General features: G+C 44.0%; 2 long non-coding RNA genes across 2 annotated transcripts in view; one reads left to right on the top strand and one right to left on the bottom strand.

Moving 5' to 3' along the window:
* Positions 1-32,075: 32,075 nt before the first annotated feature.
* Positions 32,076-38,801, bottom strand: LOC120046099. The gene is made up of 4 exons (XR_005476774.1): positions 38,682-38,801; positions 37,859-37,932; positions 33,584-33,883; positions 32,076-32,840 (listed from the first exon to the last, which is right to left on the bottom strand). It is a non-coding gene; the product is annotated as an uncharacterized LOC120046099 (long non-coding RNA).
* A 33,267-nt stretch (positions 38,802-72,068) lies between these two features.
* Positions 72,069-72,089, top strand: part of LOC120045419 — an 11,371-nt gene continuing 11,350 nt past the window's right edge. Inside the window, exon 1 of the long non-coding RNA XR_005476704.1 lies at positions 72,069-72,089. This exon is cut by the window's right edge and continues 89 nt beyond it. This is a non-coding gene — a long non-coding RNA (uncharacterized LOC120045419).

Below are 72,089 nucleotides of genomic sequence, written 5' to 3'. Positions count from 1 at the left end.
AGATCTGTGGGGGGGCCTCATAAATTAAGGTTGTGGTGATAGTGTCACGATCGTCGTATGGTGGAAGAGAGGAGACCAAGGCGCAGCGTGATAACAATACATCTTCTTTTATTGAAGACGAAACGAAACGAAGAACACTATCAAACTATACAAAACAATAAAACGACGAACGTGAAGCTATAGACAAATAGTCCTGACACTAAACACTAAACACTACACATAGACAATCACCCACACTACCTAATGAATATGGCTGCCTAAATATGGTTCCCAATCAGAGACAACGATAGACAGCTGTCCTCTAATTGGAACCAATCTAGGCAACCATAGACATACATACACCTAGACTAACACTTTAACCAACTAAGCCACAGCACCCATAAACATAACAAAAACCCTAGAGAATACAAAACACATACATCCCCCATGTCACACCCTGACCTAACTATAATATAAAGAAACAAAGATAACTAAGGCCAGGCGTGACAGTACCCCCCCCCCCCCCAAGGTGCGGACTCCGGCCGCAAAACCTGACATAGAAGGGGAGGTCCGGGTGGGCCTTCTCACGGCGGCGGCTCGGGTGCGGGACGTGGACCCACTCCACCATAGTCAATACCTGCTTTAGTGGTGCCTCTGGAGCGGGGACCCTTACAGCGAGTCCCGGACTGAAGACCACTCTTAGAGGCGCCCCTGGACGGAGGGGCAGCTCCGGACTGAGGGGCAGCGCCGGACTGAGGGGCAGCTCCGGACTGAGGAGCAGCGCCGACTGAGGGGCAGCGCCGGACTGAGGGGCAGCGCCGGACTGAGGGCAGCCCGCCGGACTGAGGGGCAGCTCCGGACAGAGGGGCAGCTCCGGACAGAGGGCAGCTCCGGACTGAGGGCAGCTCCGGACTGAGGGGCAGCTCCTGACTGGCGGGCGGCTCTGCAGCTCTCTGAATGGCGGCGGCTCTGGCAGCTCCTACTGCGGGCGGCTCTGGCAGCTCTGACTGGCTGGTGGCTCTGGCAGCTCCTGACTGGCGGGCGGCTCTGGCAGCTCCTGACTGCGTGCCATCTGGCGCTCCTGACTGGCGGGCGGCTCTGGCACTCCTGCTGCGCTCTGCGTCCTGACTGGCGGGCGGACTCTGGCGGCTCTGACGGCGGCGGCTCTAGCGGCTCCTGACTGACGGACGGCTCTAGCGGCTCAGGACAGATGGGCGGCTTTGACGGCTCAGGACAGACGGGCGGCTCTGACGGCTCCGGACAGATGGGCGGCTCAGACGGCGCTGGGCAGACGGCAGCGCAGGCGGCGCTGGGGCAGACGGCACGCAGGCGGCGCTGGGCAGACGGGCAGCGCAGGCGGCGCTGGGCAGACAGCAGATTCTGGCCTGCTGAGGCGCACCAGTAGGCCTGGTGCGTGGTGCCGGGAACTGGTGGTACCGGGCTAAGGACACGCACCTCAAGGCTAGTGCGGGGAGCAGCAACAGGACATACAGGGCTCTGGAGACCCACAGGAGGCTTGGTGCGTGGTGCCGGAACTGGTGGTACCGGGCTGGAGACACGCACCACAGGGCAAGTGCGTGGAGGAGGAACAGGGCTCTGGACGCACTGGACCTGGTGCGTGTGTTGGCACTGGTGGTAATGGGCTGGCGAGGAGGTGCACCGGATAGACCGGAAAGTGAAGGCGTACTGGAGCTCTTGAGCACCGAGCCTGCCCAACCTTACCTGGTTGAATGCTCCCCGTAGCAGGCCAGTGGCGGGAGGTGAATAACCCGCACTGGGCCATGCGTAAGGCTGGTGCCATGTACACCGGCCCGAGGGACGCACTGGAGACCGATATGCGTTGAACCGGCTTCATGGCACCTGGCTCGATGCCCACTCTAGCCCGGTCGATATGAGAGACTGGGATTTACCGCACGGGCTATGTACACGTACAGGAGACACAGTGCGCTCTTCCGCATAACACAGTGTCTGACCGTACTCTCACTCTCCACGGTAAGCACGGGGAGTTGGCGCAGGTTTCCTACCTGACTTTGCCACACTCCCCGAGAGCCCCCCCCCAATACATTTTTGGGGCTGCCTCTCTGGCTTCCAGGCGCGCTTCCGTGCTGCCTCCTCATACCACCGCCTATCGGCTTTAGCTGCCTCCAGCTCTTCACGAGGGCGGCGATATTCTCCAGGTTGTTGCCCAGAGTCCTCCACCGTCCAGATTTCCTCCCAGTCCATAGAGTCCTGCGATCGCTGCTGGCTACCTTTTACCACGCTGGCTTGGTCCTTTGTTGGTGGGTGATTCTGTCACGATTGTCGTATGGTGGAAGAGAGGACCAAGGCGCGCGTGATAACAATACATCTTCTTTTATTGAAGACGAAAACGAAACGAAGAACACTATACAAACTATACAAAACAAAAAACGACGACGGGAAGCTATAGAACAAATAGTGCTGACACTAAACACTAACACTACACATAGACATCACCCACGAACTACCTAATGAATATGGCTGCCTAAATATGGTTCCCAATCAGAGAGCAACGATAGACAGCTGTCTCTAATTGAGACCATCTAGTCAACCATAGACATACATACACCTAGACTAGACAATTTAACCAACTAAGCCACAGCACAATAAACATACCAAAAAAAACCCTAGACAATACAAACACATACATCCCCCATGTACACCCTGACCTAACTAAAATAATAAAGAAAACAAAGATAACTAAGGCCAGGGCGTGACAGATAGAGTATCATTCCCAGAGACTATGTATATTGTTACAGGAGATAGCTCATAGGAGAGGAAGGACAGCTAACTGTGCACAGTATAGGGATTAGTTATAGTTAAATTGAACATTACACATATCCAGATCATGGTGAGAGTAAAGAGATAAGTGGTGGCATTTCAGACACTATGGTAAACTTCAAGAAACCTGTGACTCAGAGTTTTGTTAGGTTGGATATTCTTCCAACTCATTAATCTCTTTCCCATTTTCTAACAGCCAGCGAACACTTGACAGATTACATGCAGGAGTAATTCTCACGGCAGTCGCTGTAGGACCGTAATTGAAGGAGGCTATAGGCATGGGCCATGTTAGTAGTAGCAGGGTTACTTTAGTAGCATTGTTGGGATATCAGTTTAAGAGGACTCGTCCCACATGGATTGGTAACTGGTAACTGGGAGACTGATGGGAGTACAGGGGAGGCTGTTATTCAAATGTCAATGTAGTGTGATCTTGCCATAACAGGAGAGTCTAGTTGTCAGGAAATGACCCATGTGTTGCAATGTTTATATCCTCAGATGAAAGCAAAGATAACCGCGGCATGGGCTGAATTCTGGAGATTGAGTGTACATCAAGATGCACCAGGCGGGGGTGTTGGGACAGCGTTGGTTTGGTCCACACACAGTACTCCTTACAGCACCTACAGCGGTAAAGATCGTCATGTCTCTCCTCGGTGGGTGCATAGTTCTCACGTGAAGTGAGGTCCAGCTGCATAATGGTGAGCTTGAAGACACCATGACAGAGGAATGGAGCGAAAGAGAGAGAGAGAGAGAGAGACTAGATTCCACTGTGAACATGCAGATGGTTGGGTCTATGACTACTTGAAACTTCATAGTTTGGGTTGGGGTTAGCTGCTTTATTGGGTAATGCATCATATGAAAAGGATAGATGTTGGGGTAATTGTACTCTTAACAACATGCTGAAGGCATTGATGTGAAAGCATCTACAGTGCTGATTTACCTCAAGAGGATGTAGGTTTGTGCAATGGAGGAGATGGAACAAAGTGAAACATGACATGACTTGGGAACACCTCTCGGAACCTAGGTGGAAAGGGAAGACTGGGCGAATAATGAGGAGGCTTTTTAGGGCTTTCATTTTGTGGAATCCAGCAGAAAATTATCCTGGAGGCATCGTCAGGTGAGAGAAAGTGGAATTTTCATGCATTATAATCATGCATAGCTTATCACATTGTAATACTGTTACAGTATGTTGTGTGTGTCTTTTTGTTGCTTTTCAAGTCTTTTCAAGTCTTTCAAGCTAGCACTCTCTTAGGACCAGAAGGAGAAAGTGAGAACAAAAAGCCGCTCCATCCGACATGGAACAAGACAGCAGATTCAGCAGGAATGGCATTTTTGATGGAAATAGATTGCGTATGGTGTGATCATAGAAAAGAGGCCATAAGTCTCTGAGCTTGTAAACCTCACGGTGAATGTTTGTTATCATTGATCGTTCTTTATAATCATGTTTTATCTTTATGTTTTTTTATTTTGTTTTTTGTTATTATTGGTTTTGTTCGTTTATAAGTAATTTCCAAGTTTATGTAAGTTGAACATTAGGAAGCTATTGTTCCAGACGGGGACTGTTTAGATTCGGGGAGAAACTGGGAACATTGTTATACCAGAAGCATAGTAATATAAAGGTGTGAAAGAGACTGTTTTTTACATCGAAGTTAATGGTTCTCTGTAGAAGCCAGATGGCTTTTGAATGTGTTGGATGGCCGGGAAGAAGTCATAGGATGCTATAGGGAAGCGGATGGACATCTGTGGATTAGGCGAAGGACGGGTTGAGGTCAGGTCAGATCCCCTGAAGGGAGAAATTATGGTTTATTACCCAATTACCCTCTTCCAGTCAACGATAAGATGTCCGCCACCTAAGAATAGTAAAGCCCCCTTTACTGGCTCAAATAGCCAAACAATCAGCCTGTTACTCACACACTCAGTAAACTTTTGGAAAAAATTGTGTTTGACCAGATACAATGCTATTTTAGAGTAAACAAATTGACAACAAACGTTCAGCACACTTATAGGGAAGGACATTCACAAGCACAGCAATTACAAAATGACTGATGATTGTCTGAGAGAAATTGATGATAAAACGATTGTGGGGGCTTTTTTGTTAGTCTTTGGTGCGGCTATTGACTTTATCGATCATAGTCTGCTGCTGGAAAACGTTATGGCTTTACACCCCTGCTTGATTGTGGATAAAGAGTTACCTGTCTAACAGAACACAGAGGGCAAGCCAGTGTGTCTATGTATGCAGATGACTCAACACTATACATGTCAGTTACTACAGCAACTGAAATGACTTCAACATTCAACAAAGAGCTTCAATTAGTTTCAGATGGGTGGCAAGGAATAATATCCTAAATTTTCTAAAACTAAAGTATTGTATTTGGGACAAATCATTCACTAACCCTAACCTCAACTAACCATGTAATAATAATGTGGAAATTGAACAAGTTGAAGTGACTAAAATGCTTGGAGTAACTCTGGAATGTAAACACTCACGGCCAAAACATGTTGATTCACAGTAGCTAAGACGGGGAGAAGCCTGTCCATACTAAAGCGTTACACTACCTTAACAGCACTATCAACAAGGCAGGTCCTAGAGGCCCTAGTTTTGTCGCACATGACAAAAGATGTCTCTTCACAGTCCCCAAGTCCAGAACAGACGTGGGAGGTGTGCAGTACACATAGAGCCTTGACTACACACCACCTAAACAGAACAGAACGTTGGGAGGTACGCAGTACTACATAGAGCCATGACTACACACCAACCTAAACAGAACAGACGTTGGGAGGTACGCAGTACTACATAGAGCCATGACTACACACCAACCTAAACAGAACAGACGTTGGGAGGTACGCAGTATCCATAGAGCCATGACTACACACCAACCTAAACAGAACAGACGTTGGGAGGTACACAGTACTACATAGAGCCATGACTACACACCACCTAAACAGAACAGACGTTGGGAGGTGCACAGTACTACATAGAGCCTGACTACACACCAACCTAAACAGAACAGACGTTGGGAGGTGCACAGTACTACATAGAGCCATGACTACACACCAACCCTAAACAGAACAGACGTTGGGAGGTGTGCAGTACTACATAGAGCATGACTACACACCAACCTAAACAGAACAGACGTTGGGAGGTGCACAGTACTACATAGAGCCATGACTACACACCACCTAAACAGAACAGACGTGGAGGTGCACAGTACTACATAGAGCCATGACTACACACCAACCTAAACAGAACAGGACGTTGGGAGTTGAGCAGTACTACATAGAGCCATGACTACACACCAACCTAAACAGAACAGACGTTGGGAGTACACAGTACTACATAGAGCCATGACTACACACCAACCTAAACAGAACAGACGTTGGGAGTACCAGTACTACATAGAGCCATGACTACACACCAACCTAAACAAACAGACGTTGGGAGGTACGCAGTACTACATAGAGCCATGACTACACACCAACCTAAACAGAACAGACGTTGGGAGGTGTGCAGTACTACATAGAGCCATGACTACACACCAACCTAACAGAACAGACGTTGGAGGTACGCAGTACTACATAGAGCCATGACTACACACCAACCTAAACAGAACAGACGTTGGGGAGTACGCAGTACCACATAAGCCATGACTACACACCAACCTAAACAGAACAGACGTTGGGAGGTGCACAGTACTACATAACCATGACTACACACCAACCTAAACAGAACAGACGTTGGGAGGTACGCAGTACTACATAGAGCCATGACTACACAACACCTAAAACAGAACAGACGTTGGGAGTTACGTACTACATAGAGCCATGACTACACACCAACCTAAACAGAACAGACGTTGGAGGTGCACAGTACTACATAGAGCATGACTACACACCAACCTAAACAGAAAGACGTGGGAGGTGCGCAGTACTACATAGAGCCATGACTACACACCAACCTAAACAGAACAGACGTTGGGAGGTACACAGTACTACATAGAGCCATGACACACACCAACCTAAACAGAACAGACGTTGGGAGGTAGCACAGTACTACATAGAGCCATGACTACACACCAACCTAACAGAACAGACGTTGGGAGGTACGCAGTACTACATAGAGCCATGACTACACACCAACCTAAACGAAAAGACGTTGGGAGGTACACAGTACTACATAGAGCCTGACTACACCCAACCTAAACAGAACAGACGTTGGGAGGTACGCAGTACCATAGAGCCATGACTACACACCAACCTAAACAGAACAGACGTTGGGAGGTGCACAGTACTACATAGAGCATGACTACACACCAACCTAAACAGAACAGACGTTGGGAGGTACGCAGTACTACATAGAGCCATGACTACACACCACCTAAACAGAACAGACGTTGGGAGGTGCACAGTCCTACATAGAGCCATGACTACACACCACCTAAACACACAGACGTTGGGAGGTACCAGTACTACATAGAGCCATGACTACACACCAACCTAAACGAACAGACGTTGGGAGGTACGCAGTACTACATAGAGCCATGACTACAACACCACCCTAACAGAACAGACTTGGAGGTACGCAGTACTACATAGAGCCATGACTACACCAACCTAAACAGAAAGACGTTGGGAGGTACACAGTACTACTAGAGCCATGACTACACACCAACCTAAACAGAACAGACGTTGGGAGGTACGCAGTACTACATAGAGCCATGACTACACACCAACCTAAACAGAACAGACGTTGGGAGGTACCCATTACTACATAGAGCCATGACTACACACCAACCTAAACAGAACAGACGTTGGGAGGTACACAGTACTACATAGAGCCATGACTACACACCAACCTAAACAGAACAGACGTTGGAGGTACGCAGTACTACATAGAGCCATGACACACCCCAACCTAAACAGAACAGACGTTGGGAGGTACACAGTACTACATAGAGCATGACTACAACCAACCTAAACAGAACAGACGTTGGGAGGTACACAGTACTACATAGAGCCATGACTACACACAACCTAAACAGAACAGACGTTGGGAGGTACGCAGTACTACATAGAGCCATGACTACACACCAACCTAAACAGAACAGACGTTGGAGGTACGCAGTATACATAGAGCCATGACTACACACCAACCTAAACAGAACAGACGTTGGGAGGTGCACAGTACTACATAGAGCCATGACTACACACCAACCTAAACAGAACACGTTGGGAGTACGCAGTACTACATAGAGCCATGACTACACACCAACCTAAACAGAACAGACGTTGGGAGGTGCACAGTACTACTAGACCATGACTACACACCAACCTAAACAGAACAGACGTTGGGAGGTACACAGTACTACATAGAGCCATGACTACACACCAACCTAAACAGAACAGACGATGGGAGGTGCCAGTACTACATAGAGCCATGACTACACACCAACCTAAACAGAACAGACGTGGGAGGTACGCAGTACTACATAGAGCCATGACTACACACCAACCTAACACACAGACGTTGGGAGGTACACATTACTACATAGAGCCATGACTACACACCACCTAAACAGAACAGACGTTGGGAGGTACGCAGTACTACATAGAGCCATGACTACACACCAACCTAAACAGAACGACGTTGGGAGGTACGCAGTACTACATAGAGCCATGACTACACACCACCTAAACAGAACAGACGTTGGAGGTAGCACAGTACTACATAGAGCCTGACTACACACCAACCTAAACAGAACAGACGTTGGGAGGTGGCAGTACACATAGAGCCATGACTACACACCAACCTAACAGACAGACGTTGGGAGGTACACAGTACTACATAGAGCCATGACTACACACCAACCTAAACAGAACAGACGTTGGGAGGTGCACAGTACTACATAGAGCCATGACTACACACCAACCTAAACAGAAACAGACGTTGGGAGGTACGCAGTACTACATAGAGCCATGACTACACACCAACCTAAACAGAACAGACGTTGGGAGGTACACGTACTACATAGAGCCATGACTACACACCAACCTAAACAGAACAGACGTTGGAGGTACGCAGTACCACATAGAGCCATGACTACACACCAACCTAAACAGAACAGACGTTGGGAGGTGCACAGTACTACATAGAGCCATGACTACAACCACCACCTAAACAGAACAGACGTTGGGGAGTACGCAGTACTACATAGAGCCATGATACCACACAACCTAAAAAGACAGAGTTGGAGGTACCAGTACTACATAGAGCCATGACTACACACCAACCTAAACAGAACAGACGTTGGGAGTACGCAGTACTACATAGAGCCATGACTACACACACCACCTAAACAGAACAGACGTTGGGAGGTGCACAGTACTACATAGACCATGACTACACACCAACCTAAACAGAACAGACGTTGGGAGGTGCAGTACTACATAGAGCCATGACTACACACCAACCTAAACAGAACAGACGTTGGGAGGTACACAGTACTCATAGAGCCATGACTACCACACAACCTAAACAGAACAGACGTTGGGAGGTGCACAGTACTACATAGAGCCATGACTACACACCAACCTAAACGAACAGACGTTGGGAGGTACGCAGAGTACTACATAGAGCCATGACTACACACCAACCTAACAGAACAGACGTTGGGAGGTGCACAGTACTACATAAGCCATGACTACACACACCACCCTAAACACAACAGACGTTGGGAGGTACACAGTACTACATAGAGCCATGACTACACACCAACCTAAACAGAACAGACGTTGGGAGGTACGCAGTACTACATAGAGCCATGACTACACACCAACCTAAACAGAACAGACGTTGGGAGGTACGCAGTACTACATAGAGCCATGACTACACACCAACCTAAACAGAACGACGTTGGGAGTACAGTACTACATAGAGCCATGACTACAACCCACCTAAACAGAACAGACGTTGGGAGGTACGCAGTACTACATAGAGCCGATGACTACACACCAACCTAAACAGAACAGACGTTGAGGTGCACAGTACTACATAGAGCCATGACTACACACCAACTAAACAGAACAGACGTTGGGAGGTACACAGTACTACATAAGAGCCTGACTACACACCAACCTAAACAGAACAGACGTTGGGAGGTACACAGTACACATAGAGCCATGACTACCACCAACCTAAACAGACAGACGTTGGGAGGTACGCAGTACTACATAGAGCCATGACACACACCAACCTAAACAGAACAGACGTTGGAGGTACACAGTACTACATAGAGCCATGACTACAACCAACCTAAACAGAACAGACGTTGGGAGGTGACACAGACTACATAGAGCCATGACTACACACCAACCTAAACAGAACAGACGTTGGGAGGTACGCAGTACTACATAGAGCCATGACTACACACCAACCTAAACAGAACAGACGTTGGGAGGTACGCAGTACTACATAGAGCCATGACTACACACCAACCTAAACAGAACAGACGTTGGGAGGTGCACAGTACTACATAGAGCCATGACTACACACCAACCTAAACAGAACAAAGTTGGGAGGTACGCAGTACTACATAGAGCCATGACTACACACAACCTAAACAGAACAGACGTTGGGAGGTGCACAGTACTACATAGAGCCATGACTACACACCAACCTAAACAGAACAGACGTTGGGAGGTACACAGTACTACATAGAGCCATGACTACACACCAACCTAAACAGAACAGATGTGGGAGGTGCACGTACTACTAGAGCCATGACTACACACACCCTAAACAGAACGAACGTTGGGAGGTACGCAGTACTACATAGAGCCATGACTACACAACACCTAAACACAACAGACGTTGGGAGGTACACAGTACTACATAGAGCCATGACTACACACCAACCTAACAGAACAGACGTTGGGAGGTACGCAGTACTACATAGAGCCATGACTACACACCAACCTAAACAGAACAACGTTGGGAGGTACGCAGTACTACATAGAGCCATGACTACCACACCAACCTAAACAGAACAGACGTTGGAGGTGCACAGTACTACATAGAGCCATGACTACACACCAACCTAAACAGACAGACGTTGGGAGGTGCAGTATACATAGAGCCATGACTACACACCAACCTAAACAGAACAGAATTGGGAGGTACCAGTACTACATAGAGCCTGACTACACACCAACCTAAACAGAACAGACGTTGGGAGGTGCACAGTACTACATAGAGCCATGACTACACACCAACCTAAACAGACAGACGTTGGGAGGTACGCAGTACTACATAGAGCCATGACTACACACCAACCTAAACAGAACAGACGTTGGGAGGTACACAGTACTACATAGAGCCATGACTACACACCAACCTAAACAGAACAGACGTTGGGAGGTACGCAGTACACATAGAGCCATGACTAACACCAACCTAACAGAACAGACGTTGGGAGGTGCACAGTACTACATAGAGCCATGACTACACACCAACCTAAACAGAACAGACTTTGGGAGGTACGCAGTATACATAGAGCCATGACTACACACCAACCTAAAAAGAACAGACGTTGGGGAGTACGCAGTACTACATAGAGCCATGACTACACACCAACCTAAACAGAACAGACGTTGGAGGTACGCAGTACTACATAGAGCCATGACTACACACCAACCTAAACAGAACAGACGTTGGGAGGTGCACAGTACTACATAGAGCCATGACTACACACCAACCTAAACAGAACAGACGTTGGGAGGTGTGCAGTACTACATAGAGCCATGACTACACCAACCAACTACAGAAAGACGTTGGGAGGTACACAGTAATCATAGAGCCATGACTACACACCAACCAACAGAACAGAGTTGGGAGGTGCACAGTACTACATAAGCCATGACTACACACCAACCTAAACAGAACAGACGTTGAGGTACGCAGTACTACATAGACCATGACTACACACCAACCTAAACAGAACAGACGTTGGGAGGTGCACAGTACTACATAGAGCCATGACTACACACCAACCTAAACAACAGACGTTGGGAGGTACACAGTACTACATAGAGCCATGACTACACACCAACCTAAACAGAACAACGTTGGGAGGTACGCAGTACTACATAGAGCCATGACTACACACCAACCTAAACAGAACAGACTTTGGAGGTACGCAGTACTACATAACCATGACTACACACCACATAACAGAACGACGTTGGGAGGTACACATTACTACATAGAGCCATGACTACACACCAACTAAACAGAACAGACGTTGGGAGGTACGCAGTACTACATAGAGCCATGACTACACACCAACCTAAACAGAACAGACGTGGGAGGTGCCAGTACTACATAGAGCCATGACTACACACCAACCTAAACAGAACAGACGTTGGGAGGTACCAGTACTACATAGAGCCATGACTACACACCAACCTAAACAGAACAGACGTTGGAGGTGCACAGTACTACATAGAGCCATGACTACACACCACCCTAAACAGAACAGACGTTGGGAGATGCACAGTACTACATAGAGCCATGACTACACACCAACCTAAACAGAACAGACGTTGGGAGGTGCACGTACTACATAGAGCCATGACTACACACCAACCTAAACAGAACAGACTTGGGAGGTAGCACAGTACTACATAGAGCCATGACTACACACCAACCTAAACAGAACAGACGTTGGGAGGTGCACAGTACTACATAGAGCCATGACTACACACCAACTAAACAGAACAGACGTTGGAGAGTACGCAGTACTACAATAGAGCCATGACTACCACACCACCTAAACAGAACAGACGTTGGGAGTACGCAGTACTACATAGAGCCTGACTACACACCACCTAAACAGAACAGACGTTGGGAGGTAGCAGTACTACATAGAGCCATGACTACACACCACCCTAAACAGAACAGACGTTGGGAGGTACGCAGTACTACATAGAGCCATGACTACACACCCCCTAAACAGAACAGACGTTGGGAGTGTACGCAGTACTACATAGAGCCATGACTACACACCAACCTAAACGAACAGACGTTGGGAGGTACGCCAGTACTACTAGAGCCATGACTACACCACCAACCTAAACAGAACAGACGTTGGGAGGTACGCAGTACCAATAGAGCCATGACTACACACCAACCTAAACAGAAACAGACGTTGGGAGATGTACAGTACTACATAGAGCCATGACTACACACCAACCTAAACAGAACAGACGTTGGGAGGTACGCAGTACTACATAGAGCCATGACCACACCAACCTAACAGAACAGACGTTGGGAGGTACGCAGTACTACATAGAGCCATGACTACACACCAACCTAAACAGAACAGACGTTGGGAGGTACGCAGTACTACATAGAGCCATGACTACACACCAACCTAAACAGAACAGACGTTGGGAGGTGGCAGTACTACATAGAGCCATGACTACACACCAACCTAAACAAACAGACGTTGGGAGGTACGCAGTACTACATAGAGCCATGACTACACACCACCCTAAACAGAACGACGTTGGGAGGTACGCCAGTCCTACATAGAGCCATGACTACACACCAACCTAAACAGAACAGACGTTGGGAGGGTACGCAGTACTACTAGAGCCATGACTACAACACCACCTAAACAGAACAGACGTTGGGATGTACGCAGTTACCACATAGAGCCATGACTACCCCACTCTGTAACGTTTAGAGTTGGGTGTTTTGTAGTCAATGGCTCTATGTGTCGCGTACCTCCCACGCGTCTGTTTCTGTTTAGGTTTGGTGTTAGTCATGGCTCTAAAGGTAGTACTGCGTACCTCCAACGTCCTGTGTCTGTTTTAGTTGGTGTGTAGTCCTGCTCTATGTAGTAACTGCGTACCTCCCACGTCTGTTTCTGTTTAGGGTGGTGTGTAGTCATGGCTCTATGATAACTGCGTACCTCCCAACGTCATGTTCTGTTTTAGGTGGTGTGTAGTCCATGGACTCTATGTAGTACTGCACCACCTCCCCAACGTCTGTTCCTGTTTAGGTTGGTGGTGTATCATGGCTCTATGTTGTACTGTCGTACCTCCCACGTCTGTTCTGTTTAGGTTGGTGTGAAGTCACATGCTCTATGTAGTACTGCGTACCTCCCACGTCTGTTCTGTTTGAGTTGGTGTGTAGTCATGGCTCTATGTAGTCTGCGTACTCCCAACGTCTGTTCTGTTTAGGTTGGTGTGTAGTCATGGCTCTATGTAGTAACTGCGTACCTCCGCAACGCCTGGTCTGTTTAAGGTTGGTGTGTAGTACATGGCTCTATTGGTACTGCGTACTCCCAACGTCTGTTCTTGTTAGGTTGGTGGTGTAGTCATGGCTCTAAGTAGTCTGCGTACCTCCCAACTTCTGTTCTGTTTTAGGTTGGTGTGTAGTCCATGGCTCTATTTACTGCGTACCTCCCAACGTCTGTTATGTTTAGGGTGGTGTGTAGTCATGGCTCTATTTGTAGTACTGCGTACCTCCCAACGTCTGGTTCTGTTTTAGGTGGTGTGTACATGGCTCTATGTAGTACTGCGAACACCTCCCAACGTCCCTGTTTTTTCTGTTTAGGTTGTGTGTAGTCATGGCTCTATGTAGTACTGCGTCCCTCCAAACGTCTGTTTCGAGTTTATGGTGTGGTTGTAGTCATGGCTCTATGTAGTTACTGCGTACCTCCCACGTCTGTTCTGTTTAGGTTGATGTGTATTCCATGGCTCTATGTAGTACTGTGCACCTCCCAACGTCTGTTCTGTTAGGTTGGTGTGTAGTCATGCTCCTATGTAGTACTGTGCACTCCCAAGTCTGTTCTGTTTAGGTTGGTGTGTAGTCATGGCTCTATGTAGTACTGTGTCCCCTCCCAACGTCTTTTTCTGTTTAGTTGGTGTGGTTAGTCTGGCTCTTATTAGTACTGTGGCACCTCCCAACGTCTGTTCTGTTTAGGTTGGTGGTTTCAGTCTGGCTCTATTGTACTGTCCACCTCCCACGTCTGTTCTGTTTAGGTTGGTTGTGGTAAGTCATGGCTCTTATGTAGTACTGTGTACCTCCCAACGTCTGTTCTGTTTAGGTTTTTGGTGTGTAGTCATGGCTCTAATGTAGTACTGTTGCACCTCCCAACGTCTGTTCTGTTATGTTGGTGTTGTATCACTGGCTCATGCTAAGTACTGCGGTACCTCCAACGTCTGTTCTGTTTAGGTTGGTGTGTATCATGGCTCTTGTAGTACTGTGTACCCTCCCAACGTCTGTTCTGTTTAGGTGTTTGGTACTCATGGCTCTATGTAGATCACTGGTACCTCCCAACTCTGTTCTGTTTAGGTTGTGTGGTAGTCAGGCTCATGTAGTTACTCTGGCGTACCTCCCCACGTCTGTTTCTGTTAGGTTGGTGGTGTAGTCATGGCTCTATGTAGTCTGTGTACCTCCACCCTCGTTGTGTTTAGGTTGGTGTGTGTCATGGCTCTATGTAGTAACTGTGCACCTCCCGCAACGTCTGTTCTGTTTAGGTTGGTGTGTATCCATGCTCTATGTAGTACTGTCGTACCTCCCAACGTCGTTCTGTTAGGTTTGTTGTGTATCATGGCTCTATGTATACTGTGCACCTCCCACGTCTGTTTTTTTCTGTTTAGGTTGGTGTGTAGTCATGGCTCTATGCAGTAACTGTGTACCTCCCAAGTCTTGTTCTGTTTAGGTTGGTGTGTAGTCCCATGGCTCTATGTAGTACTCGCACAACCTCCCACCGTCTTTCTGTTTAGGTTTGTGTGTAGTCATGGACTCTATGTATTACTGTGCATTCCCCCACGTCTGTTCTGTTTAGGTTTGGGTGTAGTCATGGCTCTATGTAGTACTGCGTACCTCCGAACGTCCTGTTCTTGTTTAGGTTGGTGTGTAGTATGGCTCTATGTAGTACTGCGTCCTCCCAACGTCTGTTCTTTTTAGGTTTGGTGTGTAGTCATGGCCTCTAGTAGTTACTGCGTACCTCCAACGTCTGTTCTGTTTAGGTTGGTGTGTAGTCACTGTCTCTAGTAGTTACTGTGCACCTCCCAACGTCTGTTCTGTTTAGGTTGGGTGTGTAGTCCATGGCTCTATGTGTAGCTGCGTACCTCCCAACGTCTGTTCTTTTTAGGTTGGTGTGTAGTCATGTGCTCTATGTAGTACTGTGTACTCCCAACGTTGTTCTGTTTTAGGTTGGTGTGTAGTCATTGGCTCTATGTAGTACTGCGTACCTCCCAACGTCGTGTTCTGGTGGTTAGGTTGGTTGTGGTAAGCATGGCTCTATGTAGTACTGTGCACCTCCCAACGTCTGTTCTGTTTAGGTTGGTGTGTAGTCATGGGCTCTATGTAGTACTGTGTACCTCCCAACGTCTGTCTGTTTAGTGGTGTGTAGTCATGGCTCTATTAGTACCGCACACCTCCCAACGTCTGTTTCTGTTTAGGTTGGTGTGTAGTCGTAAGTCATGGCTCTATGTAGTACTGTGCACCTCCCAACGTCTGTTCTGTTTAGGTTGGTGTGTAGTCATGGCTCTATGTAGTACTGCGTACCTCCCAACGTCTGTTCTGTTTAGGTTGGTGTGTTCATGGCTCTATGTAGTACTGCGTACCTCCCAACGTCTGTTCTGTTTAGGTTGGTGTGTAGTCATGGCTCTATGTAGTACTGTGTACCTCCAACGTCTGTTGTGTTTAGGTTGGTGTGTAGTCATGGCTCTATGTAGTACTGCGTACCTCCCAACGTCTGTTCTGTTTAGGTTGGTGTGTAGTCATGGCTCTATGTAGTACTGTGCACCTCCCATCGTCTGTTCTGTTTAGGTTGGTGTGTAGTCATGGCTCTATGTAGTACTGTGTACCTCCCAACGTCTGTTCTGTTTAGGTTGGTGTGTAGTCATGGCTCTATGTAGTACTGTGCACCTCCCAACGTCTGTTCTGTTTAGGTTGGTGTGTAGTCATGGCTCTATGTAGTACTGCGTACCTCCCAACGTCTGTTCTGTTTAGGTTGGTGTGTAGTCATGGCTCTATGTAGTACTGTGCACCTCCCAACGTCTGTTCTGTTTAGGTTGGTGTGTAGTCATGGCTCTATGTAGTACTGCGTACCTCCCAACGTCTGTTCTGTTTAGGTTGGTGTGTAGTCATGGCTCTATGTAGTACTGCGTACCTCCCAACGTCTGTTCTGTTTAGGTTGGTGTGTAGTCATGGCTCTATGTAGTACTGTGTACCTCCCAACGTCTGTTCTGTTTAGGTTGGTATGTAGTCATGGCTCTATGTAGTACTGTGTACCTCCCAACGTCTGTTCTGTTTAGGTTGGTGTGTAGTCATGGCTCTATGTAGTACTGCGTACCTCCCAACGTCTGTTCTGTTTAGGTTGGTGTGTAGTCATGGCTCTATGTAGTACTGTGTACCTCCCAACGTCTGTTCTGTTTAGGTTGGTGTGTAGTCATGGCTCTATGTAGTACTGTGTACCTCCCAACGTCTGTTCTGTTTAGGTTGGTGTGTAGTCATGGCTCTATGTAGTACTGTGCACCTCCCAACGTCTGTTCTGTTTAGGTTGGTGTGTAGTCATGGCTCTATGTAGTACTGCGTACCTCCCAACGTCTGTTCTGTTTAGGTTGGTGTGTAGTCATGGCTCTATGTAGTACTGTGTACCTCCCAACGTCTGTTCTGTTTAGGTTGGTGTGTAGTCATGGCTCTATGTAGTACTGCGTACCTCCCAACGTCTGTTCTGTTTAGGTTGGTGTGTAGTCATGGCTCTATGTAGTACTGCGTACCTCCCAACGTCTGTTCTGTTTAGGTTGGTGTGTAGTCATGGCTCTATGTAGTACTGTGTACCTCCCAACGTCTGTTGTGTTTAGGTTGGTGTGTAGTCATGGCTCTATGTAGTACTGTGCACCTCCAACGTCTGTTCTGTTTAGGTTGGTGTGTAGTCATGGCTCTATGTAGTACTGCGTACCTCCCAACGTCTGTTCTGTTTAGGTTGGTGTGTAGTCATGGCTCTATGTAGTACTGTGCACCTCCCAACGTCTGTTCTGTTTAGGTTGGTGTGTAGTCATGGCTCTATGCAGTACTGTGTACCTCCCAACGTCTGTTCTGTTTAGGTTGGTGTGTAGTCATGGCTCTATGTAGTACTGCACACCTCCCAACGTCTGTTCTGTTTAGGTTGGTGTGTAGTCATGGCTCTATGTAGTACTGTGCACCTCCCAACGTCTGTTCTGTTTAGGTTGGTGTGTAGTCATGGCTCTATGTAGTACTGCGTACCTCCCAACGTCTGTTCTGTTTAGGTTGGTGTGTAGTCATGGCTCTATGTAGTACTGCGTACCTCCCAACGTCTGTTCTTTTTAGGTTGGTGTGTAGTCATGGCTCTATGTAGTACTGCGTACCTCCCAACGTCTGTTCTGTTTAGGTTGGTGTGTAGTCATGTCTCTATGTAGTACTGTGCACCTCCCAACGTCTGTTCTGTTTAGGTTGGTGTGTAGTCATGGCTCTATGTGGTACTGCGTACCTCCCAACGTCTGTTCTGTTTAGGTTGGTGTGTAGTCATGGCTCTATGTAGTACTGTGTACCTCCCAACGTCTGTTCTGTTTAGGTTGGTGTGTAGTCATGGCTCTATGTAGTACTGCGTACCTCCCAACGTCTGTTCTGTTTAGGTTGGTGTGTAGTCATGGCTCTATGTAGTACTGTGCACCTCCCAACGTCTGTTCTGTTTAGGTTGGTGTGTAGTCATGGCTCTATGTAGTACTGTGTACCTCCCAACGTCTGTTCTGTTTAGGTTGGTGTGTAGTCATGGCTCTATGTAGTACTGCACACCTCCCAACGTCTGTTCTGTTTAGGTTGGTGTGTAGTCATGGCTCTATGTAGTACTGTGCACCTCCCAACGTCTGTTCTGTTTAGGTTGGTGTGTAGTCATGGCTCTATGTAGTACTGCGTACCTCCCAACGTCTGTTCTGTTTAGGTTGGTGTGTAGTCATGGCTCTATGTAGTACTGCGTACCTCCCAACGTCTGTTCTGTTTAGGTTGGTGTGTAGTCATGGCTCTATGTAGTACTGTGTACCTCCCAACGTCTGTTGTGTTTAGGTTGGTGTGTAGTCATGGCTCTATGTAGTACTGCGTACCTCCCAACGTCTGTTCTGTTTAGGTTGGTGTGTAGTCATGGCTCTATGTAGTACTGTGCACCTCCCATCGTCTGTTCTGTTTAGGTTGGTGTGTAGTCATGGCTCTATGTAGTACTGTGTACCTCCCAACGTCTGTTCTGTTTAGGTTGGTGTGTAGTCATGGCTCTATGTAGTACTGTGCACCTCCCAACGTCTGTTCTGTTTAGGTTGGTGTGTAGTCATGGCTCTATGTAGTACTGCGTACCTCCCAACGTCTGTTCTGTTTAGGTTGGTGTGTAGTCATGGCTCTATGTAGTACTGTGCACCTCCCAACGTCTGTTCTGTTTAGGTTGGTGTGTAGTCATGGCTCTATGTAGTACTGCGTACCTCCCAACGTCTGTTCTGTTTAGGTTGGTGTGTAGTCATGGCTCTATGTAGTACTGCGTACCTCCCAACGTCTGTTCTGTTTAGGTTGGTGTGTAGTCATGGCTCTATGTAGTACTGTGTACCTCCCAACGTCTGTTCTGTTTAGGTTGGTATGTAGTCATGGCTCTATGTAGTACTGTGTACCTCCCAACGTCTGTTCTGTTTAGGTTGGTGTGTAGTCATGGCTCTATGTAGTACTGCGTACCTCCCAACGTCTGTTCTGTTTAGGTTGGTGTGTAGTCATGGCTCTATGTAGTACTGTGTACCTCCCAACGTCTGTTCTGTTTAGGTTGGTGTGTAGTCATGGCTCTATGTAGTACTGTGTACCTCCCAACGTCTGTTCTGTTTAGGTTGGTGTGTAGTCATGGCTCTATGTAGTACTGCGTACCTCCCAACGTCTGTTCTGTTTAGGTTGGTGTGTAGTCATGGCTCTATGTAGTACTGTGTACCTCCCAACGTCTGTTCTGTTTAGGTTGGTGTGTAGTCATGGCTCTATGTAGTACTGCGTACCTCCCAACGTCTGTTCTGTTTAGGTTGGTGTGTAGTCATGGCTCTATGTAGTACTGCGTACCTCCCAACGTCTGTTCTGTTTAGGTTGGTGTGTAGTCATGGCTCTATGTAGTACTGTGTACCTCCCAACGTCTGTTGTGTTTAGGTTGGTGTGTAGTCATGGCTCTATGTAGTACTGTGCACCTCCCAACGTCTGTTCTTTTTAGGTTGGTGTGTAGTCATGGCTCTATGTAGTACTGCGTACCTCCCAACGTCTGTTCTGTTTAGGTTGGTGTGTAGTCATGTCTCTATGTAGTACTGTGCACCTCCCAACGTCTGTTCTGTTTAGGTTGGTGTGTAGTCATGGCTCTATGTGGTACTGCGTACCTCCCAACGTCTGTTCTGTTTAGGTTGGTGTGTAGTCATGGCTCTATGTAGTACTGTGTACCTCCCAACGTCTGTTCTGTTTAGGTTGGTGTGTAGTCATGGCTCTATGTAGTACTGCGTACCTCCCAACGTCTGTTCTGTTTAGGTTGGTGTGTAGTCATGGCTCTATGTAGTACTGTGCACCTCCCAACGTCTGTTCTGTTTAGGTTGGTGTGTAGTCATGGCTCTATGTAGTACTGTGTACCTCCCAACGTCTGTTCTGTTTAGGTTGGTGTGTAGTCATGGCTCTATGTAGTACTGCGCACCTCCCAACGTCTGTTCTGTTTAGGTTGGTGTGTAGTCATGGCTCTATGTAGTACTGTGCACCTCCCAACGTCTGTTCTGTTTAGGTTGGTGTGTAGTCATGGCTCTATGTAGTACTGCGTACCTCCCAACGTCTGTTCTGTTTAGGTTGGTGTGTAGTCATGGCTCTATGTAGTACTGCGTACCTCCCAACGTCTGTTCTGTTTAGGTTGGTGTGTAGTCATGGCTCTATGTAGTACTGTGCACCTCCCAACGTCTGTTCTGTTTAGGTTGGTGTGTAGTCATGGCTCTATGTGGTACTGCGTACCTCCCAACGTCTGTTCTGTTTAGGTTGGTGTGTAGTCATGGCTCTATGTAGTACTGCGTACCTCCCAACGTCTGTTCTGTTTAGGTTGGTGTGTAGTCATGGCTCTATGTAGTACTGCACACCTCCCAACGTCTGTTCTGTTTAGGTTGGTGTGTAGTCATGGCTCTATGTAGTACTGCGTACCTCCCAACGTCTGTTCTGTTTAGGTTGGTGTGTAGTCATGGCTCTATGTAGTACTGTGTACCTCCCAACGTCTGTTCTGTTTAGGTTGGTGTGTAGTCATGGCTCTATGTAGTACTGTGTACCTCCCAACGTCTGTTCTGTTTAGGTTGGTGTGTAGTCATGGCTCTATGTAGTACTGCTCACCTCCCAACGTCTGTTCTGTTTAGGTTGGTGTGTAGTCATGGCTCTATGTAGTACTGTGCACCTCCCATCGTCTGTTCTGTTTAGGGTGGTGTGTAGTCATGGCTCTATGTAGTACTGTGTACCTCCCAACGTCTGTTCTGTTTAGGTTGGTGTGTAGTCATGACTCTATGTAGTACTGCACACCTCCCAACGTCTGTTCTGTTTAGGTTGGTGTGTAGTCATGGCTCTATGTAGTACTGTGCACCTCCCAACGTCTGTTCTGTTTAGGTTGGTGTGTAGTCATGGCTCTATGTAGTACTGTGCACCTCCCAACGTCTGTTCTGTTTAGGTTGGTGTGTAGTCATGGCTCTATGTAGTACTGTGTACCTCCCAACGTCTGTTCTGTTTAGGTTGGTGTGTAGTCATGGCTCTATGTAGTACTGCGTACCTCCCAACGTCTGTTCTGTTTAGGTTGGTGTGTAGTCATGGCTCTATGTAGTACTGCGTACCTCCCAACGTCTGTTCTGTTTAGGTTGGTGTGTAGTCATGGCTCTATGTAGTACTGCGTACCTCCCAACGTCTGTTCTGTTTAGGTTGGTGTGTAGTCATGGCTCTATGTAGTACTGCACACCTCCCAACGTCTGTTCTGGACTTGGGGACTGTGAAGAGACATCTTTTGTCATGTGCGACAAAACTAGGGCCTCTAGGACCTGCCTTGTTGATAGTGCTGTTAAGGTAGTGTAACGCTTTATTATGGACAGGCTTCTCCCCGTCTTAGCTACTGTTGAATCAACATGTTTTGGCCGTGAGTGTTTACATTCCAGAGTTACTCCAAGCATTTTAGTCACTTCAACTTGTTCAATTTCCACATTATTTATTACATGGTTTAGTTGAGGTTTAGGGTTTAGTGAATGATTTGTCCCAAATACAATACTTTTAGTTTTAGAAATATTTAGGACTAACTTATTCCTTGCCACCCACTCTGAAACTAATTGAAGCTCTTTGTTGAATGTTGAAGTCATTTCAGTTGCTGTAGTAACTGACATGTATAGTGTTGAGTCATCTGCATACATAGACACACTGGCTTTGCCCTCTGTGTTCTGTTAGACAGGTAACTCTTTATCCACAATCAAGCAGGGGTGTAAAGCCATAACGTTTTTCCAGCAGCAGACTATGATCGATAACGTCAATAGCCGCACCAAAGACTAACAAAAAAGCCCCCACAATCGTTTTATCATCAATTTCTCTCAGACAATCATCAGTCATTTTTGTAATTGCTGTGCTTGTTGAATGTCCTTCCCTATAAGTGTGCTGAACGTTTGTTGTCAATTTGTTTACTCTAAAATAGCATTGTATCTGGTCAAACACAATTTTTTCCAAAAGTTTACTGAGTGTTGGTAACAGGCTGATTGTTTGGCTATTTGAGCCAGTAAAGGGGGCTTTACTATTCTTAGGTGGCGGACATCTTATCGTTCGACTGGAAGAGGGTAATTGGGTAATAAACCATAATTTCTCCCTTCAGGGGATCTGACCTGACCTCAACCCGTCCTTCGCCTAATCCACAGATGTCCATCCGCTTCCCCTATAGCAATCCTATGACTTCTTCCCGTCCATCCAACACATTCAAAAGCCATCTGGCTTCTACAGATAACCATTAACTTCTGATGTAAAAACCAGTCTCTTTCACACCTTTATATACTATGCTTCTGAGTATAACAATGTTCCCAGTTTCTCCCCGAATCTAACAGTCCCCCGTCTGGAACAATAGCTTCCTAATGTTCAACTTACATAAACTTGGAAATTACTTATAAACGAACAAACAATAATAACAAAAACAAAATAAAAAAAACTAAAAGATAAAACATGATTATAAATGAACGATCAATGATAACAAAACATTCACCGTGAGGTTTACAAGCTCAGAGACTTATGGCCTCTTTTCTATGATCACACCATACGCAATCTTATTTCCATCAAAAATGCCATTCCTGCTGAATCTGCTGTCTTGTTCCATGTCGGATGGAGCGGCTTTTTGTTTCTCTACTTTCTCCTTCTGGTTCCTAAGAGAGTGCTAGCTTGAAAGACTTGAAAAGACTTGAAAAGCAACAAAAAGACACACACAACATACTGTAACAGTATTAACAATGTGATAAGCTATGCATGATTATATATGCATGAAAATTCCCACTTTCTCTTCACCTGACGATGCCTCCAGGATAATTTTCTGCTGGATTCCACAAAAATGAAAGCCCTAAAAAGCCTCCTCATTATTTCGCCCAGTCTTCCCCTTTCCACCCTAGGTTCCGAGAGGTGTTCCCAAGTCATGTCATGTTTCACTTTGTTCCCCATCTCCTCCATTGCCACAAACCTACATCCTCTTGAGGTAACTCAGCACTGTATATGCTTTCACATCAATGCCTTCAGCATGTTGTTAAGAGTACAATTACCCCAACATCTATCCTCTTTCATATGATGCATTACCCAATAAAGCAGCTAACCCCAACCCAACTATGAAGTTTCAAGTAGCTCATAGACCCAACCCATCTGCATGTCTCACAGTGGAATCTAGTCTCTCTCTCTCTCTCTCTCTTTCGCTCCATTTCCTCTGTCATGGTGTCTTCAAGCTCACCCATTATGCAGCTGGACCTCACTTCACGTGAGAACTATGCACCCACCGAGGAGAGACATGACGATCTTTACCGCTGTAGGTGCTGTAAGGAGTACTGTGTGTGGACCAAACCAACGCTGTCCCAACACCCCCGCCTGGTGCATCTTGATGTACACTCAATCTCCAGAATTCAGCCCATGCCGCGGTTATCTCTGCTTTCATCTGAGGATATAAACATTGCAACACATGGGTCATTTCCTGACAACCTAGACTCTCCTGTTATGGCAAGATCACTAACATTGACATTTGAATAACAGCCTCCCCTGTACTCCCATCAGTCTCCCAGTTACCAGTTACCAATCCATGTGGGACGAGTCCTCTTAAACTGATATCCCAACAATGCTACTAAAGTAACCCCTGCTACTACTAACATGGCCCATGCCTATAGCCTCCTTCAATTACGGTCCCTACAGCGACTGCCGTGAGAATTACTCCTGCATGTAATCTGTCAAGTGTTCGCTGGCTGTTAGAAAATGGGAAAGAGATTAATGAGTTGGAAGAATATCCAACCTAACAAAACTCTGAGTCACAGGTTTCTTGAAAGTTTACCATAGTGTCTGAAATGCCACCACTATCTCTTCTACTCTCACCATGATCTGGATATGTGTAATGTTCAATTTAACTCATACTAATCCCTATACTGTGCACAGTTAGCTGTCCTTCCTCTCCTATGAGCTATCTCCTGTAACAATATACATAGTCTCTGGGAATGATACTCTATCTGTCACGCCCTGGCCTTAGTTATCTTTGTTTTCTTTATTATTTTAGTTAGGTCAGGGTGTGACATGGGGGATGTATGTGTTTTGTATTGTCTAGGGTTTTTTGTATGTTTATTGGTGCTGTGGCTTAGTTGGTTAAATTGTCTAGTCTAGGTGTATGTATGTCTATGGTTGCCTAGATTGGTTCTCAATTAGAGACAGCTGTCTATCGTTGTCTCTGATTGGGAACCATATTTAGGCAGCCATATTCATTAGGTAGTTCGTGGGTGATTGTCTATGTGTAGTGTTTAGTGTTTAGTGTCAGCACTATTTGTTCTATAGCTTCACGTTCGTCGTTTTATTGTTTTGTATAGTTTGTATAGTGTTCTTCGTTTCGTTTTCGTCTTCAATAAAAGAAGATGTATTGTTATCACGCTGCGCCTTGGTCCTCCTCTCTTCCACCATACGACAATCGTGACAGAATCACCCACCAACAAAGGACCAAGCAGCGTGGTAAAAGGTAGCAGCAGCGATCGCAGGACTCATGGACTTGGGAGGAAATTCTGGACGGTGGAGGACTCTGGGCACAACCTGGAGAATATCGCCGCCCTCGTGAAGAGCTGGAGGCAGCTAAAGCCGATAGGCGGTGGTATGAGGAGGCAGCACGGAAGCGCGCCTGGAAGCCAGAGAGGCAGCCCCAAAAATGTATTGGGGGGGGCTCTCGGGGAGTGTGGCAAAGTCAGGTAGGAAACCTGCGCCAACTCCCCGTGCTTACCGTGGAGAGTGAGAGTACGGTCAGACACTGTGTTATGCGGAAGAGCGCACGGTGTCTCCTGTACGTGTACATAGCCCGGTGCGGTACATCCCAGCTCCTCATATCGACCGGGCTAGAGTGGGCATCGAGCCAGGTGCCATGAAGCCGGTTCAACGCATCTGGTCTCCAGTGCGTCTCCTCGGGCCGGTGTACATGGCACCAGCCTTACGCATGGCCCAGTGCGGGTTATTCCACCTCCCCGCACTGGCCTGGCTACGGGGAGCATTCAACCAGGTAAGGTTGGGCAGGCTCGGTGCTCAAGAGCTCCAGTACGCCTTCACTTTCCGGTCTATCCGGTGCCACCTCCTCGCCCCAGCCCATTACCACCAGTGCCAACACCACGCACCAGGCTTCCAGTGCGTCTCCAGAGCCCTGTTCCTCCTCCACGCACTTGCCCTGTGGTGCGTGTCTCCAGCCCGGTACCACCAGTTCCGGCACCACGCACCAAGCCTCCTGTGGGTCTCCAGAGCCCTGTATGTCCTGTTGCTGCTCCCCGCACTAGCCTTGAGGTGCGTGTCCTTAGCCCGGTACCACCAGTTCCGGCACCACGCACCAGGCCTACTGTGCGCCTCAGCAGGCCAGAATCTGCTGTCTGCCCAGCGCCGCCTGCGCTGCCCGTCTGCCCAGCGCCGCCTGCGCTGCCCGTCTGCCCAGCGCCGCCTGCGCTGCCCGTCTGCCCAGCGCCGTCTGAGCCGCCCGTCTGTCCGGAGCCGTCAGAGCCGCCCGTCTGTCCTGAGCCGTCAAAGCCGCCCATCTGTCCTGAGCCGCTAGAGCCGTCCGTCAGTCAGGAGCCGCTAGAGCCGTCCGTCAGTCAGGAGCCGCCAGAGCCGCCCGCCAGTCAGGAGCCGCCAGAGTCGCCAGTCAGGAGCTGCCAGAGCCGCCCGCCAGTCAGGAGCTGCCAGAGCCGCCCGCCAGTCAGGAGCTGCCAGAGCCGCCCGCCAGTCAGGAGCTGCCAGAGCCACCAGCCAGTCAGGAGCTGCCAGAGCCGCCCGCCAGTTAGGAGCTGCCAGAGCCGCCCGCCAGTCAGGAGCTGCCAGAGCCGCCCGCCAGTCAGGAGCTGCCCCTCAGTCCGGAGCTGCCCCTCAGTCCGGAGCTGCCCCTCTGTCCGGAGCTGCCCCTCTGTCCGGAGCTGCCCCTCAGTCCGGCGCTGCCCCTCAGTCCGGCGCTGCCCCTCAGTCCGGCGCTGCCCCTCAGTCCGGCGCTGCTCCTCAGTCCGGAGCTGCCCCTCAGTCCGGCGCTGCCCCTCAGTCCGGAGCTGCCCCTCCGTCCAGGGGCGCCCTCTAAGATGGTCTTCAGTCCGGGACTCGCTGTAAGGGTCCCCGCTCCAGAGGCACCACTAAAGCAGGTATTGACTATGGTGGAGTGGGGTCCACGTCCCGCACCCGAGCCGCCGCCGTGAGAAGGCCCACCCGGACCCTCCCCTTCTATGTCAGGTTTTGCGGCCGGAGTCCGCACCTTTGGGGGGGGGGGGGGTACTGTCACGCCCTGGCCTTAGTTATCTTTGTTTTCTTTATTATTATAGTTAGGTCAGGGTGTGACATGGGGGATGTATGTGTTTTGTATTCTCTAGGGTTTTTTGTATGTTTATGGGTGCTGTGGCTTAGTTGGTTAAAGTGTCTAGTCTAGGTGTATGTATGTCTATGGTTGCCTAGATTGGTTCTCAATTAGAGACAGCTGTCTATCGTTGTCTCTGATTGGGAACCATATTTAGGCAGCCATATTCATTAGGTAGTTCGTGGGTGATTGTCTATGTGTAGTGTTTAGTGTTTAGTGTCAGCACTATTTGTTCTATAGCTTCACGTTCGTCGTTTTATTGTTTTGTATAGTTTGTATAGTGTTCTTCGTTTCGTTTTCGTCTTCAATAAAAGAAGATGTATTGTTATCACGCTGCGCCTTGGTCCTCCTCTCTTCCACCATACGACGATCGTGACACTATCACCACAACCTTAATTTATGAGCCCCCACAGATCTCCACTGCAGTCACGTTCCATCCCACTTAACAGCCCTATTTTAGCATTCTGTCTCAAACACCTTGCCTCCTGCTACAGATACATTTGTGCAACTATATCATTCCATCTAACCCATAACACACTAGTCACTACTCCTAATGCCCTTCTTCAGTTATAAACATAAATACATAAAACATAAAACATTCTCAAATCAATTAGTCAATATACATCAGTCCCTCCTCTGGAACAATAAACACTGATGTTCCACGAAACCTAAAAACATATTGACTTGAAAAGGAAAAATAGTACATGTTTAATACCTTCTCACCACCCATTGATGTGACTAAAACTAGGGACAGAACCATCCAGACGTTACGTTCTATACCCATTGTGGTGAAGTTGTATCGGTTAATGTGACGACTGCTGCTCATCGAGTGATTAACGGTTTACAATTGCGTGATTAAATGAATCAGGCAATTATAAACTCATTAACATGGGGCACCATGAGAAAGTTGGTTTTATTGACTTTCTATTCCCCAAATTAACTCAAAGAATATCAGAATATCGATTTTACAACAGTCGCTAATTAATCAATTTCCTCTACAGTCTCATTCTGAACGGAGCATAATCCGTGAATCTGCACAAACCCGAGTCCCACCAATGAGTCTGTACCAAACCAATCTAGTTGATTATTTATTTACTAACAAGCTAAAATGATAATATAAGACACACATACACAAAACACAGTCTACACTATTGATTAGAACTTAGTACAATGGGCCAACATATTATGACACGTGTTACCCAAAATGGGGATTTAAAAGAAAGAGAAAAATAGAAAGTACACGAGAGAAATATACATTTGGGTGCATTTGTCAGCTATGCTTATTTTAACCCTAACCTTGCCCCGAACTGCCGCTCTTATGGGTCAGAATATAATGATGTAATTACATGTTGAAGGTCCCCGATGGGGGTCTCCGCGTGGACCGTTTAGGCTTCTCGGATGACGCACTTCTCTGGTGTAACTCTCTGGTTGTCCACAAGATGTCAGTGTCCTTTTTCTTAGTGGTCTGTTTCCTCGCCCTTGTTCTGAAAGGGCGTCTTCTGAGGACAGCCAGCCCTGTAGCTCAGCCCTGTAGCTCAGCCCTGTAGCTCAGCCCTGTAGCTCAGGGCTCACAGCGTAGGAATGAAAGCAGTGTAGATACACGATTCGATGGAGACTGGTGACCGGGTGCTCCTGCTTGAATTCACCCTCTTAGACGCAGCTACTCATCCGTAGCATGGATAGAAGAGGGTTCCTTTGTCTTCTTCAACCTCTTGTTGCGTTTTGGGTTCGTTGACTACTCAGACCTTGGCTGCAGCTCGGGTCACTTTGTCTGGCATGTTAATTCTTAACTCACATGTCTTATACCCTCGGGTCAGAAGTGGGCATTTCCGCCTTTAGGGCAATTATCTGGGCGTACCAAGTCACGAGGCAAGGTCTGGATTTTACTCAGATCCAATTTAGACAACTAACTTCACATTTCATCTTTACCAAAACATTCTCCTTGATTTGGACATTTTCCACCCAACGTACAATGTATAACAAACATCAAGCATATACTAGGACAACTCTTAAAGTTACACTGTTTTCGTTATAACGTCGTCCTTTAACTTTTAATAACAAAACAAAAATGACATTAATTTTCATATTCCATCTTTCGTCATTGCTACCATTGTGGCTGACGAAACCCATTGTCCCAAAGTCCATTTATTGCATGTTAATGTTCTGAGGCCGGTTCTCCATAGTGAGAGGACAAAGGAATTTTGTCTACTGCCTTAGATTTACAATGGGCATGAGGTGTCATAAACACCCCCATCTTCATACCCCTTGATCTCTTCTCCTCTGGTGGGTGAGAGATCTCTCTGTAGGATTGTGGTCCCTGGTAACCTGAGCCGAGCAGGACAGTCATGACACCATGTTATGCTGCCCTCTCCTTCATTTTCATCCTATCGCAAAACACAAACTATGAGCCTTGTATGCAATCAATTGTACCGTAACATTCAGCCATCTCTAGGTATCAATGCAATTTAACCAATACAGCTGCAGGGGTGTTAGGACACTGATGATTTGTCCCCACAGATAGGAAATGACCTCAGAGCCATAGCATCTGTTCTGTTGCTGCCTCCACACTGTCCTTTCTCTGTCACTATGACTCCATACACTGGGCCTGACTGTAAAGAGGATTTGTACTGTAAAGGTTTAAATAGGATATGTGGTGTGTGTGTGTGTGTGTGTGTGTGTGTGTGTGTGTGTGTGTGTGTGTGTGTGTGTGTGTGTGTGTGTGTGTGTGTGTGTGTGTGTGTGTGTGTGTGTGTGTGTGTGTGTGTGTGTGTGTGTGTGTGTGTGTGTGTAACATAGTCATAAAATGGTAGTCCTGCATTAAACAAACTCAGTGAAGCCCAGTTTTATGTGAGATATCACATTTTGTAACTCACAGTTTGAAAAAGCATGTGATCAAACGAAGCTTCTGATAAAGTGAAACACGCATCGGCAAACTGCTTCGAAGATGGATACTTAGCATTTTCGACGCACGCCTCAGAGCATGTTATGAAACGTAACATTACTATTGGCCTGACACTGATGATTTACAGCCACGTCAGGCCCGTAAACAGGGTTGCAAAATTCCCAGATAAAAAAATTAATTCTGTTTGTAGGGTTTTCAGGAATATTCCAAATGGGGTTTCTGGGAAACTACCTCAGGCAACCCTACCTCAAATACATTTTTTATTTGTCACATGCGCCGAATACAAGAGGTTTAGACCTTACAGTGACTTACTTACTTACCTGCAAGTCACATTATGCAGGCTTGCAAAGTGATGCGTTATTCCTATTGGAATCCAGCCAGGATATCCAACAGTTGGAATTTCTATTCACCCGCAACCTGCATTCATAATGACTGCCACGGTTCAGAACAGTGGGAGGAGACAAAGCCATTTCAACTGGAACAACGATTTTAGTAAGGGTGCAAAAATACTAAATGATTAGTTTAGACATTTTTTATTGATCTTTGTGCAGCATACGTTTAATCAATAAATCACTCAGTGTACTTGAAAAAACACCGATATTAAAATCAATTCACAAACATCAACATGCAGTAGAGCATTTATAATGTCGTTGATTTGACTTCTCATTTAGTTTGGAGTCATTTTAAGTAACAATTACTTTTCATTGAACTTTTCATTGAAGTATTTGAGTTAAAAATGCAGATGGGCTTACAGTGTTAAAACAACACTCTCCCCCAAAATACTGTGTTATGGAATAAAATTAAAAGGGTAGCAGCATCATCTCTACTAGTGTTTAGGTCTGAATTTGCAACACCCATGGTGTTAGGGAACCAACGCTTTAGGGGTGTTAGTTTGTCAACACTTTGATCAGTGTTTGTTTAATAATACTATTTTGATGGGTCACATATACACATTAAGTGTTACATTTAACACTGTAGATGTAAAAATGTTGATCTCAAATGTGCTATGTAGGGTTAAAGTTAGGGTTAGGTTTTATGACTTTGTTGTTGTGCCAGCTAGTGACCACTCTGCAGAGCTGCCTCCAGTACATGAGTCATCCCAATAAATGTCAACCTGCGAGCTACTGTATGTACTGTGATGTCTGAAATATACATTATTGGTGTCGATAATAATTAAATACAAGACAACAAGCTCTATATGAGAGAAGTAACATTATAACGACTGGTTATTTCCTAAAGTGTATTTGTACATAAATCAATAACGATATTCATAACAAAATTCCCATTCAGAATATTACATAAATTATACAAAACAAGCTTAGCGGTAAATCACTGATTGTGTGAGTTTTGCAGAATAATACAACACATCAAATGATACTGAGCCTTCAGAAAGTATTCACACCCCTTGACTTTGTCCACATTTTGTTGTGTTAAAGCCTGAATTTAAAATAGATTCAACTGAGATGTTTGGGTCACTGGTCCACACACAATAGCCCATAATGTCAAAGTGGAATTAAGTTTTTCAAAAGTTTTACAAATAATAAAAAAATAAAATTTTGAAATGTCTTGAGTCAAAAAGTATTCAACCCCTTTGTTATGGCAAGTCTAAATAAGTTCTGGAGTAAACATTTGCTTAACAAATCACATAATAAGTTGCATGGACTCACTCTGTGTGCAATAATAGTGTTTAACATGATTGTTTTAATGACTACCTCATCTCTGTACCCCACACATACAATTATCTGTAAGGTCGCTCGGACGAGCAGGGAATTTCAAACACAGATTCAAGCACAAAGACCAGGGAGGTTTTCCAAATGCCTTGCAAAGGGCACCTATTGGTAGTTAGGTCAAACAAAAAGCAGACATTGAATATCCCTTTGAGCATGGTGGAGTTACTAACTTCACTTTGGGTGGTGTATCAATACATCCAGTCACTACAAAGATACAGACGTCCTGCCTAACTCAGTTGTCAGACAGGAAGGAAACCGCTCATGGATTTCACAATGAGGCTAATGGTGACTTTAAAACAGTTACAGAGTTTAATGGTTGTGATGGGAGAACATTGAGGATGGATCAAACACATTGTAGTTACTCCACAATACTAACCTAATTGACTAGTTTGATGGGGCGGCAGGTTGCCAGTGGTTAGAGTGTTGGGCCATTTACCAAAAGGTTCCTGGATTGAATCTCTGAGCTGACAAGGTAAAAATCTGTCATTCTGCACCTGAACAAGGCAGTTAACCCACTGTTCCCCGGTAGACTGTCATTGTAAATAAGAATTTGTTCTTATCTGACCTGTCTAGTTATATAAAGGTAAATAAATAATAATTGACAGAGTGAATAGAAGGAAGCCTGTACAGAATAAAAATATTCCAAAACATGCATCATGTTTGAAACAAGGAACTATAGTAGTATTGCAAAAAACATGGCAAAGCAATTCAGTTTTTGTTCTGAATACAAAGTGTTATTTTTTAGGCAAATCCAATACACCAGACACTGGGAGATGAATTCACCATTCAGCTGGACAATAACCCATGGCCAAAATCTTCACTGGAGTTGCTTACCAAGAAGACAGTGAATCTATGGCAAGACCTGAAAATGGTTCTCTAGCAATGACCAATTAGGCAGAGCTTGAAGAATTTTGAAAAGAATAATGGGAAAATGTTGAACAATCCATGTGTGGAAATCTCTTTGAGACTTACCCAGACAGACTCACAGCTGTAATCACTGCCAAAGGTGCTTCCACAAAGTATTTATTGGTTTAGGATTTTGATTACTTATGTAAATGAGATTTTTCTGTCACCACAAGGATAATAGAACCAACACACACACCCACCCACACACACACGCCACACACACAGCTCCTCCAGACTGAGAGTTATGCAGGCTTCTGGTTGAGGGCCTCTCTGGTAGCTTCAGGAATACTGTCAGTGTTGCCATTGTTTCTCAAGGAACTATTAAGTCTTAAGATGAGAAACAGTAGAACACCCAGAACAGTGATGATACTGACGATAGGTGACCTGACCATCCCAGAAAACCTTGTTTTTCATTTCTCACTGAGAAAATAAAGAGAGGTTAGCACTCTGAATACTCACAAATGTTATTGTATCAATCTCCATATGGAATTTAAACACTGAGTGTACAACACATTAGGAAAACCTTCCTAATATTGAGTTGCACCCCCTTAAGCCCTCATAACAGCCTCAATTCATCGGGGCATGGATCCTACAAGGTGTAGAAAGCATTCCACAGGGATAATGGCCCATCTTGACTCCAATGTTTCCCACAGTTGTGTCAAGTTGGCTGGATGTCCTTTGCGTGGTGGACCATTCTTGATACACACAGGAAACTTTTGAGCGTGAAAAACCCAGCAGCGTTGCAGTTCTTGACACACTCAAACCGGTGCTCCTGGCACCTACTACCATACCTTATTCAAATGCACTTAAATCTTGTCTTGCCCATTCACCCTATAAATGGTACACATACACAAGCCATGTCTCATTTATCTCAAGGCTAAATAAATTAAATCCTTCTTTAACCTGTCTCCTAACCCTTCATCTACACTGATTGAAGTGGATTTAACAAGTGACATCAATAAGGGTTCATAGCTTTCACCTGGATTCACCTGGTCAGTCTATGTCATGGAAAGAGCAGGTGTTCCTAATGTTTTGTTCACTCAGTGTATATGAATACTGTATTATCACATTTAATTTGAATTACTGGACCTTTTCCTGGTCATATCACATGAACCCATTTAACTTATTTAACACTAGTCACTGTATTTTAGCATTGTACTTACATGAAACATTAAATGTGTCTTTTCCGTTTCCACAGTCTGTGTTAATGGTAAAAGTGTAGTTTCCCTCATCAGCTTTGGTAACATTTTTCATCTCACAAAAGTAGCTTTTGGTTATCGTAATGTTACAATCTTTTGTACAATCACAATTTTGTATTGGAGTTTTTGATTTATGCTTCCAGAAATACTGTTGAGTTTTACATCCCGTGTTATTCTGATCTGCATCATGGTAATCCACTCTACATGTCAGGTTGTGGTTCTGTCCTGCTACAACCGATTGATTTTCACACGTTACGTTAACCCCTGGAAAACAAACAGGGACATGAATGAATGAACAAGCAACATAATATCTGATATCAATGAATGAAAGGATATCAATGGATAATATCGGGTATCAAACTATATCAAGGAATGGACATGCAACATAATGTCATAGCATTGTTCCAGTATAATTTTACATTATGATAAACGTGTTCATATACTGTACATACAATGACAAACGTGTACATTCACATTCATATGTACATTATCATTCAGTGGTGTCCTGAAATGATTAACACCCTTCATAAAGATGAGCAATAATGACTGTACACTCCTAGAAGTAAAGCTGCCTGGAAGAACCTTTTGGTTTGCCACACAAGCAGAACCTTTGCAGGTCCTGGAGTAACCCCTCTGAAAAGGGTCTCAGAAGAACCTCTGTGTAAAAGTTCAAACTGGAAACTTTTTGTAATGTGAGGGGTTAAATGTTGAACCTTTTAATTAATATATTGTAGAGGTGACAGACTGTCAGATTAGAGGCATGCCTTATTGGAGACGTGGCTTTTAGCTAGTTCTTTATGGCCACCCGTTAGCGTAAATGTCATTCCGGTTCATAATTTTCATAATATTGAGTGGTGATGGACATTCCGGCTCTTTTCAGTGAGCAGGCTCTTTTGGCTCCCAAACGGCTCTTTAAAAACACTATGTTTTGTATTTTTTCAAGGCAAACAGTTTGCGATAGTTTGACTATGATCTGTGTTAAAACAATTCTAATTAAGTTATTAAATGAAATCATACTCTACCTTAACCACAATGTATTTAAAAATGCATTGGTTTGTTATGAAAAAGAATGCTATTAAACATTTGCATTTAAAATATAACTTTTTAAAGTATATTAAATAAGTGCATATAAATCTAATCATTCAAAACGAATACAATCTGAGCAGCATAATAGAATATTGCACCATATCAAAGAAAAATAATGAACAATGTGGAAATCTGCAGCATCCCACTAACAACATTAAACTGGTCTCTCTTTTCTCTCTTCTTTATTGCCATGTTATAACCAGCAGCACACAGTGACGCTGACCATATTTTGCTTTTATGAGAGATTTGCATTCAGAAATGCAAGCTGACTCACTTGAGGGGCTGATGTGGTTTCTTCTCTCAGTAATTATTTGTCCCTATTTTCCACCCTCTCAGTGGGAACGTATGTGGCCACTATGCAGTCTCCCTGTCATGACTTTAGTAAGCCGTGGGTAGATAGAGGCCTTGTTCTTCCACCAGCTCAGAGGATCTGCAGATCTCTGGAGGATGGGCTCCCCTGAACAGTCTTCAATTTTCACCTAAAATGACATGTCCAAATCTATCTTCCTGTAGGTCAGGACCTGAAGCAAGGATATGCATATTCTTGGTATCATTGGAAAGGAAACACTTTGAAGTTTGTGGACATGTGAAATTTATGTAGGGGAATATAGCACATTAGATTTGGTAAAAGATAATACAAAGAAAAAAACATGCATTTTTTGTTTCCCAACATCTTTGAAATTCAAGAAAAAGGCAACAATGTATTATTGCAGTTTAGGCACAAGTTAGATTTTGGCCACTAGATGGCAGCAGTGTATGTGCAACGTTTTAGACTGATCCAATGAACCATTGCATTACTGTTCAAAATGTTGTATCGGTCAGATGAACAGTAATTTAAGCTTTCTGGCCATATCAGATATGTCTATGTCCTGGGAAATGTTTTTTTTTTTATTGATTTTTATTTTACCTTTATTTAACTAGTCAAGTCAGTTAAGAACAAATTTACAATGACAGCCAAGGAACAGTGTGTTAACTGCATTGTTCAGGGGCAGAACGACAGATTTGTACCATGTCAGCTCGGGGATTCAATCTTGCAACCTTTCGGTTACTAGGCCAATGCTCTAACCAGTAGGCTACGCTGCCGTCCCGTCTTCTTGGATATGACGTTGTTACTCACAACTTCATGTTAATCACATTAGCACACGTTAGCTCAACCGTACCGCAGGGGGGGACCGATCCAGTAGAGGTTTTAAAAACAAATCTATATACGGTTCACATTTTGTTACGTTTCAGCCTTATTTCAAAATGGATTAAATCGTTTTACCCCTCATCAATCTACACACAATAGCCCATAATGACACAGCAAAAACATATTTTATAATTTTTTTGCAAATGTATTAAACAGAGAAAATGGAAATATGACATTTACATAAGTATTCAGACCCTTTACTCAGAACTTTGTTGAAGCATCTTTGGCAGCACTTACAGCCATGAATCTTCTTGGGTATGACGCTACAAGCTTGGCACACCTGTATTCGGGGAGTTTCTCCCATTCTTCTCTGCAGGTCATCTCAAGCTCTGTCAGGTTGGATGGGGAGTGTCGCTGCACAGCTATTTTCAGGTCTCTCCAGAGATGTTCGATCAGGTTCAAGTCCGGGCTCTGGCTGGGCCACATTTAGAGACTTGACCCAAAGCCACTTCTGCGTTGTCTTGGCTGTGTGCGTAGGGTCGTTGTCCTGTTGGAAGGTGAACCTTCACCCCAGTCTGATGTCCTGAATGCTCTGGAGCAGGTTTTCATCAAGGATCTCTCTGCACTTTGCTCCGTTCATCTTTCCCTCAATCCTGCATAGTCTCCCAGTCCCTGCCGCTGAAAACCATCCCCAGAGCATGATGCTGCCACCATCATGCTTCACCGTAGGGATGGTGCCAGGTTTCCTCCAGATGTGATGCTTGGCGTTCAGGCCAAAGAGTTCAATCTTGGTTTCATCAGACCAGAGAATCTTGTTTCTCATGGTCTGAGAGTCCTTCTGGTGCCTTTTGGCAAACTCCAAGCGGGCTGTCATGTGCCTTTTACTGAGGAGTGCCTTCCATCTAGCCACTCTACCATAAAGTCCTAATTGGTGGAGTGCGGCAGAGATCGTTGTCCTTCTGGAAGGTTCTCCCATCTCCACAGAGGAACTCTGGAGCTATGTCAGAGTGACCATCGGGTTCTTGGTCACCTCCCTGAACAAGGCCCTTCTCCCCAGTTCGTTTGGCCGGGCGGCAGCTCTAGAAAGAGTCAAGGGTGGTTCCAAACTTCTGCCATTTAAGAATGATGGAGGCCACTGTTTTCTTGGGGACCTTCAATACTGCAGAAATGTTTTAGTACCCTTCCCCAGATCTGTACCTTGACAAAATCCTGCCTCGGAGCTCTATGGACAATTCCTTCGAACTCATGGCTTGGTTCTTGCTCTGACATGCACTGTCAACTGTGGGACTTTATATAGACAGGTGTGTTCCTTTCCAAATCATGTCCAATCAATTGAATTTACCACAGCTTAATTTCAAGTCTCATAGCAAAGGGTCTGAGTACTTAAATGTAAATAAGGTATTTCTGATATTATTTTTAATACATTTGCAAAAATGTCTATTAAAACCTGTTTTTGCTTTGTTGTTATGGGGTATTGTGTGTAGATGAGTATATTTTTTATATTTAAGTCATTTTAGAATAAGGTTGTAACGTAACGTGGAAAAGGGGAAGGGGTCTGAATACTTTCCGAATGCACTGTAGCTTAGTAACCCCCCCTTATTCAATGCACAAAAATGTAAGAGGGTAATTTTACCCCAATGCATATGCTGAGTGATGGAGTGTGCCCCTGGCTAGCAGTAATACAAAATAATAATAGAAAATCTTGACGTCTGGTTTGCTTAAATAAGGAATGTGAAATGATTTAAACTTTTACTTTTTATACTTAAGTATAATTTAAACCAAATACTTTTAATCAAGTAGTATTTTACTGGGTGACATTCACTTTTACTTCAGTCATTTTCTATTAAAAGGCATCTTTACTTGTATGACAATTGGCTACTCAAAGATCCTACCCGCAAGACATGCTAACCCCTCACCAACACCAATAACAGGGGAGGTTAGCATGTCTTGGGGGTATGTTCTTTGACCCTCTGTAACTTTCTCACTCATAACAACCATAATAATGTATGAAGTGTGCAGTTTACCTTGTCTTCCTGACTGGACGTTAGAAGTGACCAAACCGAGACTCAGAAACAGCAGAAGCATTTTGCCATGTGTCCTAAAGCACAAATAACAAATACCACAAAACATGAATAGCTTATACATGAACCTACATTAACCTACATCAGATTGGACATAGGCCTAGTGCTTGAATCATACAGTCTATGTCTTGAAGGGGCTGGAATTAACAACAGGCCTGATCTGTAGAACAGGTCAGGATAAATTCTGGGTGAATCTGAATAGTTTTAAAGTCCCACTCAAGGAGTTTTTTATTACTTTTCCCGTTGAAAGACAATATCCCAAGTATAAATACAGTAATGTACACACACTTAAGCCTTAAAATAGACATTGAGCAAAATAGAGCTTTTTAGACTGAAAGTTAAAAAATACTTTGGCTTTGTAAAATGGGTATGAGAGGGTCTGATTTGCAACCTGGGGCTCACCTGCCCCGAAACTAATCCCCCCTGCATGCAATCTGCAAAGCCTGAACTTTTCCACACTACACCAAAAGGATTTTCACATTTATGCATTTTCCTCTCTCCACAGCCTTAGTAGGCCTACCAAAGAAACACCCAGAGTTCAGCTGAATTCACCATCTAACACAGACTGTCATTAGCGCTGAGGAAAACAAAATAACATTCTGAGATTGAGACCCTGAGAGTAATCATGAGATGTCCGTCGAGGTGACGTGACTAACAAATCCTGACGCACACACGCGTGTCTTAAGGGCAGGCAGGCAGGCGGGCAGGCAGGCAGGCGGGCAGGCAGGCAGGCACACAACGATCTAAGTAAGTATACTGTACTTACAAGCTTACAGCCTCTGAATGTTCTGCCATCAAATAAAGTTGTATAGTGCAGTGTCCCAGAAAATAACTGTGGAAGAAGAGATTCAGTGGAGACAGTGGATACCCCCTTTCACAACCAATAACTAACCTGATGTAATCTGTGGAGAAGTCATGCAACACATTCTCTCTCTCTCTCTGTCCTGACAGATCCCCGACAGTCCTAATATGGGCACTGAGGGAGGACAAAGCTACAGTGAATATACTTTCACCAAGGGTTTTTTCCCTGGACTTTTTCTTAGGCTGAGCTAGATTTTACAGCCAGGAAAGAACTCCAGACCAAAGTGGAGTTTCCAGAGGTGAAAGAGCCCCAGACTACACAACTAAAATGTAATGTTTACATTTCTTTACTTTTGTCAGATCAGTGGTGTATGATTTGATGTGGATGATTGTCCATACATTTTCTCAATTCTAGATTCTATAGCATTAGAGAGAGAGAGAGAGATTCCCAGTCTGATTTCAGAATGAATTCAAATCAGACTGATTTCCAGGTTAGAATTGTTTTAATGGCCAACATGTGTGACAATGACATCATAGTTTAAAAACATTTTTATTTTAAAAGGGCAGTCTGCAATTGGTACATCCATTATTGGCCTTGTAAATGATTGATACCTACCCAATAATTCTTGAAGAATATAACTTATAAATGCCTCATCAGCTTAGTTCAACTGTCACACCCCATCAGAACCCCAAATATGTTGTTTTATTCCTTTGTTTGGAAACAAAGTAAATGTAAACTAACTCTATATTGCCTCAAAACATGGTTAAAACTATAATTGTTGTATCATGAGTGGTCAGCCCTTATATCCATAGTTGATCTAGGATTTTGAGAGTGGTTCAATTTCTCCATCCCCATTCCTCATCTGTTTACCAAATCACTTTGTTATTGTCCGAACTGCAGATTACCCCTTTTAAAAAACTTGGTCTTCCTTGTTTGAACATGAACGAAACACAACACAACTTAAACGTGTTTTGTATCGCTTTGAAGAGCTAGCTACACTAAATAGCCTGAATCAGGAGTTGTGGCCTGTACAGGTATAACTCATGGCCCTGATTATACACTCACCAGACAGTTTATTAGGTACACCCATCTAGTACCTGATCGGACCACTCTTTGCCTCCAGAACAGTCTGAATTCTTGGGGCAAGGATTCTACACGTCAAAAACTTTCCTCAGGTTCATTCCTCAGGTTGGTTCATGCTGAAGCGATATCATCGCGCAGCTGTTGCAGATTGGGTGGCAGTGAAACCATGCCCCCAAGAATTCAGACAGTTCTGGAGGCAAAGAGGGGTCCGATCCAGTACTAGATAGCTGTACCGTTGACACCAGGCAGGTTGGGTCCATGGATTCATGCTGTTTATGCCAATTCCTGATTGCTATTAGCATGACACAAGAGAAACCTGGATTTGTTAAACCAGGCAATGTTTTTCCTATTATCTTGCACGATTCTTGCCATTCTCCTTCGACCTCTCATCAACTAACTGTTTTCACCCACAGGACTGCCGCTGACTGGATGTTTTTGTTTGTTGCGCCATTCTCGGGAAACCCTAGACCAGGGGTCTCCAACCTTTACTAGCATGACACCCTAGACCAGGAGTCTCCAACCTTTTCTAGCATGACACCCTAGACCAGGGGTCTCCAACCTTTACTAGCATGACACCCTAGACCAGGAGTCTCCAACCTTTTCTAGCATGACACCCTAGACCAGGGGTCTCCAACCTTTTCTAGCATGACACCCTACACCAGGAGTCTCCAACCTTTACTAGCATGACACCCTAGACCAGGAGTCTCCAACCTTTTCTAGCATGACACTCTAGACCAGGGGTCTCCAACCTTTTCTAGCATGACACTCTAGACCAGGAGTCTCCAACCTTTTCTAGCATGACACCCTAGACCAGGAGTCTCCAACCTTTTCTAGCATGACACCCTACACCAGGAGTCTCCAACCTTTACTAGCATGACACCCTAGACCAGGGGTCTCCAACCTTTTCTAGCATGACACTCTAGACCAGGGGTCTCCAACCTTTTCTAGCATGACACCCTAGACCAGGGGTCTCCAACCTTTTCTAGCATGACACTCTAGACCAGGGGTCTCCAACCTTTTCTAGCATGACACTCTAGACCAGGGGTCTCCAACCTTTTCTATCATGACACGCTAGACCAGGGCTCTCCAACCTTTTCTAGCATGACACTCTAGACCAGGGGTCTCCAACCTTTTCTAGCATGACACCCTACACCAGGAGTCTCCAACCTTTTCTAGCATGACACCCTAGACCAGGGGTCTCCAACCTTTTCTAGCATGACACCCTAGACCAGGAGTCTCCAACCTTTTCTAGCTTGAGAGCTTGTTGCTTGTTACTCATTTTTTTCTAGAATTCAAAAAGGAACATTCTACTCTCTTCCTCTCACCTGCAACTCTTCGCTTGGTCCTTAGTGTACAAGAGAAAGTAGAGAAAGTGGACTGTTTTCTGTCAAAATACCTGGTCAAAAATGGTTAGTAAACAACTCTAAGGGAGTTGTTACTATGAAAATATAATATGTTATTTCTTCCCAAATTATATTTTCATAGTTTTATTCTTTCTGGTTTTAGATTTTGTTTTGTTTTTTACTCTCAAAATTACAATTGTTCATTGAGAAACAACACAATTAGATGTTCTGAGTCCATGTCAATGCTTAAATCACATCAGAACACAATTTTTTTCAGTCTGGAATTGTCATTTGTGAGTGTAATTCCCCTTGCGTTTCTAGCGAGTGAGGAATGGGCCGTCTAATGTGCTGCTCTAGAAGGTTCTGTACTGCTGCTGCTCATTTCATGGAAAAGTTTCTCATTTACTAATCAATTACTCATTTATATCTCCTGATTGTGACTGTCCTGTTTACCTTGAATTTTATATTGTCGTTTTTATTTCTTTATTCATGTTCAGATTCCCATGTGCAGTCTGAGCCATTCTCTGCTGGACTACTAGTGTTGATGCTTTGGAACTGAAAGTAGTCGAGTCTCTTGTTAGGGTTGTTATGTACATTACATCAGTCTGGATACAAGTGCAGGTTACACATCGATTTTGTTCATGTAAACCAGGGGTTCTTCACCTTTTTCAGCCTGGGACTCAAATTATAAAATTGTGTGTTTTCCTGGTACCCAAGCTTATGAAAACATGCAACTATAGGTAAATATTGGTACTTTTCATTACTCTTATGCCTAAAACAGATGCATCATAGACAAATAACTGTCATGCCCAATCCTGCTCCATCCCTCCGGCGCTAGACGTCGCCGGTCTACTATCCACGGTCCTGGCAACCCACATTTTTCACACCTGGTAACCATCATTGCGCACACCTGCTCCCCATCGTTATACACACCTGGACTTCATCATCACCCTCATTACTCTCCCTTTATTTAGCCCTCAGTAGTATCAGTCATTAGGTAGTATTGTTTTAACTCACATTCTGTACACGGCTCATGTTTGTTCATCTGTATCGGTTCATTATTAAACTCACCTTCTGCCTGACTCCCGGCGTAAACGTTACAATGAAATACCCATATAAACAGCTTATTCGTGTTTAATTTACCCCATAAAAACACTCTTCCATATCCGTCTAGGTTGGAACTGTTGCTGTTAAAATAGAATAAATTATTTTCATTCTGAACGGTAGTAAACTGACTGATGACATCACAAAGATGTAGACCAGAAAACATCCAGTCCTAATGAGAGGTGTGTGACTGGTTGAAGTTCTCAACAAGCAGGTCTACTCTGGGCTTAGTTGTTAACAGTGCAACTCTGAGGTAATGCTCAGCATTGAGTCTCTTTCTGTGTTTTAAGTACGCCAGAGTTGAGAACCCTGACTCATATAGGTATGTGGTGCCAAACTGGATCAGAACACTTACTGCTTTCTGAGCCAGGCAGGAAACCGCTCACTGCTGTAGATGAGAAACCCAGAACTGTGTGAGTGTTTGTCTCATAAAGCATATTGCTTCAATCAATTTATTCCAGTTAAGAATTCATAGGATTACTTGTATTTTAAAAGCAACAGTTCCAACCTAGACATCAAAAAGAAAGGAGGACCAAGGCACTCTTCATATAATTACATAAAATGCCTTTATTTGTATGGCATGTTCAATGGAAACAAAGTTTTAAAAATCCAACACGTTTCGACTGCACAGCCTTCGTCAGGGAGTACAAAGAAATGGTAATACAATGTCCTCTTTTGAACAGCTTTTACCAGTCAGTCCTAAATTGAAGAGGGAGTGACCACAAAATGGATTGGACAACACCTAGTAACACATTAAAAAGTGAAATACTGTAGATATGTTATCAAAAAATGTATCTCCAAGCTAGAAGCATCAGAACACCTAGAACGGTAGTTCTAACCTTAAATATGACTGGGCAAAGTGCCAAGAATTGGAAAGCAATCCATTCCATAGTACACTAGAACACAGCAAACATGGACAACAACAGTCTAAACATAGCTGAGGGCAATACAGCAAAATATCCACTAGATGACAGCAAATGGACCCATCATGACCCTACAGGAAAGGTGAGAAATCCATATCTTCATTTAAACCAGGGTACTTAGTGGCCTGTCGTTTGTATATCCATATCTTAATTTAAACCAGGGTACTTAGTGGCCTGTAGTTTGTAAATCCATATCTTCATTAAAACCAGGGTACGTAGTGGCCTGTAGTTTGTAAATCCATATCTTCAGTTAAACCAGGGTACTTAGTGGCCTGTAGTTTGTAAATCCATATCTTCAGTTAAACCAGGGTACTTAGTGGCCTGTAGTTTGTAAATCCATATCTTCATTTAAACCAGGGTACTTAGTGGCCTGTAGGTTGTAAATCCCAAAACTTTGCCATGCCATGGGGTAGTCTTCATTGCCTGCCCGTATGGCGTACTTGTGTTCAGCTAAGCGGTCTTGAAGGAGTCTCTTTGTCCGTCCAATGTAGAACACCTTGCACTGTGGACATTCCAATCTGTAGTTGACATAAGTGGTTTTGCAGTTAATGAAATGCTTGACGTGATCCTCCATTGTTAAAGCTGTCAACAAAATACTTTTTCTGTGCAATATTTCTGCAATGGTTATACTGGTTGCATTTAAAAGAGCTGTGTTCTGTCATGCTGTGGATGTTTGGTCAGAACGTGTTGTTTTCATTTGTTCGTTTTGAGAGACTCATTACTAAGCACTTCCCAGCCCAAAACACATTGCGATGCTCCTCGTTATTTTTTAAAAGTTTTGCATTAAACCAAGAGAGAGAAACTCAACGCTGTTTTTGCGTTTCATGACAATTGAGCTCAGTCAGAACATGTGGCTAGCTTGAGTCCATTCAATGACAGTGGTGAGTGTGGGCGAGTGGGAATGACAAGTCAATGGCTGACAAGGCATCATCTACTGCTGAACGACAGCACTGCAGCGTATGGGTCGCGGAATGATCAAGAAAGTTACAGAAAAAATATCTGGTAAACAGCGAAGCAATCTCCCTCCCACTCACAACACTGCCATACGGAGCAGAGACACTACTGCTAAGCAGAGAGCTCACTGAACAGAGAGTGCAGATGCACTTGGCCAAATCAATTTCAGTTATTCATGAAATAATTATACATTTACTCTGATACTTCAATAAAAGGCTGATTTAAACACTAAACAGTACTGGACCCAGAATTGACCCTTGCTGGACACCTTTGGTAATATCCAGGAAACCTGATTTAACACCATTAGTAGATACACATTGAGTTCTGTCAATTAGTTTTTAAATCAGTTCCATGCAGCCTGGTCTAGGCTAATTGAGGAAAGGCTTAGCAGTGAGGGATCGACAGTATTGAAAGCCTTTGACTGGTCAATGAAGAGGGCTGCACAATGTTGCCTTTTATTCATACAGATAACCACATCATTTATAATTAGGGACGCATCAGAGATAGTGCTATGACCTGGTCTATAACCCGACTGATGTACATTTAGCATACATTTCAAAGATAAGAAAGATCTTCGCTGAGAATGAATCAATCTAATATTTTGTCTAGGCAAGATTCGGTGACAAGGGCCACCACCTTTGTGAAGGGGGAGAGCATGGGCCGCCTTCCAACCTTGGGGATAGTACCAGATATAATCGTCAGGTTAAAAATATGGGTTAATGATTCAGGGGGACAGAGAGCTGAAGCTAAAATGGATCAAGGATATTAGCCCCAGTGGTAAATTAAACCATTGTTTAATTTAAATTGTAAACCATTCTCTCAAATAAAAAGCCTGCTGAAATAAAATTATGATTTAAAGCATCACTTATCCAATTCTTCTCAGTTATGATGACAGAGTGAGCCAGGGAAGAAGAGGGAAGAAGAGGATTTTGTCCTCTTCATTGCATTTACTGTTTTACAACATTTAGATGGATCACCAGCAGAGTCAAAGATAGAGATCAAAAAGTAGATTGATCTAACTTTCTTCATAAAGATAGTGTTTCTACATTTTCATGAAGTTTGCCAGTCCGCAACACAGTCATTTTTCCTTGCTTTTGCCCAGCCCCAATTTCTCATCTGAATGAGCTCAGATAGCTCTGAAGAAAACCAAGGTTAATATCATGCTCTGACTATGAATTGTTTAAAAGGTCCTGTTTATCTACCAGATGAATAAGTATGGAGGACACATTTATAACGGCTAAATCAGAGTAGAACATGTCAAGCTCCCTATAGCTCTAAAATTATTCATGGGTATTCAAAGTTAAAAAAAATAATCTACAGTTTTCCTATCAAGAAAATAAATATATTTTTTAGCTTATTATGTATAATAGTTTGGATGTCATCAGGCTTTGGGCAAGTCGTGATGAAGTTAAATCATGTCCTCTGTTTATCTCGCTCCTCCCCTCTGTCACTCCTCCGTCTCTCCTGTCCTCTTTTCTCTCCTGTGTCACTTCTCCTCTCCCCTGTCTCTCCTCTAAAGCACGTGGACATTGCGACACTCCTGATCAAGTTCAACATGTGAGAACAACACAGTCACAGACAAGTGGCCCTTCCCCCTCTCCACGAGGAACAGACCACACTTGACCTGGCCACGCACACATTCTTCTTCTGCTAGTGTTAACAGTACATAGCAGGAAGATTTCAGAGGAAGTGTTACCATCAGTATTACCTGATTCTCAATATAAGCAAGAGACCTCATTTTTTGGCTCAAAATGTTAGACATGGTGAATGTAGGCATGCATTTTATCTTTCTAGTTGTTTCTGACTTACAATGACGTACTCTGCTCGCTATAATTCCCATTCAATATATTTTTACACACGTCGGTGGAAACCCCTTATCACCCAGTACCTCTCCCTCTGACCATATCCTCTTCCTTCCTCAGGCTGACACCCATGCTGTCACGTTCCTGACCTGTTTTCTGTTGTTTGGTATGTGTTTATTGGTCAGGGCGTGAGTTTTGGGTGGGCAGTCTATGTTTTCTGTTTCTATGTTGGTTTTGGGTTGCCTGGTATGGCTCTCAATTAGAGGCAGGTGTTTGACGTTTCCTCTGATTGAGAGTCATATTAAGGTAGGTTGTTCTCACTGTTTGTTTGTGGGTGATTGTCGTCCGTGTCAGTGTTTGTCGCGCCACACGGGACTGTCTCGGTTTATGTAGTCTGTTCCTGTTCGTGAGTTCTGCGTGTATTTTATGTAAGTTCCATGTCCAGGTCTGTCTACTCCGTTTTGTTATTTTGTAAAATCCTTCCAAGTGTTTGTTTTCGTGTTTCATCGTTTGATTTAATAAATCATTATGTATTCACAACCCGCTGCACTTTGGTCAAATCACTACTCCTCTTCGTATGAAGAGGAGGAGGAATGCCGTTACACATGCCCTGTTGATGGACACTATGCCTCCAGGCACAGAGAACTGGAATCACCAGTTCAGATCATCAAACTGATTAACCTCTGGAGGGGACAACAGGCATTGCTCAACCAGCGTTTGATTCGGCCCATTTCCCACTCATCCGAACGGACTTAATACATAAATCGTTTAGCGGATGTATTTTAACAATTTGTGTCTATTTCTTAGAGTGTGGCAGGTTAGTTGGGGGCTGTTCTGAGGTGAAAACAGTTTCATTGTGTTTAATTCCTGCTCATACTTAGTTATCAGTTATTACGTATGAAAGACTAGCTGTGGAATTTTCCGCTCTATTATGATATTGTTGTTTTTGTAACTGACAAATCTCTCATCATATCTTGAAATCGTGTCCCTCAGGGCTGCAATGTTAAACGTCAACATGATGGAAGGGGGCTGCTGGAATTCAAGATGTCTGCCAGTGATACAGAGTAGTCATCATGGAAATGAATTGAAGGTTTTTTCATCTCTGTGCGGAAAATGTGCCGGGCATACTTGGGGTATAAAAAAACCTGGGTCACCTTTTCTTAAAAATGAACATCCTAAGGTGGTTTTTTATTTACAGATTCTGAGCACCAATTACATTCAAAATGTAATTTCCATCAAATGAAACACTACAAATGACATCTGAACTTGTACCACTATGGGAGAACATTCTCTCTGATTGTAAAGGACATCAAAACTCATCTCCTCTCATGTGATAAAGGAACATGTGGGCTGTTGCTGTTCCATCTCTGCCTCAGATTCAGCGTTCTAAGAGGGCTTTAGGTCAGAGAAATGTTGAATCATCACTTTTTGGAAATGAGATAACTGTTAGTTGTTTTCGATGCTGGTAGGGGTAATTTGATTAAACATACTTGACTTATATGAATACTTTAGATATATGAAATTATTTTATAGGGCATTGATATAGAGTTGGTCTCCCTTTTGCTGCTATAACAGCCTCCACTCCTCTGGGAAGGCTTTCCACTAGATGGTTTATTGAGATCGCTGTGGAAGAACTTGACTGGCCTGCACAGAGCCCTGACCTCAACCCCATCGAACACCTTTGGAATGCGTAAAACTGAATCTATGGAATTATTTAGGATGCTTAAGACAGAAGCTTATACTATACTAAATAAAACAAATTATTTGAACAACAGTGCAGAAAGTGTGGTTTCACAAAATCCTAACTATATATGAAATTACGGTGTCCAGTAGAGGTCGGTAGAATTGAAGAAACCACCGGAACCACTGCACAATCAATGGGATATTGCATTTTGAAGCACACAGTTTCTATTTTATTTATTTATTTAACCAGGTAGGCTAGTTGAGAACAAGTTCTCATTTACAACTGCAACCTGGCCAAGATAAAGCACTGCAGTTCGACACATACAACAACACATGGAATAAACAAACATACAGTCAATAAAACAGTAGAAATAAATACAAAAAAGAGTCTATATACAGTGAGTGCAAATGAGGTAAGATAAGGAAGTTAAGGCAATAAATAAGCCATGGTGGCGAAGTAATTACAATATAGCTGTAACGGTCGTTTTCCTCCTCGTCTGAAGAGGAGCAAGGATCGGACCAATATGCAGCGTAGTTTAAAGACATAATCACGTTTATTTAAACGAAGACGAAAAACACTTGAACAAACTACAAAATAACAAACGACGTGAACAGACCTGAACTTGAGAACAAAACACATGAACACACACACACACACTTATTTACTTACCTGCAAGTCATATTATGCAGGATGGCAAAGTTTATGTGTTATTCCTATTGTAATACAGCCAGAGATAGGATATACAACAGTTGAGTTTTTTACTACCCCGGAACCTGCATTCATAATGACTAAACCATTTCAACTGGAACAACCATTTCAGTAAAGGTGCAAAAAACAAAATGATTAGTTTAGATTTTCTTTTATTTCTCTTTGTGTAGCATAACATTAATCACTCAATCTACTTGCAAAAACACATATATTAAAAACAATTCACTAAAATCAACCTGCAGTAGAGCATGCATAACTTTTTTTAAATGTAGTTGATTTGAATTCTCATTTAGTTTGGAGTCATTTTAAATTGCTTTTCATTGAACTTACTAGAAGTATTTGAGTTTGAAATGCCTATGGGCTTACAGTGTTAAAACAACACTCTCCCCAAAAATACTGTGTTATTCCCTAACACTAAAAAGTGTAGCAGCATCATCTCTACTAGTGTTAAAATCTGAATTTGCAACACCCATGGTGTTAGGGAACCAACGCTTTAGGGGGGCTAGTTTGCTAATAATAATACTATTTTGATGGGTCACACATACACATTAAGTGTTACATTTAACACTGTAGATGTAAAAATGTTGATCTCAAATGTGCTATGTAGGGTTAAAGTTAGGGTTAGGTTTTATGACTTTGTTGTTGTGCCAGCTAGTGACCACTCTGCAGAGCTGCCTCCACTACATGAGTCATCCCAATAAATGTCAACCTGCGAGCTACTGCATGTACTGTGATGTCTGAAATATACATTATTGGTGTCGATAATAATTAAATACAAGACAACAAGCTCTATATGAGAGAAGTAACATTATAACGACTGGTTATTTCCTAAACTGTATTTGTACATAAATCAATAACGATATTCATAACAAAATTCCCATTCAGAATATTACATCAATATTACAAAACAAGCTTAGCGGTAAAACACTGATTGTGTGAGTTTTGCAGAATAATACAACACATCAAATGATACTGTGCCTTCAGAAAGTATTCACACCCCTTGACTTTGTCCACATTTTGTTGTGTTAAAGCCTGAATTTAAAATGGATTCAACTGAGATGTTTGGGTCACTGGTCCACACACAATAGCCCATAATGTCAAAGTGGAATTATGTTTTTCAAGTTTTACAAATAATTTAAAAATGAAAATCTGAAATGTCTTGAGTCAAAAAGTATTCAACCCCTTTGTTATGGCAAGTCTAAATAAGTTCTGGAGTAAACATTTGCTTAACAAATCACATAATAAATTTCATGGACTCACTCTGTGTGCAATAATAGTGTTTAAAACTTCTTGTCATTAGGGGGTGCTGTTGGCACTTTGTAATAATTACGTTCCCAAATTAAACTGCCTCGTACTCAATTCTTGCTCGTACAATATGCATATTATTATTACTATTGGATAGAAAACACTCTCTAGTTTCTAAAACCGTTTGAATTATATCTGTGAGTGAAACAGAACTGGACTTAGAGCAATTTTCCTATGTGAATGTGAGAATGCAGAATTTTGCTGGCTGTTCTGAGACCTGTGTATAAATCTGCCTGTCTTCTATTGGTTGAGATGCACTGCATACGCCTTCCCCTGGATGTTAGCGAATAGGGAGACTTGAAATGGAGTCTCTACGTAGATCTCAAAGGTTATAAATCACTTGGCAAAGACGTGTCTGGTCTTTTCCCTCTTCGCTCTGACGCACTGAGGACCTTGGCACATTGTACTAGAACCATCGGTTATAGATCTTAGAAATTTCCGGCTGTGTTTTTATTCGATATAGGCTTTAAAGACATCATAATCTTGTTATTTTAAACCGAATTATATCAGTTTATGTCAGTATATTGCGATTTTCGGGTATTTCATTTCCTGGCGTTCTAGGGGGTTGGGTATCTCTCTCTCGCATGCGAATGTTTACTGCTAATTGCAGCGTTGAAGAGGACGTTATACAACCTAGCAACGATTCTTTTGGACAAAGGACACCTTTCCCAAGATTCTGATGAGAGTTCATCAAAAAGTAAGAACTATTTATGCTGATAATTCGTTGTTCTGTTGAAAATTGTCAAATGCATAAGCCGCCATTAATTGCAGTGCAGCCTCGCTTTATCGCACGCTGTATTTTGAAGTAACGTTAATTTTAAAAATGTAACCCAGCGATTGCATTAAGAACTAATTTGTCTTTCAATTGCTGTCCAACCTGTATTTTTTAGTCAAGTTTTGGAATAGTTACTGATTAGAATAGGTGCCTCTTCAAAGATTTCTCCTGACATTTTCTGGGCAGCTTTGCTACTTTTCTCATTGTATAACCACGATTTGTGGTGCTAAATATGCACATTTTCGAACAAACTCTATATGCATTGTGTAATATGATGTTATAGGACTGTCATCTGAAGAATTCTGAGAAGGTTAGTGAAAAAATTAATATATTTTGGTGGTTTATACGTTATCGCTATTTTTGCCTTGAATCAATGCTGTTGTGATGTTTGCTATTGTGGTAAGCTAATATAACGCTATATTGTGTTTTTGCTGTAAAACACTTAGAAAATCTGAAATATTGTCTGGATTCACAAGATCTGTGTCTTTCATCTGCTGTACGCTGTGTATTTTTAAGAAATGTTTTATGATGAGTAATTAGGTAATACACGATGGTCTCTGTAGTTATTCTAGTCGCTTTGGTGAGAGTTGTGATGGTGGCTGCAATGGTAAACTATGATTTATACCTGAAATATGCACATTTTTCTAACAAAACATATGCTATACAATAAATATGTTATCAGACTGTCATCTGATGAAGTTGTTTCTTGGTTAGTGGCTATTTATATCTTTATTTGGTCGAATTTGTGATAGCTACTGATGGAGTAAAAAAATGGTGGAGTAAAAAAGTGGTGTCTTTTGCTAACGTGGTTAGCTAATAGATTTACATATTGTGTCTTCCCTGTAAAACATTTTAAAAATCAGAAATGATGGCTGGTTTCACAAGATGTGTATCTTTCATTTGGTGTCTTGGACTTGTGATTTCATGAACATTTTATTATATGATATCCCTGTGGCTTTAGGCTAGGCTATGCTAGTCAGCTTTTTTGATGGGGGGGATCCCGGATCCGGGTTTGGGAGGTAGTTAGAGGTTTTAACATGATTGTTTTAATGACTACCTCATCTCTGTACCCCACACATACAATTATCTGTAAGGTCCCTCGGACGAGCAGGGAATTTCAAACACAGATTCAAGCACAAAGACCAGGGAGGATTTCCAAATGCCTTGCAAAGGGCACCTATTGGTAGTTAGGTCAAACAAAAAGCAGACATTGAATATCCCTTTGAGAATGGTGGAGTTACTAACTTCACTTTGGGTGGTGTATCAATACATCCAGTCACTACAAAGATACAGACGTCCTGCCTAACTCAGTTGTCAGACAGGAAGGAAACCGCTCATGGATTTCACAATGAGGCTAAAGGTGACTTTAAAACAGGTCCAGAGTTTAATGGCTGTGATAGGAGAACATTGAGGATGGATCAAACACATTGTAGTTACTACACACTACTAACTTAATTGACTAGTTTGATGGGGCGGCAGGTTGCCTAGTGGTTAGAGTGTTGGGCCATTTACCAAAAGGTTCCTGGATTGAATCCCTGAGATGACAAGGTAAAAATCTGTCGTTCTGCACCTGAACAAGGCAGTTAACCCATTGTTCCCCGGTAGACTGTCATTGTAAATAAGAATTTGTTCATATCTGACCTGCCTATGTAAATAAAGGTAAATAAATAATAATAATTGACAGAGTGAAAAGGAAGCCTGTACAGAATAAAAATATTCCAAAACATGCATCATGTTTGAAACAAGGATCTATAGTAGTACTGCAATAAACATGGCAAAGCAGTTAAGTTTTTGTCCTGAATACAAAGTGTTATTTTTTTGGCAAATCCAATACACCAGACACTGGGAGATGAATTCACCTTTCAGCTGGACAATAACCCATGGCCAAAATCTACACTGGAGTTGCTTACCAAGAAGACAGTGAATCTATGGCAAGACCTGAAAATGGTTCTCTAGCAATGATCAACAGCCAATTTGGCAGAGCTTGAAGAATTTTGAAAAGAATAATGGGCAAATGTTGAACAATCCAGGTGTGGAAATCTCTTAGAGACTTACCCAGACAGACTCACAGCTGTAATCACTGCCAAGGGGGCTTCCACAAAGTATTGACTTAGGAGTTTGACTACTTATGTAAATTAGATTTTTTTGTCCCCACAAGGATAGTAGAACCAACACACACACCCACCCACACACACAGCTCCTCCAGACTGAGAGTTATGCAGGCTTCTGGTTGAGGGCCTCTCTGGTAGCTTCAGGAATACTGTCAGTGTTGTCATTGTTTCTCAAGGAACTATTAAGTCTTAAGATGAGAAACAGTAGAACACCCAGAACAGTGATGATACTGACGATAGGTGACCTGACCATCCCAGAAAACCTTGTTTTTCATTTCTCACTGAGAAAATAAAGAGAGGTTAGCACTCTGAATACTCACAAATGTTACTGTATCAAGCCCCATATGGAATTTATACAATGAGTGTACAACACATTAGGAACACCTTCCTAATATTGAGTTGCACCCCCTTTTGCCCTCATAACAGCCTCAATTCATCGGGGCATGGATCCTACAAGGTGTCGAAAGCATTCCACAGGGATAATGGCCCATCTTGACTCCAATGTTTCCCACAGTTGTGTCAAGTTGGCTGGATGTCCTTTGCGTGGTGGACCATTCTTGATACACACAGGAAACCTTTGAGCGTGAAAAACCCAGCAGCGTTGCAGTTCTTGACACACTCAAACCGGTGCTCCTGGCACCTACTACCATACCTCATTCAAATGTACTTAAAACTTGTCTTGCCCATTCACCCTATAAATGGTACACATACACAAGCCATGTCTCATTTATCTCAAGGCTAAATAAATTAAATCCTTCTTTAACTTCTTATGGCTGCAATCCCGGTAACGGAATAATATGACAACAGCCAGTGAAAGTGCAGGGCGCCAAATTCAAAACAACAGAAATCTCATAATTAAAATTCCTCAGTCATACATGTGTCTTATACCATTTTAAAGGTAAGCTTGTTGTTAATCCCACCAAAGTGTCCGATTTCAAATATGCTTTTCAGCAAAAGCACCACAAACAATTATGTTAGGTCGCCACCAAGCCACAGAATAACCACAGCCATTTTTCCAGCCAAAGATAGCAGTCACAAAAAGCACAAATAGAGATAAAATAAATTACGAGCATAGTTGGTAACCTTCCCGCTAGCCATGATTGGCTGAGATAATGAGTGGGCTGGACATGCCAAGGAATGAGTTTGGAATGTTCTGCCATATAGCACCGCTTCTGTCTATTTGAGCTGGTTTAAAAAATATATGTTGCTTAGTAGAATTGCATAAGTGTTGCTCTCCACTTTCTGGAAGACCAAGATTTGAAATCAGTGGAATTAATGTATGATAGCTAAGGAGAAAACACCTGTCTCCAGATTACATCTTCAAACTAGGGCAACATTACATGTATGATCTTATTATTCGTATCTCAGAGCCATTTGCTTGGCTAGTTATAGCCTACTGTTAGCTAGCTAACATTGATCCTGGTTGGTTAGCTACTTGCAGATTCATGCAGGGTAGTAACATCATGAGTTGTGATTATGGTTCATTGTTTAGCTAGCTAGCTACATGTCGTAACAAAAGACTCAATATGCAAGTGTCCATTTCAATAGAATGTCACTGCGACAACTGTTTGCCAGTTAGCTTGGGAGCTTGACTGCTGTTGTTAGGACGGAACACTCAGATCAACCCTTAAAGAGATGGGTGGAGCTAAAGCTTAAGAGGTTGTGAATGATGCTGCTGAATGGGGGTAGACAAATAAGTGCTCTCCACTAGGTACCAAAACATTGAAAGGCCATTTTCTCACAAGTTGATCAATTTTCAAAGCAGAATAACTTTCCCAATTTTCAAAGCAGAATAACATTTCAAATGTTGCTACATAAGACTGAATACAGGCGGTTGGGCACATACACCACTCCTCAATTGTCTAGTGTTGATCGCGTGCCCACTGGAGCCTCTTCTTGTTTTTGGCTGATAGTAATGTAACCCGTTGTGGTCCCGTTGTGGTCCCGTTGTGGTTCCGTTGTGGTCCCGTTGTGGTCCCGTTGTGGTCCCGTTGTGGTTCCGTTGTGGTCCCGTTGTGGTTCCCTTGTGGTCCCGTTGTGGTCCCGTTGTGGTCCCGTTGTGGTTCCGTTGTGGTTCCGTTGTGGTCCCGTTGTGGTTCCCTTGTGGTCCCGTTGTGGTCCCGTTGTGGTCCCGTTGTGGTTCCCTTGTGGTCCCGGTCTACTAACCACCGTTCCTGACAAACCACATTTTCCGCACCTGGCAACCATCACACTTAAAAAACCATCACAGCATTAAAAAAGACTTTGAGCAAAATAGAAAATAACTGTGGGAGAAGAGATTGGGTGGAGACAGTGGATGCCCCCTTTCACAACCCCTAACCTACCTGATGCCAACTGTTGAGAAGGCATGCAACACACACACACTGTTTCTCTGTTCTGGACAGATCCCTGGCAGTCCTAAAATAATCACTAAGGGAGGACAAAGCATACATTGATTTTACTTAAACATTTTCTTAGGCTAAGATCCCAGAAAGGAAATAGCAGCAGACTCAAGGAGAGTTTCCAGAGGTTTAAGAGCCACAGACTAAAGTCTCTCTCTCTCTCTCTCTCTCTCTCTCTCTCTCTCTCTCTCTCTCTCTCTCTCTCTCTCTCTCTCTCTCTCTCTCTCTCTCTCTCTCTCTCTCTCACTCTCACGTTGATTTTGTTAACAGTCTGATGGCCTTGAGATATAAGCTGTTTTCAGGCTCTTGGTCCCAGCTTTGATGCACCTGTACTGACCTCGCCTTCTGGATGATAGCGGGGTCACCAGGCAGTGGCTCGGGTGGTTAATGTCCTTGATGATCTTTTTGGCCTTCCTATTGCATCGGGTGCTGTAGGTAAAACAAGGAAAATTCTCCCTCGTGGTGACATATCCCACGTCCCCATGAAGACAAAGACAATTTTAAGCTTAGGGGTTAGGAATACGTTTAGGGTTAGGGTTACAATTAAGGTTAGAATTAGGGCAAGGTTTAGGGTTAGGAGTTAGGTTTGGGTCATCTCCATTCTTTTGTTGACATTGAGTGTGAGGTTATTTTCCTGACACCACACTCCGAGGGCCCTCACCTCCTCCCTGTAGGCCGTCTCATCGTTGTTGGTAATCAAGCCTACCACTGTAGTGTCGTCTGCAAACTTGATGATTGAGTTGGAGGAATGCATGGCCATGCAGTCATGGGTGAACAGGGAGCAAAGGAGAGGGCTGAGAACACACCCTTGTGGGGCCCCAGTGTTGAGGATCAGCGGAGTGGAGATGTTGTTTTCTATCCTCACCTCCTGCAGGCGGCACGTCAGAAAGTCCAGGACCCAGTTGCACAGGGCGGGGTCGAAACCCAGGGTCTTGAGCTTAATGACGAGTTTGGAGGGCACTATGGTGTTAAATGCTGAGCTGTAATTGATGAACAGCATTCTTACATAGGTATTCCTCTTGTCCGGATGAGTTAGGGCAGTGTGATTGCGATTGCGTCGTCTGTGGACCTATTGGGGTGGTAAGCAAATTGGAGTGGGTCTAGGGTGTCAGGTAGGGTGGAGGAGAGACAGGGGAGAGGAGAAGTGACACAGGAGAGAAAAGAGGACAGGAGAGACGGAGGAGTGACAGAGGGGAGGAGCGAGATAAACAGAGGACATGATTTAACTTCATCACGACTTGCCCAAAGCCTGATGACATCCAAACTATTATACATAATAAGCTAAAAAATATATTTATTTTCTTGATAGGAAAACTGTAGATTATTTTTTTTAACTTTGAATACCCATGAATAATTTTGACACATGTTTTGGAATATTTTTATTCTGTACAGGCTTCCTTCTTTTCACTCTGTCAATTAGGTTAGTATTATGGAGTAACTACAATGTGTTTGATCCATCCTCAGTTTTCTCCTATCACAGCCATTAAAGTCTATGTTTCTATGTTTCCAGTCCAAAATGGCCTCCCCGTTATAGCTGCTTATAAATCCATAATAATACATATAGTATCACCTAATGTTGTGTTAGATCTTTGTATCTACTTAAGTTCTTGTGAACATTACAAGTTTTGAACTTCTATTTTCTGTTTATGGCCTGTAGGCCTCATTGACCTGAGCTCATACAACTCGTTTATGAGTAAAATAAAAGAATGTATGGATTAGTTTGACTATAACAAATACTCAGATGAAACATATTGTGCAATTTATCACAGACTATTTTGTGTCAAATTTTAACAAGGACATTTGTTTGAAACCATTTCACATTTTTAAATAGTGGCAGGATTTTATGTCATCCACCCGGGATATGGCGTATCTCGTTGGCCCTGGGGTCAACCGAATAACATTTTAAGCAGACAGCCGACCTCTCCTCTCAGGTGGGGATGAAGACCAGGACAAATTCCCATTCTTTGAACGGAATGTACCAACAACCTCAGCAGGGCCCTCTTCCTCATCACTGGAATGTTCCACATCGGTTGTCTCTTGGTATGGATCATATTCTGTGTTGTCTTCAACTTCTGACACTTCCTCCACTAATGCATCTTCACTGTCAGTTTCCTGGCGTCTTTCCCTTCCTCACCAGTGTCATGATCAAAGATATGATCAAGAGCCTCACATACAGTATATCGTTTGGTCATTGTGCCGCCACAGAATGAATTGTGAGCAAGGCCTCAAAAAAGCTTTATATACCAGAGCTGTGAGAAAAGATCTATATATTATTGAAACAATGTTGCGATTTTTTGTGAGAATGCCAACAGGTGTGGTTCCCCTGGGGGAAAGTTTCTATTGGAGAAAGGTTCCCGTGGAGGTTGCCATGGAAGCCAAGAAGGGGAGTGAGGTGTGTGTGTGTGCTCAAACAACTTAGGCTTGTCATAAAGGGGTTGAATACTTTTTGACTGAAGACATTTCAGATGTTCATTTTTAATTAATTTGTAAAACTTTTGAAAAACATAATTCCACTTTAACATTATGGGCTATTGTGTGTAGACCTGTGACCCAAAAATCACAATTGAATCCTGTAATGGGAACTTTAATGTTTGTGCTTTTCTTATAACTAATTTCTGTGTTCATGCAAGTGGCTGACTGTACAAATCCTTACTATCAGTAGCTGCAATTTGGCAGTACGCCCAGACCGTGTTTTGAGAACGAACGACCATGTTTTGAGAACAAACAAAGGATATCTCAGATTCAAGGTCTCAGCTTAGAGAGGAAGAAGCCTTGTGGAGTGTTGGTCTGTCAAATGTTATGAAACAGTATTGGTAGGTCAGATGAACGAAACAAAACGGTAATGATTCATTAATTACGCTAAATCATGCAAATATAACTTGTCTGTGCACAGCCGTATATAAGACAACGGCTGTGTCTGCCCAGAGAGAGCTCCTGATTGACATGTGTACTATGGTGCATTGAGTTGGTTGGAACCTCTCCATCCCAAAGGTGTTCGATGGGGTTGAGGTCAGGGCTCTGTGCAGGCCAGTCAAGTTCTTCCACAGCGATCTCAATAAAACATCTAGTGGAAAGCCTTCCCAGAGGAGTGGAGGCTGTTATAGCAGCAAAAGGGGGACCAACTCTATATCAATGCCCTATATAATAATTTTCATATATCTAAAGTATTCATATAACTCAAGTATGTTTAATCATATTACCCCTACCTGCATCTAAAACAACAGTTCTCATTTCCAAAAAGGGATGATTCAACATTTCTCTGACCTAAAGCCCTCTTAGTCCATGACCTCCCGGGTGGCGCAGTGGTCTAGGGCACTGCATCGCAGTGCTAGCTGCGCCACCAGAGTCTCTGGGTTCGTGCCCAGGCTGGGCTGGGTTCGCGCCCAGGCTCTGTCGCAGCCGGCCGCGTCCGTGGGGCGACGCACAATTGGCATAGCGTCGTCCGGGTTAGGGAGGGTTTGGCCGGTAGGGATATCCTTGTCTCAGTATGTAAAAATGTAATATAAAATGTATGCACTCTACTGTAAGTCGCTCTGGATAAGAGCGTCTGCTAAATGACTAAAATGTAAATGTTAGAACGCTGAATCTGAGGCAGAGATGGAACAGCAACAGCCCACATGTTCCTTTATCACATGAGAGGAGATTAGTTTTGATATCCTTTACAATCAGAGAGAATGTTCTCCCATAGTGGTACAAGTTCAGATGTCAGTTGTAGTGTTTCATTTGATGGAAATTACATTTTGAATGTAATTGGTGCTCAGAATCTGTAAATAAACTAATCACCTTAGGGTGTTAATTGTTAACAAAAAGTGACCCATGTTTTTTTATACCCCAAGTATGCCCGGCACATTTTCCGCACAGATGAAGAATCCCGCAAATAATTTCCATGATGACTACTCTGTATCACTGGCTGTAACGGCTTTCTTCCTGGGATGAAGGAGAGGACCAAAACGCAGCGCGGCTAGTGTTAAACATAATTTAATAAAGAATGTCTGAACACTACAAACAACAAAACAATAAATGTGAAAACCGAAAACAGTCCTAGCTGGTGCAGAACACAAAGACAGAAGACAACCACCCACAATCCCCAACACAAAACAAGCCACCTATATATGATTCTCAATCAGGGACAACGATTGACAGCTGCCTCTGATTGAGAACCATATTAGGCTGAACACAGAAACAGACAAACTAGACACACAACATAGAATGCCCACCCAGCTCACGTCCTGACCAACACTAAACAGGCAAAACACATAAGAACTATGGTCAGGACGTGACAGTACCCCCCTCCTGAGGTGCGGACTCCAAACGCACCCCTAAATCTCAAGGGGAGGGTCTGGGTGGGCATCTGTCCGCGGTGGCAGCTCCGGCGCAGGACGAGGACACCACTCCACCATTGTCTTTGTCCCCCTCCTTAGCGTCCTTTGAGTGGCGACCCTCGCCCCCGACCCTGGTCTAGGAACCTTCACAAAGGTCCCCCCTAGATAGAGGAGACAGCTCAGGACAGAGAGGTAGCTCAGGACAGAGAGGTAGCTCAGGACAGAGAGGTAGCTCAGGACAGAGGGGCAACTCCGGACTGAAGGGCAGCTCCGGACAGAGAGGCAGCTCTGGACTGAGGGGCAGCTCTGGACTGAGGGGCAGCTCATGACTGGAGGGCAGCTCATGACTGGAGGGCAGCTCATGACTGGAGGGCAGCTCATGACTGGAGGGCAGCTCATGACTGGAGGGCAGCTCATGACTGGAGGGCAGCTCATGACTGGAGGGCGGCTCTGGCAGCTCCTGACTGGCTTGCGGCTCTGGCAGCTCCTGACTGGCTGGCGGCTCTGGCGGCTCCTGACTGGCTGGCGGCTCTGGCGGCTCCTGACTGACGGACGGCTCTAATGGCTCGGGACAGATGGGCGGCTCTGACGGCTCGGGACAGACGGGCGGCTCTGACGGCTCGGGACAGACGGGCGGCTCAGATGGCGCTGGGCAGACGGATGGCTCAGACGGCGCTGGGCAGACGGATGGCTCAGACGGCGCTGGGCAGACGGATGGCTCAGACGGCGCTGGGCAGACGGATGGCTCAGACGGCGCTGGGCAGATGGATGGCTCAGACGGCGCTGGGCAGACGGATGGCTCAGACGGCGCTGGGCAGGCAGGCAGCTCAGACGGCGCTGGGCAGGCAAGCAGTGCAGGCGGCGTTGGGCAGACGGCCGACTCTGACCTGCTGAGGCGCATAGTAGGCCTGGTGCGTGGTGCCAGAACTGGTGGTACTGGGCTGGAGACACGCACCTCAAAGCTAGTGCGGGGAGCAGGAACAGGGCACACTGGACTCTCGAGGCGCACAGTAGGCCTGGTGCGTGGTACCGGCACTGGTGGTACCGGGCTGAGGGCACGCACCTCAGGGCGAGTGCGGGGAGAAGGAACAGTGCGTACAGGGCTCTGGAGACGCACAGGAGGCTTGGTGCGTGGTGCCGGAACTGGAGGCACTGGGCTGGAGACACGCACCACAGGGAGAGTGCGTGGAGGAGGAACAGGGCTCTGGAGACGCACTGGAAGCCTGGTGCGTGGTGTTGGCACTGGTGGTACTGGGCTGGGGGGGGAAGGTGGCGCCGGATATACCGGACCGTGCAGGCGTACTGGCTCCCTTGAGCACCGAGCCTGCCCAACCTTACCAGGTTGAATGCTCCCTGTAGCCCGTCCAGTGCGGGGAGGTGGAATAACCCGCACTGGGCTGTGTTGGCGAACCGGGGACACCATTCGTAAGGCTGGTGCCATGTACACCGGCACGAGGAGACGTACTGGAGGCCAGATATGTTGAGCCGGCTTCATGGCACATGGCTCAATGCTCAATCTAGCCCGCCCAGTGCGGGGAGGTGGAATAATCCGCACCAGGCTATGCACACGTACAGGAGACACCGTGCGCTCTTCCGCATAACACGGTGTCTGCCCGTACTCCCGCTCTCCACGGTAATCACACACCTCAGGGCGAGTACCGTGTATACTACGCCAAACCAACATCTCTCTCTCTTCGCTCTCCTCCAATATCACCAACAACTCATCAAATGTCTCATAATCTCCCATCCTTTCACTTTCCTCCAATCTGTCCAATAACTCCTCCACATTCTCCGACTCGTACCTCAATTTAGCCAACTGCTCCTTATGGTAAGCACGGGGAACTGGCTCAAGTCTCCCACTTGACCCAGCCACACTCCCCGTGTGCCCCCCCCAATACATTTTTGGGGGAGCCTCTCGGGCTTCCAGCCACTCTGCCTTGCTAGCTCCTGCTGCTGCTGCTGCTGCCGCTGCTTCCCGTAGCTACGCTGCTTGGTCCGAGTTTGGTGGGTGGTTCTGTAACGGCTTTCTTCCTGGGATGAAGGAGAGGACCAAAACGCAGCGCGGCTAGTGTTCAACATAATTTAATAAAGAATGTCTGAACACTACAAACAACAAAACAATAAATGTGAAAACCGAAAACAGTCCTATCTGGTGCAGAACAGAAGACAGAAGACAACCACCCACAAAGACAGAAGACAACCACCCACAATCCCCAACACAAAACAAGCCACCTATATATGATTCTCAATCAGGGACAACGATTGACAGCTGCCTCTGATTGAGAACCATATTAGGCTGAACACAGAAACAGACAAACTAGACACACAACATAGAATGCCCACCCAGCTCACGTCCTGACCAACACTAAACAAGCAAAACACATAAGAACTATGGTCAGGACGTGACACTGGCAGACATCTTGAATTCCAGCAGCCCCCTTCCATCATGTTGACGTTTAACATTGCAGCCCTGAGGGACACGATTTCAAGATATGATGAGAGATTTGTCAGTTACAAAAACAACAATATCATAATAGAGCGGAAAATTCCACAGCTAGTCTTTCATACGTAATAACTGATAACTAATTATGAGCAGCTATTAAACACAATGAAACTGTTTTCCCCTCAGAACAGCCCCCAACTAACCTGCCACACTCTAAGAAATACACACAAAATGTTAAAATATAACCGCTAAACGATTTATGTATTAAGTCCGTTCGGATGAGTGGGAAATGGGCCGAATCAAACGCTGGTTGAGCAATGCCTGTTATCCCCTCCAGAGGTTAATCAGTTTGATGATCTGAACTGGTGATTCCAGTTCTCTGTGCCTGGAGGCATAGTGTCCATCAACAGGGCATGGATGTCAGCCTGAGGAAGGAAGAGGATATGGTCAGAGGGAGAGGTACTGGGTGATAAGGGGTTTCCACCGACGTGTGTAAAAATATATTGAATGGGAATTATAGCGAGCAGAGTACGTCATTGTAAGTCAGAAACAACTAGAAAGATAAAATGCATGCCTACATTCACCATGTCTAACCTTTTGAGCCAAAAAAATGAGGTCTCTTGCTTATATTGAGAATCAGGCAATACTGATGGTAACACTTCCTCTGAAATCTTCCTGCTATCTACTGTTAACACTAGCAGAAGAAGAATGTGTGCGTGGCCAGGTCAAGTGTGGTCTGTTCCTCGTGGAGAGGGGGAAGGGCCACTTGTCTGTGACTGTGTTGTTCTCACATGTTGAACTTGATCAGGAGTGTCGCAATGTCCACGTGCTTTAGAGGAGAGACAGGGGAGAGGAGAAGTGACACAGGAGAGAAAAGAGGACAGGAGAGACAGAGGAGTGACAGAGGGGAGGAGCGAGATAAACAGAGGACATGATTTAACCTCATCACGACTTGCCCAAAGCCTGATGACATCCAAGCTATTATACATAATAAGCTAAAAAATATATTTATTTTCTTGATGGGAAAACTGTAGATAATTTTTTTACTTTGAATACCCATGAATAATTTTAGAGCTATAGGGAGCTTGACATGTTCTACTCTGATTTAGCCGTTATAAATGTGTCCTCTATACATATTCCTCTGGCAGATAAACAGGACCTTTTAAACAATTCATAGTCAGAGCATGATATTAACCTTGGTTTTCTTCAGAGCTATCTGAGCTCATTCAGATGAGAAATTGGGGCTGGGCAAAAGCAAGGAAAAATGACTGTGTTGCGGACTGGCAATCTTCATGAAAATGTAGAAACACTATCTTTATGAAGAAAGTTAGATCAATCTACTTTTTGATCTCTATCTTTGACTCTGCTGGTGATCCATCTAAATGTTGTAAAACAGTAAATGCAATGAAGAGGACAAAATCCTCTTCTTCCCTCTTCTTCCCTGGCTCACTCTGTCATCATAACTGAGAAGAATTGGATAAGTGATGCTTTAAATCATAATTTTATTTCAGCAGGCTTTTTATTTGAGAGAAACAATGGTTTAATTTACCACTGGGGCTAATATCCTTGATCCATTTTAGCTTCAGCTCTCTGTCCCCCTGAATCATTAACCCATATTTTTAACCTGACGATTATATCTGGTACTATCCCCAAGGTTGGAAGGCGGCCCATGCTCTCCCCCTTCACAAAGGTGGTGGCCCTTGTCACCGAATCTTGCCTAGACAAAATATTAGATTGATTGATTCATTCTCAGCGAAGATCTTTCTTATCTTTGAAATGTATGCTAAATGTACATCAGTCGGGTTATAGACCAGGTCATAGCACTATCTCTGATGCGTCCCTAATTATAAATGATGTGGTTATCTGTATGAATAAAAGGCAACATTGTGCAGCCCTCTTCATTGACCAGTCAAAGGCTTTCAATACTGTCGATCCCTCACTGCTAAGCCTTTCCTCAATTAGCCTAGACCAGGCTGCATGGAACTGATTTAAAAACTAATTGACAGAACTCAATGTGTATCTACTAATGGTGTTAAATCAGGTTTCCTGGATATTACCAAAGGTGTCCAGCAAGGGTCAATTCTGGGTCCAGTACTGTTTAGTGTTTAAATCAGCCTTTTATTGAAGTATCAGAGTAAATGTATAATTATTTCATGAATAACTGAAATTGATTTGGCCAAGTGCATCTGCACTCTCTGTTCAGTGAGCTCTCTGCTTAGCAGTAGTGTCTCTGCTCCGTATGGCAGTGTTGTGAGTGGGAGGGAGATTGCTTCGCTGTTTACCAGATATTTTTTCTGTAACTTTCTTGATCATTCCGCGACCCATACGCTGCAGTGCTGTCGTTCAGCAGTAGATGATGCCTTGTCAGCCATTGACTTGTCATTCCCACTCGCCAACACTCACCACTGTCATTGAATGGACTCAAGCTAGCCACATGTTCTGACTGAGCTCAATTGTCATGAAACGCAAAAACAGCGTTGAGTTTCTCTCTCTTGGTTTAATGCAAAACTTTTAAAAAATAACGAGGAGCATCGCAATGTGTTTTGGGCTGGGAAGTGCTTAGTAATGAGTCTCTCAAACAAACAAATTAAAACAACACGTTCTGACCAAACATCCACAGCATGACAGAACACAGCTCTTTTAAATGCAACCAGTATAACCATTGCAGAAATATTGCACAGAAAAAGTATTTTGTTGACAGCTTTAACAATGGAGGATCACGTCAAGCATTTCATTAACTGCAAAACCACTCATGTCAACTACAGATTGGAATGTCCACAGTGCAAGGTGTTCTACATTGGACAGACAAAGAGACTCCTTCAAGACCGCTTAGCTGAACACAAGTACGCCATACGGGCAGGCAATGAAGACTACCCCATGGCAAGGCACTACAAGTCCTTACACCATGCCAACCCTGCCTCCCTACAAGCTATGGGTATTGATCATATTCTGGCCTCAATTAGAACAGGGGACCGTCTTAAACAGCTAAACCAAAGGGAAAGTTTTGGGATTTACAACCTACAGGCCACTAAGTACCCTGGTTTAACCTGTTAGGCGGGCTGTCCCGACATCGGTACACTTATGACAACATCCAGCTCTATTGCAGGGCGCGAAATTCAAAATCTATTTTTTTTTAATATTTAACTTTCACACATTAACAAGTCCAATACAGCATTTGAAAGATAAACATCTTGTTAATCCAGCCAACGTGTCCGATTTTTAAAATGTTTTACAGCAAAAACACCACGTATATTTATGTTAGTTCACCACCAAATACAAAAGAGGACAGACATTTTTCACAGCACAGGTAGCATGCACAAAGCCAACCTAACTAACCAAGATCCAACCAAACAAACCTAGAAACAACTTCCTCAGATGACAGTCCTATAACATGTTACACAATAAATCTATATTTTGTTCGAAAAATGTGCATATTTGAGCTATAAATCAGTTTTACATTGATGCTACCATCATAGCTACAGTCAGAAATAGCACGGGAGTAGCCAGAGTAAATACAGACACCAACGTCAACTACCTAATTACTCATCATAAAACATTTCAGAAAAATATATGGTGTATAGCAAAATGAAAGACAAAGATCTTGTGAATAGAGCCAATATTTCCGATTTTTTAAGTGTTTTACAGCGAAAACACAATATATCGTTATATTAGCTTACTGCAATGGCTAACACACAACAGCATTGATTCCAAGTAATCGGTAGCGATAGCACAGCTCGACAGATATATTAAATAGCATCCCAAATTGGGTCCTTATCTTTGTTGATCTTCCATCAGAATGTTGTAAAGGGGTCCATTGTCCAGTACCGTCTTTGTTTGAATCCAGAACGAACTATTTCCCTCTTGAATTAGCAAGCACACTGGCCGTGCGGCGCTAACCTCTCCTTCTTGAAAAAATACTTCCAACGCATCACGTCTAATGTCCCGAATAAATTTCAATAATATAATTAAACTATATTGAAAAAACATACTTTAGGGTGATATTGTGGCATGTATCAAGTAAAATCGAAGCCGGAGAATATATTCACCTATAACGACAGTTTTCCAGGAGGCAATACAAGGTCCAACTTCGCGCCTTGGAGAAAAAAAATTATGGCGGTCCTCTCACTCCAAGAGGCTGTATTCAATCCCTGAACGAGATATTCAAGTCCTTTCTGCTCTCACTTCCGCATGACACCCAGGGGAAGGCGTATGACATGTTTCTATGGTCCCAAGTGACATGCCCTTTTATAGACAAGCTCTTGAAAAGAGACCTCGCATTTGGAAATCTCACTTCCGGATAGGAAATGGGCTGCAGAAAGAGTTCTGGTTCACTTAGAGAAATAATTCAAACGGTTTAAGAAACTAGAGAGTGTTTTCTATCCAATAGAAATGATAATATGCATATTGTACGAGCAAGAATTGAGTAGGAGGCCGTTTGAAATGGCCACCTATTTTCAGGTTACTCAGTGCTGCCCCTTGCAGCCATAAGAAGTTAACTGAAGATATGGATTTACAAACTACAGGCCACTTGTAACGGTTTTCTTCCAGGGGTGAAGGAGAGGACCAAAGTGCAGCGCGGCTAGTGTTAAACATGTTTAATAAATAACAAGTGAAACACTACAAACAACAATACAAAATAACAAATGTGCAAAAACCGACACAGACCTATCTGGTGCAGACAATCACAGAGACAGGAAACAAACACCCACAAAATCCCAACACAAAACAAGCCTCCTATATATGATTCTCAATCAGGGACAACGATTACCATCTGCCTCTGATTGAGAACCATATTAGGCTGGACATAGAAACAGACAAACTAGACACACAACATAGAATTCCCACCCAGCTCACGTCCTGACCAACTAAACACATACAAAACAACAGAAAACAGGTCAGGAACGTGACACCACTAAGTACCCTGGTTTAAATGAAGATATGGATTTACAAACTACAGGCCACTAGGTACGCTGGTTTAAATGAAGATATGGATTTACAAACTACAGGCCACTAAGTACCCTGGTTTAAATGATGATATGGATATACAAACTACAGGCCACTAGGTACGCTGGTCTAAATGAAGATATGGATTTACAAACTACAGGCCACTAAGTACCCTGGTTTAAATGATGATATGGATATACAAACTACAGGCCACTAGGTACGCTGGTTTAAATGAAGATATGGATATACAAACTACAGGCCACTAAGTACCCTGGTTTAAATAAATATATGGATTTACAAACTACAGGCCACTAGGTACGCTGGTTTAAATGAAGATATGGATTTACAACCTACAGGCCACTAAGTACCCTGGTTTAAATGAAGATATGGATTTACAAACTACAGGCCACTAAGTACCCTGGTTTAAATGAAGATATGGATTTACAAACTACAGGCCACTAAGTACCCTGGTTTAAATGAAGATATGGATTTACAAACTACAGGCCACTAAGTACCCTGGTTTAAATGAAGATATGGATTTACAACCTACAGGCCACTAAGTACCCTGGTTTAAATGAAGATATGGATTTACAAACTACAGGCCACTAAGTACCCTGGTTTAAATGAAGATATGGATTTACAACCTACAGGCCACTAAGTACCCTGGTTTAAATGAAGATATGGATTTACAAACTACAGGCCACTAAGTACCCTGGTTTAAATGAAGATATGGATTTACAAACTACAGGCCACTAAGTACCCTGGTTTAAATAAATATATGGATTTACAAACTACAGGCCACTAGGTACCCTGGTTTAAATGATGATATGGATATACAAACTACAGGCCACTAGGTACGCTGGTTTAAATGAAGATATGGATTTACAACCTACAGGCCACTAAGTACCCTGGTTTTAATGAAGATATGGATTTACAACCTACAGGCCACTAAGTACCCTGGTTTAAATGAAGATATGGATTTACAACCTACAGGCCACTAAGTACCCTGGTTTAAATGAAGATATGTATTTACAAACTACAGGCCACTAAGTACCCTGGTTTAAATGAAGATATGGATTTACAAACTACAGGCCACTAAGTACCCTGGTTTAAATGAAGATATGGATTTACAAACTACAGGCCAATGACTGATACTACTGAGGGCTAAATAAAGGGAGAGTAATGAGGGTGATGATGAAGTCCAGGTGTGTATAACGATGGGGAGCAGTTGTGCGCAATGATGGTTACCAAGTGTGAAAAATGTGGGTTGCCAGGACCGTGGATAGTAGACCGGCAACGTCTAGCGCCGGAGGGATGGAGCAGGATTGGGCATGACAGGTATTTGTCTATGATGCATCTGTTTTAGGCATAAGAGTAATGAAAAGTACCAATATTTACCTATAGTTGCATGTTTTCATAAGCTTGGGTACCAGTAAAACACACAATTTTATAATTTGGGTCCCATGCTGAAAAAGGTGAAGAACCCCTGGTTTACATGAACAAAATCGACGTGTAACCTGCACTTGTATCCCGACTGATGTAATGTACATAACAACCCTAACAAGAGACTCGACTACTTTCAGTTCCAAAGCATCAACACTAGTAGTCCAGCAGAGAATGGCTCAGACTGCACATGGGAATTTGAACATGAATAAAGAAATAAAAACTACAATATAATATTCGAGGTTAACAGGACAGTCATAATCAGGAGATATAAATGATAGAAAAATGAGTAATTGATGAGTAACTTTGTCATGAAATGAGCATCAGCAGTACAGGACCTTCTAGAGCAGCACATTAGACGGCCCATTCCTCACTCGCAAGACACGCAATTAAAGGGCCAGATGCACAATTAAAGGGGAATTACACTCACGAATGTCAATTCCAGACCAAAATAAATTGTGTTCTGATGTGATTTAAGCATTGACAAGGACTCAGAACATCTAATTGTGTTGTTTCTCAAAGGAACAATTGTAATTTTGAGAGTAAAAAACTAAACAAAATCTAAAACCAGGAAGAATAAAACTATGAAAATATAATTTGGGAAGAAATAACATATTATATTTTCATAGTAACAACTCCCTTAGAGTTGTTTACTAACCATTTTTGACCAGGTATATTGACAGAAAACAGTCCACTTTCTCTACTTTCTCTTGTACACTAAGGACCAAGCGAAGAGTTGCAGGTGAGAGGAAAAGAGTAGAATGTTCCTTTTTGAATTCTAGAAAAAAATGAGTAACAAGCAACAAGCTCTCATGCTAGAAAAGGTTGGAGACTCCTGGTGTAGGGTGTCATGCTAGAAAAGGTTGGAGACCCCTGGTGTAGGGTGTCATGCTAGAAAAGGTTGGAGACTCCTGGTCTAGGGTGTCATGCTAGTAAAGGTTGGAGACTCCTGGTCTAGAGTGTCATGCTAGTAAAGGTTGGAGACTCCTGGTCTAGGGTGTCATGCTAGAAAAGGTAGGAGACTCCTGGTCTAGGGTGTCATGCTAGAAAAGGTAGGAGACTCCTGGTCTAGGGTGTCATGCTAGTAAAGGTTGGAGACTCCTGGTCTAGGGTGTCATGCTAGTAAAGGTTGGAGACTCCTGGTCTAGGGTGTCATGCTAGTAAAGGTTGGAGACTCCTGGTCTAGGGTTTCATGCTAGAAAAGGTTGGAGACTCCTGGTCTAGGGTGTCATGCTAGAAAAGGTAGGAGACTCCTGGTCTAGGGTGTCATGCTAGTAAAGGTTGGAGACTCCTGGTCTAGGGTGTCATGCTAGTAAAGGTTGGAGACTCCTGGTCTAGGGTGTCATGCTAGAAAGGGTTGGAGACCCCTGGTCTAGGGTGTCATGCTAGTAAAGGTTGGAGACTCCTGGTCTAGGGTGTCATGCTAGTAAAGGTTGGAGACTCCTGGTGTAGGGTGTCATGCTAGAAAAGGTTGGAGACCCCTGGTCTAGGGTGTCATGCTAGTAAAGGTTGGAGACCCCTGGTCTAGGGTGTCATGCTAGTAAAGGTTGGAGACTCCTGGTCTAGGGTGTCATGCTAGAAAAGGTTGGAGACCGATGGTCTAGGGTGTCATGCTAGTAAAGGTTGGAGACCCCTGGTCTAGGGTGTCATGCTAGTAAAGGTTGGAGACTCCTGGTCTAGGGTGTCATGCTAGAAAAGGTTGGAGACCCCTGGTCTAGGGTGTCATGCTAGTAAAGGTTGGAGACCCCTGGTCTAGGGTGTCATGCTAGTAAAGGTTGGAGACCCCTGGTCTAGGGTGTCATGCTAGTAAAGGTTGGAGACTCCTGGTCTAGGGTGTCATGCTAGAAAAGGTTGGAGACTCCTGGTCTAGGGTGTCATGATAGTAAAGGTTGGAGACCCCTGGTCTAGGGTGTCATGCTAGTAAAGGTTGGAGACTCCTGGTCTAGGGTGTCATGCTAGTAAAGGTTGGAGACTCCTGGTCTAGGGTGTCATGCTAGTAAAGGTTGGAGACTCCTGGTCTAGGGTGTCATGCTAGAAAAGGTTGGAGACTCCTGGTCTAGGGTGTCATGCTAGAAAAGGTTGGAGACTCCTGGTCTAGGGTGTCATGCTAGTAAAGGTTGGAGACCCCTGGTCTAGGGTGTCATGCTAGTAAAGGTTGGAGACTCCTGGTCTAGGGTGTCATGCTAGTAAAGGTTGGAGACCCCTGGTCTAGGGTGTCATGCTAGTAAAGGTTGGAGACTCCTGGTCTAGGGTGTCATGCTAGTAAAGGTTGGAGACTCCTGGTCTAGGGTGTCATTCTAGTAAAGGTTGGAGACTCCTGGTCTAGGGTGTCATGATAGTAAAGGTTGGAGACTACTGGTCTAGGGTGTCATGCTAGAAAAGGTTGGAGACTCCTGGTCTAGGGTGTCATGCTAGTAAAGGTTGGAGACTCCTGGTCTAGGGTGTCATGCTAGAAAAGGTTGGAGACTCCTGGTCTAGGGTTTCCCGAGAATGGTGCGACAAACAAAAACATCCAGTCAGCGGCAGTCCTGTGGGTGAAAACAGTTAGTTGAAAAACATTGCCTTGTTTAACAAATCCAGGTTCCTCTTGTGTCATGCTAATGGCAATCAGGAATTGGCATAAACAGCATGAATCCATGGACTCAACCTGCCTGGTGTCAACGGTACAGCTATCTAGTACTGGATCGGACCCCTCTTTACCCCCAGAACTGTCTGAATTCTTGGGGGCATGGTTTCACTGCCACCCAATCTGCAACAGCTGCACGATGATATCGCTTCAGCATGAGCCAACATCCCTGAGGAAAGTTTTTGACTTGTAGAATCCTTGCCCCAAGAATTCAGACTGTTCTGGAGGCAAAGAGTGGTCCGATCAGGTACTAGATGGGTGTACCTAATAAACTGTCTGGTGAGTGTATAATCAGGGCCATGAGTTATACCTGTACAGGCCACAACTCCTGATTCAGGCTATTTAGTGTAGCTAGCTCTTCAAAGCGATACAAAACACGTTTAAGTTGTGTTGTGTTTCGTTCATGTTCAAACAAGGAAGACCAAGTTGTTTTTTAAAAGGGGTAATCTGCAGTTCGGACAATAACAAAGCCGCCACTGATTTGGTAAACAGATGAGGAATGGGGATGGAGAAATTGAACCTCTCTCAAAATCCTAGATCAACTATGGATATAAGGGCTGACCACTCATGATACAACAATTATAGTTTTAACCATGTTTTGAGGCAATATAGAGTTAGTTTACATTTACTTTGTTTCCAAACAAAGGAATAAAACAACATATTTGGGGTTCTGATGGGGTGTGACAGTTGAACTAAGCTGATGAGGCATTTATAAGTTATATTCTTCAAGAATTATTGGGTAGGTATCAATAATTTACATGGCCAATAATGGATGTACCAATTGCAGACTGCCCCTTTAAAATAAAAAATGTTTTTAAACTATGATGTCATTGTCACACATGTTGGCCATTAAAACAATTCTAACCTGGAAATCAGTCTGATTTGAATTCATTCAGAAATCAGACTGGGAATATATCTCTCTCTCTCTAATGCTATAGAATCTAGAATTGAGAAAATGTATGGAAAATCATCCACATCAAATCATACACCACTGATCTGACAAAAGTAAAGAAATGTAAACATTACATTTTAGTTGTGTAGTCTGGGGCTCTTTCACCTCTGGAAACTCCACTTTGGTCTGGAGTTCTTTCCTGTCAGGAAAACTTAGCTCAGCCTAAGAAAATCACTCACTCAGCCTGAGTGAGTGAGTGAGTGAGTGATTGTCTTTCAACTGGAAGAAAAAAAATATCCTTGAGTGGGACTTTAAAACTATTCAGATTCACCCAGAATTTATCCTGACCTGTCCAGGGAAAAAACCCTTGGTGAAAGTAAATTCACTGTAGCTTTGTCCTCCCTCAGTGCCCATATTAGGACTGTGGGGGATCTGTCCAGAACAGAGAGAGAGAGAGAATGTGTTGCATGACTTCTCCACAGATTACATCAGGTTAGTTATTGGTTGTGAAAGGGGGTATCCACTGTCT

This window comes from Salvelinus namaycush, chromosome 4, assembly GCF_016432855.1.
Source record: "Salvelinus namaycush isolate Seneca chromosome 4, SaNama_1.0, whole genome shotgun sequence".
NCBI classification, from domain to species: Eukaryota; Metazoa; Chordata; class Actinopteri; order Salmoniformes; family Salmonidae; genus Salvelinus; species Salvelinus namaycush.
The sequence above is the reverse complement of the archived record's forward strand: the minus strand, read 5'-3'. Positions and strand labels throughout refer to the sequence as shown.